The sequence below is a fragment of the Lethenteron reissneri genome, chromosome 41 (assembly GCF_015708825.2).
Source record: "Lethenteron reissneri isolate LAM-NWPU_2019-01 chromosome 41, ASM1570882v1, whole genome shotgun sequence".
Taxonomy (NCBI): domain Eukaryota; kingdom Metazoa; phylum Chordata; class Hyperoartia; order Petromyzontiformes; family Petromyzontidae; genus Lethenteron; species Lethenteron reissneri.
The window spans coordinates 11,243,077-11,307,838 of NC_083819.1; the positions used below are offsets into that span (position 1 = coordinate 11,243,077).

Consider the following 64,762-nt stretch of genomic DNA (forward strand, 5'->3'; position numbering starts at 1 on the left):
TCTACGATCCGTTTTCCCCAGCGCGTGTTAACACTCCTCCACCAATCACACCGCGCTGCCACCCGATCACTCCCTCTCAGCACGTCACCCGTCCACAGCCAATCAGTACCCCGTAACCCACGACCCCGCGCTGACCCCTGATCCTCCACCGTCAGCGCACGTCACCACCTACACAGCCAATCATTACGCGCTGGCATACGATCTCTAATCCCAGCGCGTATCACCTCTACATCACCCCCTCCCACATAGCTTGCAGCCGGCCCGGCTGTTAACCAACAACACAACCTAACGTCAATGCAGTAACAAAGAAACTCCACCTCTCAGTGTGCCCCGTAACGCAACAACAACAACACAACACAACACTTAAATATGAAGCAATATACAGCCCGACGAACAACACAATAAAAGCGAACACCGGAAAACGAACACAATAAAAGCGAACACCGGAAACCGAACGCGCCAAGTGTCTCTGTGACTAAACGCAGTGCCGAGGCGCTCCGGCTGCCTCGACTCCTCACGTGGCAGGTCACACAAAGTAGCGCGACCTAGCGCGAGTCCGTCTGGCCGGTCCGTCGTATGGGACGGGACGTTGGCGACCGTCCGGTGGCTCCGGCTGCTCAAGATCCGGCCGCCGGTGGTCGGCAGCTGTCAGTTCCGAGACACCGGGGTTTGCAGGGACGACTTGGGGCCTTGGTCGTCGTCCAGCCGAGGTCCCATGGCGCGCTGACGTGGGGCGCGGCAACCGGAGGCCACGTGGCCCCGGAGGCCGCAGTTATAGCAGGTGATGACAGTCGTCGGAGATCTCGGTTGCTCCAGCTTGCGGGCCGCTCGCAGAGGCGAACGACCCCCCGATCTCCAGTCCCCTGGTCGTCCCGCGATGAACGCCTCCTCTCGTGGGCTGACGACTTGGGGCACGGTGACAACTGGGCCCGGAGTTGAGGCCACGGCAGCGTTGCAGACGACTCCCTGTTTACGTTGAAGGACCTCGTGCGCTTGTATGCTTGTGGCGACCCGTAAGGATGAAATATCGGTCTCATCGGCCGTGTTGATGGGGACCCCCAGGTCCTGCGCCAACTTGAGCAGCTGCTCCAAAACCATGGCATCTTGGCCCTCCTCGTCCATACGAGGGAACGCGGCGTCGGCGAGAGCAAGCAACGCCGTGCGGTAGGCGAGCACGGTCTCCGTGTCCGCCTTCCGTCTTGCATAAAAATGATGGCGGCACGCGGAGGGAGGACCATAGACCTTGGCCATGAGAGCCAGCGCATCTTTGAGCGTGGAGCGGTCCGACCTGCGTGCGGACGTGAAGGCCGCGAGCGCGTTGTCATCCAGCATGGCAGGCAGTGCCCGCAGTGCCGTAGCGTCGGACCAGGCGGACATCTCCTGATGCGCCAAAAATCTGCGCTGAAATTGGCTCCAATCCCCGCCTTCCGCCTTGAAGGCTGACAACGTGGGAAGGCGCTGCTGAAAAATGAAGTCGTCCTCCTCCTCGTGCTTCCTCTCTGCCGCCCCGCCGGTGTGTAAGATGGCGGCCCCATCGGCGGGTGTGTGATGGCGGTCCGCCGCGCGCGTTGGTGACGTCAGCGGGCGCGCATGGAGAACCGCTGCCACGTGGTGATGGCCGTTCCCGCCAAAAGTCGGTGCAGATGAAATGGCGGCCATCGCCAAATCGTTTTGGCGGGAATCTGCAGGGCGACCCTGCAGAACGTCGGCCGCCGTTCCCGCTCCTCCCGACGAGCTGATCTCCGCCAAGATGGACGCGGCGGCGAGCAGCAGCTCCGCCAGACGGGAGTGCGCTTCGCGAAGCACGGCGTCAGTCCCCCGTGGCTCGTCCGGCGCCGTCGGCGGATCCTGCCCCGTGGGCAACTCCTCTTCCTCACCCCCCGATGCCAGTTGACCCGCAACGTCGAGGTTGTCCCCGTGGTCAATCCCGTGGGTCCGACGGTTCCTCCTTGTATCCATGCTTGGAAGACCGTTTCACTTCTGACGCCAGTTGAAGTATGGGAATTGACGGCAGGAACTTCTTGACGGGAACACACTTTTATTAAATCTTTACGTATCAAAATACAACGTGTAGTCTCCTTTCTTCCGACTTCACACTCCACTACTCTCGTGTAAACTCTAGGCCTCTGGCTACACACGATACCCTTCACTCGTGTAGACCCTACGCCTCTGGCTACACAATACACTCGACTCGTGTAGACCCTATGTCCCTGGCTACACAATACACTCGACTCGTGTAGACCCTATGTCCCTGGCTACACAATACACTGCATTCGGCTCGTGTAGACCTTACGCCTATGGCTACACACACTACACTCGCCTCTGGGTTACACAGAGTCCCGGTCCCGTTAGGACAGCGGGACTAGGTACCGCAGGGCCCTAGGTCTTCATCCCCGTCTTCATTCTTCGCTGGTTACACACTGCCCTCACGCCTGTGTGCATCCCCTTTTATAGCCCCTGCTCACGAGAGGCGGAGCTGATGCGTACTTCAACGTGAGCATCGCTCCTTAATGAACCAATCACGACGCACTCTCTCTACGATCCGTTTTCCCCAGCGCGTGTTAACACTCCTCCACCAATCACACCGCGCTGCCACCCGATCACTCCCTCTCAGCACGTCACCCGTCCACAGCCAATCAGTACCCCGTAACCCACGACCCCGCGCTGACCCCTGATCCTCCACCGTCAGCGCACGTCACCACCTACACAGCCAATCATTACGCGCTGGCATACGATCTCTAATCCCAGCGCGTATCACCTCTACACCTGTGTTGCTCTCCCTGTGTATCTTGGTGATATCTGTCTGCTTATATGTCTGTCTGTGGTTTTCTGGTTAGATTTTGGGTCGCTATTTCATTATACCTGATGATGATTGCTTGTGTTGCAATCGAAACGTTGTATGCAATTATTTAATTCATTATTTTATCTTTATACGTGACTTTACCGAAAGAACCAAAGAATAATTCCTGCAGTCACGAAAGCTCCAAAATTAAGATTGGTTAACAGTTGCATTCTATTGATTGCAATCAGATAGTAAAGTGTCGAAGTGCCTTGTTCATGCATATTAATCGATTTCTTAACACACACGGGGGTGCACTGCATGGACAAAAGCTCTCAGCCTTGTGCAGATCACCATGTCAAAATAACTACATTTGTGCCAAGTTTGTTGTATTAAACCACCACCGTTTCAGGAGCTGAAAACATCACGTCAGTGTGACTCAAGGCTATACAAAGTATTGCATTATTCACACAAAAACTAATTGTACTACTTTATGAACATCGATTTTTAAATGTTTTCATGTAATTGTCAGTTTGAAAATAGGGATGTGGTAAGAAAAAAAAACTACATAGCCTGCTGCTGAAATTGGTTGGGTTGTAGAAAACTGACCATTAAAAGTACAGCAGTAAAACAGTTGTCACTTTGCTTTATTGCCATAAAATACACATTCTTATGAACTTATATTTAGGCTTTTCCATATATTGTCACATCCATACCAACAAACCTGGATAGAATTTTGCCCCACACGTCATTTCACAAGGTCTGTTCTATTCACATTAGCATACTGAGTCATGCTCTCTTATCAAAACCAACGGGGGAGGAGACGTTAAGTGTAGTTAAAATAACTTGACAGTGCCTTTAATGGTTAACAGCTGTAGTTACACGCTTGCAGCGCCTATCAAAAATATCAACAATTCGGCTAAACAATCAGACGGCAGCGAGCCCTTTGCCATGTAACGTATGGCTAATTCAACCTATGCGCATATATATACTTGAGAAATATATCCAGTGAAATATTGTGGAATTTTGATATGTGCAAAGTAAAGATAATAGTTAGGTAGGTCGTCATTTGTAGAATGCTAATTAATTTGTTGGTGACCATCAAGAGAATAACTCTACCTCTTGTGGACCATATAAAAAATAATTCTGTATCAGTGATTCAAGAGTTATGCAATGCTTATCAAATTTAAAAAACTAAAGACGATCTGTTGGCATTAACATATAAGTGGTCAAAGACAAGAAGGCCCTTCTATAGTAGCTTGACTTCAGCTATCTTCCATGTACAATAACAGACAACACTCAGATCCCAAAAACACCTACGTTTAGAAAATAACAAACGGTACCCTGATAATACTCTACATCTGATTTTTTTTTACACTCCTGAAGCTCAAAAATGTAAGATAATTGTTCACTGGATAGCTCGCATGTGATTTTCTATGGGGCAATGGTGTTTTTAAAATTGATTTTGTCGTATATTTGATGTTTTGTAATATAAAACAATCTATAACAATTATAGGGTGTAAATGGCCTAAATCTTATCTTCATGTAAATAACGGATTGGTTGAGAAAAAAAAATTACCAGGGCACTCCACCCCAGAGTTAGCCCGTTATTTTGAAGGCACACTGCATTATGTATAATCGCTACCTAAATAAAGTAATCTACTACTTCTACATGTGGCCCTTTCTCATTACACCAGTTATACAGAAGCACCTTTTCCTTATCCCTGGCTATAAACCGATATATTTGTATTTATTTAAAAGATAATTCCTCTTGGGTACTTCACGTTCTTGGAAAATAAATGTGACATTATAAATAAAGGATTTGATTTGCGTTACCATACAAGGGTGTTTCCTTGTCTCTCTTGGCTATATATTATTTTATAACAATTGCATGCAATAACTTGAGACCTGTAGGATATTTTAAGAATTGTGTATGCCTATGAAAACAAGACACATCGTAGATGCAATAAAAAATAGCATCGCAGGCTGTCTTCAGCCGAGAATGAGCGAGGCGTTGAGTAGGACGTCCAAGCGAGGAGAAAGGCAAGAATGGTGAGCACGCACATCTCCAGAGGTCCATTCCTCCTGGAGCTCCCTGCGTGGATAGAACACAACGTCAGCTCATGCCTCGCCTGCATAGTAAACATTTAAAGTAATCTATACATTAAAATTCATTGGCTAGTAGGTTCAAATTTGTTTTGCTTAATCAGGTGAGAACTCAGGAGACCAGCATAATCTCATTTGCGAGAGTGACCTGGGCCACAAATTATGACAAAACAAAGCAAAGTATAGCAATGAAGCAAACAGGAATTAGAACACAACTGTCTCATGAGAAATAAAAATATTGCACTGATCATAATACAATTACAAAATAGAAAAACATTAAACAGATAAAGGGTGAATCCTGATTTGAAGCTTTCGGGACTGCAGGAATTCATACTCTTTGGTTATTTCGGTAAAGTCACGTAGATAGGAAAAATAACTAATAAATCACGACGTTTCGATAGCAACACAAGCCATTGTCTTTACCGAAAGAACCAGAGAGTATGAATTCATGCAGTCACAAAAGCTTCAAATCAAGATTGAACCACCTCTACGGGGAGGATTTCCACACAACTCAGATGACTTCAACCGAGAAGATGGATGCAAAATTTAGCAATATTTTGAAGGACGTTAATCAACCAGGTTTCGTGTTAACTGTTGTGTTGGCCGACTCTCTGAGTTGCATTATATTTCTAAGTTTGCTAAGTTTGATATTTTTTTCTCTCTATAACCTTTTTCCCTCTGGAAATTTCACCCCCACCCTCTCGCCCATTGCGGCAGCCCCCCCTTCCCCCCTCCTCGGATTAGCCGATCACCCACCCCTACCCTCTCTGCGATTACATTTACTTGCAAATTCCATCCCTAGCCCAGCCCACTTACCCACCACAAACGTCTATAACCTTTGGTTACAGTAGCTCTCTCGCTACATTTCCTCCTCAGCAGTCCGCCTGCTGTATTGTTTCACCTGACGACGGATGGCTTGTGTTGCTATCGAAACGTCGTGATTTATTAGTAATTTTTTCTATTTACGTGACTTTACCGAAAGAACCAAAGAGTAAGATAAAGGGTGACTTGTACAAATATGTAAATTGTCAAGGATATACGAGTCAAATGCAATTTCAAGTGACGCTATCAAAAATAAGCAACAGCTGAGCATCAAATTGTGCTTTAGATGGAAGAGAAATCAAGGACATGTTTAAAGTGATGGAATTCCAGGTGTTTGAGGCATTGACAGAGACTGAATGAGAACCATGTGAGTTTTTTTTCTCTTCGGTACTGTGCACTTAGTGTTGTGTAGTGTCAAAGATTGAGGGTTTTAGTCCTGAAAAAACACTGCGGATAGATAAGGAATTGAGTTACGTGAGTATTATGTATTAGAGATTAACTTGGCCCAATGCATCTCCCTCAGAGTTGAAAGGGGAGGTGATAACCATTTCTTGAAGTAAACATCACAGTGATGAGTAGAGTAGTTTGTACGATCAAGCAGAATAAAAGTTGGCACTTCGCAAATTAATAGGTGCTTGCTAACAGCACTTGGCCTATCAGTCTATGCTAATGGCTCTCAAAGTGTGGTCCCTGGACCACCAGTGGTCTGCGACGGTCCTCCAGGTGGTCTGCGGGGCTGTGATGCAAATGCACAGGTTGATCTGGAAATAATGACAATTTTATACCTTTTGTTTCAGACATAAATTCATATTTTACTTATATTTAATTTGAAATGAAGTTAGGTGAACTACCCTCATTAAACTACCATAACCCTAAGATCTAAATGGCTCCTCCCTAAAAAAACCTTATAGCTGCATAAAAAATTGTACGTTCCAGTAGTATGATTTTGTGTATCTCGTATTTAGAGAGAGAAGTGAATGTGTTTTGAACCAAGAATACGGATTGGCGGGCTGGGTGGTCTGCGGAAATGTTTGCATCGGCTGAGTGTTCCACGGGCCAAAAAAGTTTGAGAAACACTGGTCTATGCTGGCTAAATGTTTTTTTGTCTTTGCGTGTACAATATGTGTGTGATGATGTACGTGCAGAATGCGACTACAAATGTCAAATAACGTGCGTAAAACGGTTTCCTACATTTTCCCAAAGATTATTTAACGTGAAAAATGGAGAAAAAAATTTCCCCACATGCTTGTTGTTACCTGTTGAATTGAAACGTTACCTTTTGGCGGTCTCATCGTCGCCCTTGTGGCGATCGTTCGAGATGCTTGCTGGCCTTGTTCGCCGTACGGTGCTTGCACTCTCCTTCCACCACAAAGGGCGGGAAGCGTCCAGTACCTCTGCGCACAGGGGCCATGTCCTCCTCTCCCTTCGCTTTAATTACCTCGCCCGCACTCGTGGCACCGTATCGAGGGTGCGCGCTGCTAGCTTTGCTCTTGGCTGCGGTGCTAGAGGTGGCCACCGCTTCGTGGGTAGCGTTGCTGGAGGTGACCGTATAGTGTGGGGAGGCAGGACTTACACTGCTCATAGTCTTATTCACTGCAGTGCTCATGGTGATGTTGGTGGTGACATTTGTCTTCGCACCCATAATGAAGTCTCCCTTGCTGGCACTGTTGTCGACCGGCATCATGGTGCTGAAGGTGGCAGCAGCAATTTGTGTTTTTCCGGTGGGGTTGCCACCACAAACTTGTGTTGTGTGGGTGCTCTTCTTCACGATCGTGATTGCATTTGCACCGATGGTAACACGAGTGCTGCTGCTGCTCCTTGTATCGGCACCGTGACTGCCGTGTGTTGTCTTGGCCTTTGCATCATGAGGGCGAGTACTACAAATATCCTCGTCCTGTGGTTGAACAGCCGCCATGCAGGGTGGAACTTTGGTTACAGATTCCTCCTCTTTTTTCTCCATTCCACCCTCTATGGTGACGGCAGTCTCCATTGTAGTCATTCCCCTCTCTTTACTCTGCTCCTCCAAACCCTGTGATGAACTAACCAGCACCGCGGTTGCTTTACCGTTACCCGGTGTACCGTCAGCGCAAGGTACTCTTGGACTTTTGACTGAAATAATATGGGGAGGTGTTTCAATAGCCTGGATGTAACTGTTGGGTCTCGAGTACTGGCATGAATGCTGTGGTTGGGATGGCGCATCAGCTTTGTCGACCGACGATGTTTGCAGAGCAGGTTGATCCACAGTTTGAGGTGTGGCCACGCTCAGGCCATGATCAGTCTTTTCCCTACTTTGTTGTTCCACCTGTTTTGCACTTTGGCTATAAGCACGTCTATTATTTTGCAACACTTGCTTAGCTACAGTTTTCAGTGTCGTGACCTCCGCTGCGTCAGTCATAGATACCTTTTTAAGGGGAATTGGGATTTGACTGTTGGCTGGATTTTTTGGTGAAACAGTATAGACTCTGACCGCAGAATTCTTGCTGGCAGAACTGTCGAGCTTTTTGTAACATATCGCCATCGAATCTACTGCAGAATGTGCCTCAGCAATAGGCTTTGGTGGCAAGAGTTTGGCTGCCCGTTTATGCACACTCACCTGATGCGGTTTATTCCTCCTGTTTTGTTTGCCAGGCTTTTTTACTAACGGTTGGCTTATATTTCTGTGCCGATGCCTGTTAACTGTGGCTGAAGGTAGCCGATTCGTGGACTTTGGAATTGCAGCTTTGGCAGGGTCACATGTAGACTCTTGAACAAGAGGGCTTTCTTGTTTATTTTTATCAAGCCTGACCACTTGTTCCAAGTGAGATGTGACATACTGCTGTGCCTCTGCCAACCCACCGACGTCACTTGGTTCTGTCCCACCTGGCAGTTGAGTGGCCACCGCAGACTGAATGCCGCTTGTTGGTGATATTGGCCTGCATTTTGTTAAAGGCGAAGGTTGGTTGGGTGGTGTGGATTTTTCTGGGGCATCTCCCCTTGTGGTAGATGTATCCGCTGTGCCTTTACAGTGGGTAGAGATGGTGTCGCCTAAATGACCACTTCGGTTCACAAAGTCTGTCTTGATATCCAGCGAGGAAATAATAGCTGCGGGAGGGACAAGGGTTTCTGTCGGCGAGTGACTGGTGATTGAACTGTCTCGGCACTGACCAGGATTACAGTCAGGGTCACGGACACGGTCAGCACACGAGTGATTGTCTGACACAGCAATGAGGTCTTGGTCAGCCTTCGTGTTTCCTGGTAGAATCGAGTTCAAGATACCCATGGTGAGGGTCAACCTGGGGGTTTAATGAAAGAAAACACATCAGTGGATTTGCATACACGTACACATTTTACCAACACAGCCGAATCTACATATAAGCACACCTTTAATAAGCACAGTTGTGGTATAAGCAACGCATTATTCCACACTGGTGGTTGGGAGGGGAAATGAAATGGGAAACTTTTGATCCAAGCATGCTGCTGGGGATAAAACCATAGCTGGCCTTGCTCCCAATTGGTGTGCTTATATCATCATATAGTGCAGCTTCTGCTGTGCAGTGCCAGGTGGCATATTGCCGTCGTTATTAGACAACAACCCGCCATGAAGTGGAGGTGACATCACCACGGCGCTTGTGCCAGGCTAGGTGCACTTCGAGACCATGTGCTCTGCTGCATCTCTCGCCTTTAATTTTATTTTACGAGGCGCAACTACTTTTTCATAATGGATTAGCGAACGCTCGGTACGGTACAGTGTTAGCTCACATTGATGTTGTAAATACACGAGTCTATATGTTACTTATTTTAAAACTGTAAATACGGTGCAATTTAATCACGAGTCCGTGTACGACGCTTCACTGATGCTAATACAATCGTACTTACATTTTCCCATATAAATTACCGCATTGTAAATGTAACTGAGGACGTATTAAATAAGGTGCTACACAAAACTTTCCTCGCACCGCTCGACTTCGGAATTCGTTCGACTCAATGTGTGCTCTTGCAGTACGACTCATTAGTGCTGTGCGTTGCTGGCCGCTTGGCACTTGAAGGTAGCAAAGCCATTGACTACGATTTACAGGATATGTTCGTGTACAACTCGGGAGATTCGTCATACGGTACATGCCTAATATAGCAAGCAACTCTTTATTCACGCGTGCAGTCATCGAGTATCGATTTTGCTGGTAATACTGCACGCACGAGAATCAATTGGTTTATGCCAATCATAAATCAATCGTCGATACTTTCATCGACGTTGACTCGTGATAATGGGACATGAACATAAGCGGGGAAATTCCGCCTCCTTCCCGTATCTGACCCAGGGCATTGAATAAAAACTAAAGTATGTTTCTACACCCATCAGCCGCACGGTCCTTCTGGTGGAGATTGCACAGCGGCATTGACTCAAACTCTGGGCCGGTTTCGACGTCGGGTGCCTCATCAGCAGCGGTGAGACTTGAAACCACCGCTGGCGACGACTACCAAGATGTATGATCTCGTAATAAGGAACCCTTTGCGGACATGGAAGACAGTTTCCATACCTGTTTAACACGTAGTAGGCTTTAGCGACCAATGTTATCATCTATAATATACGTTCTTTGGGGGGGTTAGATCGCGTAAGTATAAATGTGTCGTTAAACCCGCCATCACCCGACACAAATCTGGCTGTTCGCCTGATGATGCTAGTTGTAATTACTGGCGAAACGTCGGACTCGGAATGTAAATGTGGATTTGCTCTCCAATACACACCATGTGTGCTGTACCAGTAACGAATTGGCACGTTCTGTTTATGTGACAACCCTTACTAGTTGGCTGTGTCGGGTGGTGGCGGGTTTAACGACACATTTATATATTTACGCGATCTAACCCCCCAAAAAAACCCCTGCGTTATGGAGTTCCATACTTGTCAACTCGGAAGGTTTACCCCGTAGTCTTGTACAGGGAACTTTAGTTTTCAGGTTCATAAGGCGTACAGCTGTTTCAATACGGGAAACACAATAAATGTGTCTGTGATGAACGTTGATATTTATAGGGGCACGGTGTGACCAATAAGGTCTGAATTGGTCTGCAATAAGCTAGGGCACTGATAAAGGGTTGATAGGTATGCTGTTCACAACTATAGACTGAATCACGACATGCACAAGTACAGTATTCTCAAACAAACATGCGCTCGCCAACAGCGCTGCCCCTCGACAGGCATAATGTGCTCATTCTGGAGGAATCCGACGAGCTATAAAGCTCTTTTTTACACAGACGTCCCGTAGTCTTGTTGATGCTATACTCAGTATTAAACATGCCGGTGTGTGTGTGTGTGTGAGGCAGTATTAAACATGCCGGTGTGTGTGTGTGTGTGAGGCAGTATTAAACATGCCGGTGTGTGTGTGTGTGTGAGGCAGTATTAAACATGCCGGTGTGTGTGTGTGAGACGCAGTATTAAACATGCCAGTGTGTGTGTGTGTGAGGCAGTATTAAACATGCTGGTGTGTGTGTGTGAGGCGCAGTATTAAACATGCCGGTGTGTGTGTGTGTGAGGCAGTATTAAACATGCCAGTGTGTGTGTGTGAGGCGCAGTATTAAACATGCCGGTGTGTGTGTGTGAGAGGCAGTATTAAACATGCTGGTGTGTGTGTGTGAGACGCAGTATTAAACATGCCGGTGTGTGTGTGTGAGAGGCAGTATTAAACATGCCGGTGTGTGTGTGTGAGACGCAGTATTAAACATGCCAGTGTGTGTGTGTGTGAGGCAGTATTAAACATGCTGGTGTGTGTGTGTGAGACGCAGTATTAAACATGCCGGTGTGTGTGTGTGTGAGGCAGTATTAAACATGCTGGTGTGTGTGTGTGTGAGGCAGTATTAAACATGCTGGTGTGTGTGTGTGAGACGCAGTATTAAACATGCCGGTGTGTGTGTGAGAGAGGCAGTATTAAACATGCCGGTGTGTGTGTGTGTGAGGCAGTATTAAACATGCTGGTGTGTGTGTGTGAGGCAGTATTAAACATGCTGGTGTGTGTGTGTGTGAGGCAGTATTAAACATGCCGGTGTGTGTGTGAGAGAGGCAGTATTAAACATGCCGGTGTGTGTGTGTGTGAGGCAGTATTAAACATGCTGGTGTGTGTGTGTGAGAGGCAGTATTAAACATGCCGGTGTGTGTGTGAGAGAGGCAGTATTAAACATGCCGGTGTGTGTGTGTGTGAGGCAGTATTAAACATGCTGGTGTGTGTGTGTGTGAGGCAGTATTAAACATGCCGGTGTGTGTGTGTGTGAGGCAGTATTAAACATGCCGGTGTGTGTGTGTGAGAGGCAGTATTAAACATGCCGGTGTGTGTGTGTGTGAGGCAGTCTGACATGCTGGTGTGTGTGTGTGAGACGCAGTATTAAACATGCCGGTGTGTGTGTGTGAGGCAGTATTAAACATGCCGGTGTGTGTGTGTGTGAGGCAGTATTAAACATGCCGGTGTGTGTGTGTGAGGCAGTATTAAACATGCCGGTGTGTGTGTGAGGCAGTATTAAACATGCCGGTGTGTGTGTGTGAGAGGCAGTATTAAACATGCCGGTGTGTGTGTGTGTGAGGCAGTCTGCATGCTGGTGTGTGTGTGTGAGACGCAGTATTAAACATGCCGGTGTGTGTGTGTGTGAGGCAGTATTAAACATGCCGGTGTGTGTGTGTGTGTGAGGCAGTATTAAACATGCCGGTGTGTGTGTGTGTGTGAGGCAGTATTAAACATGCCGGTGTGTGTGTGAGGCAGTATTAAACATGCCGGTGTGTGTGTGTGAGGCAGTCTGCATGCTGGTGTGTGTGTGTGAGGCAGTCTGCATGCCGGTGTGTGTGTGTGAGGCAGTATTAAACAGTACGGTATGTGTGTGTGTGTGAGGCAGTATTAAACATGCTGGTGTGTGTGTGAGGCAGTCTGCATGCTGGTGTACAGGTCAACGAGATTTAGGAATCCGTTGTCGCGGTTGAATGTTTCGTTTGAATTTCCGTCGTGTGCCGCGTGCGGCTCGTCACGTTTACACTTAGAGCCCTTACCAAGTGGCACAATGTAAACACACAAACACACACCGTGTCAACGCGTAGAGTTTACCCCGCATTCTTGTACAGGGGAACTTGGGCTTGCAGGTCCACACCGCGTACAGCCGTTTCAATAGGGCACGACAAAAACACGTTTCGTCAAATCTAGATTTCGTCGACGTGTTTGTGTTTCTCGCTTGTGATGGGACTTTGTGGGATGAAGCTTGATATTGATCAGCGGCACGGGGTGACGGCGGACGAGGTCTGAATTGTTCTGTGATAAGGTCGGGGACACTGCTAACGTGTTAACAGCTATGCACACACTTCACAAAGAGCCGAGTCGCAACACAACCGCGATCCCCGCAGACTGAATCCGTCGTGCGAATGAAGGTGGAGGCGGTCCATGTTCTCGACGGCCGTCGATTCGCTTCACCGTCGAGGGCCCGATGCGTTGCGTGTGGCGGCGAGCGGCGAGGCGAGCGACTTGCCTCTGGAGTGCGACGCTCCGTGGCCGCCGCGGGCAACGCGGAGCTCCCCGGTCTTGGGGGGAGCAAGTGGGAGGCCACGTGGGGGGGCACGTGGGGGGGGGGGGCACGTGGGGGGCCACGTGGGGGGGGGCACGCGGGGACACGCGTGGGGAGGCCACGTGGGGGGCCACGCGGGGGGGGGCACGTGGGGGGGGGGCGCGGGGGGGGGGCACGTGTGGGGGTGGCGCGGGGGGGGGCACGTGGGGGGGGCGTGGGGGGGGCGCGGGGGGGGGCCACGCGGGGGGGGGCACGTGGGGGGGGGCACGTGGGGGGCCACGTGGAGGGGGGCGTTGGGGGGGCCACGCGGGGGGGACACGTGGGGCCGCTTCCACGAGCACCCCCCCCCCCCCAACTCTGTTACCCCCCCCAACTCCACGAGTTCGATTCAACCCAGGGGCCGGCGGCAACCTGCGGGGGCTCCGGAACCGCGTGCGGCTCTTTAAAAGGTCTCAGCTTCGTGAGTTATTTTTTTTATTCAGGACCCGCCGTCTCGTATTCACCGCACGCATCGCGCGGCTCTTGAAATAATACGTTTGTTGCTAAATTCGAACAAAAATGTGATTTCCTTGTTATTTTGGAAGCCGACCCCTGCAATAATAACTCATTCCCTTCATCAGCAGCAGCCTTGCTCTGAACCCAGGGGTCGGCGCAACAAAAATAACAAGAGACATTTTTGTGTTCGAATTCGGTATTTAAAAAACTATATTTAAAGAGACGCAATGCAAGTGGAAAAAAATGTGTTACATAATGCATGTGGAAAAAGTAATATTTAAATACTTTTTTTTTAAACACGCTTTAATGAAATGTACCGTACTAGTGATGGCAAAACTCCACAACTCCAGGAAGTGGCCCCGAAGCTTGCCATAACGTAAGGGACCGTGGTGATTTACAGCCAACGTAAGTTGAGCGTTGACAATTAGACCTAAGGCGAAACATAACATATAAAAAATTATGTTTAAAAATATTTTTTTTATTTTTAATGATAGAATATAGTATTGTCATCAGTAAGACATAAGTATACGACGTTTGCAGTCGATACCACATTGGGAAGTGGGTTAAAATTGAGTTAGAAGATTTGAGGATACAACAGAGTGAGTTAAATAAAAGCGTGTAATAATAGAAGTATGTTTTACACAGCCCATCGAACAAACGGCCTTGTGGGAGCGCATCATTCAGGAGACCGGTTTTGTGTCGGCTTGCATCTTTTAACAAGGTTACATCTTTGTCGAGGACAGGGTTCGGAAATCAAAATAACAAGGAGACATTTGTTTCGAATTCAGTATTTCAACAAAAAAAACTATTTCAAGAGCCACAATGCGTGTTAATTCGGTTCGGTGGTCCTAAATAAATAACCGTCACGAAGCAGTCCTTAAAGAGCCGCATGACCCCTGAGTTTGAACCCCATCATCATCAGCCTTACTCTCACATCAGCCACGGACACGGAATTGCCAAGGGCCATTTGGATATTTATCAACTTAAAAATTATCCTGTTATATTTGGTCAAACATTTAATTAACTCACCACTAATGTGATGGCTGGAACTGCTTCTCTTTGGTGAGGCGTGTGATGTTAGCTGGTATTGATGATGTTGCTGCTACTCGCAACTGCTTTTCCAGGTTTGCTCCTAGATTTATTGAATTTCGAGTCCCGCCTGCGGTTGCCTTGGCAGGGCTAGACCAAATGACCAGACGTTCCCCACCCCTGGCCTACAACGTATGCGCCTCTCCAAGCTTCGTTGCAACACTTTTGAGCTTTTACTCAGCGTCATCATTGTCCATATTTCTGATGGTTATGTCACAGATAATACGCATTAATTAAACACGTATTAGACCGCGTAGAGATGATGATGATGGTTGAATTGGGTGGAGTTGCCCATGTTTAACTTTGGACGAGAGCTGGTTCTGTGATTTAGGGGCTTCTCGTGGCCGGGGTGATGACTCTGCGTCACGTGGCCTGTAATTCAGCTCTGGACGCAGCGAGGGTTGGTAGATCACACAATTGTTGTGAAACTCCACATCGGCGTCGAGTATGTCACCATACCCTGATTTTTTGTGTTTAGTTGTCCTTCCTCCGCACCTCAGATTAGCACGGTTGGCAACGTGGGGTGCGAAATAATTAGACATACATACCTTCGACACATTGGCATGTTGCTTTGCATCAGGTTCGGTATTCTAAAACCGCTCCTGCCAGCCTCAATTTTCCTTTATTTTCCTTTATTTACCATAAATCTATGCACCCCGAAATCACAATTTTCATTAACTCCATCATCACCTTCACCTGTGACCAGATCACCCAGTGCGCTGATCTCAGAGGATAAGCAGGTTTGAGCCTGGATAGTGCTTGGATGGGCGACCGCCATGTATAACCGGTGCTGTAGGATGCATCAGAGGGCAGTGTCAGCTAAATCCATTGTTGGACTTTACTATGCCCCATCATACAGTATATGCTTTCTGCATTCAAGCAACCCCTGCGATGCACTTTCACTCTTGTTTGATGAATGAATACAATAATGAATGAATAAAAACACCACAATTTAAAATTAAGTAAATTTTACAATGCAAAACATGTTTATTCGTGTAATCAAGTAAGCATTAAGACCGTATAAGGATATAGGTAACATATATGAAATACGACGTAAGCAGTTTTTTACTTAAAAGATAATTGCTAAGATTATGTAAATTGAAGCCATATTTTAAAAACAAAAATCGGTACTAGCAATGTCTTTACCCGTGGCACACGGCGGGAAGGGGTGCGAAGTCAGGGATCTAATGGTTGGGGAGAAGAGAAAGGGACGGGAGAGGGATGAGAGAAGGAATGGGGATTGAGAGGAAAAGAATGAGAAAGGAGTTGAGGAACGGGAGCACAGGGGTCAGGAGAGGGAGGAGTACACGGCTGCAACAGGGACTCGACGCTGCTGCTGGTGCTGCACGGAGAAGCAGCGTCTGTTTTCACAGGGGGCGGTGGGGAGAGGGGAGGGGTTCAGAGTGGGGGTGGCTGCAGAAGTCACTTGATTTATGGGAGGCTTGAGCTAATTCATACACAGATATGTAATGTGGTTATCTAATTTTATAGTAAACAAATGCTGCCATCAACATGCAATGTAAGGATATTGAGAAACATGTGCTTAATATCACAGACAGTTTTGGAAACTTCAATGTGTTCCAAAAGCTTTCACTAATACTACATTACTTTTAGGTTAACCACAATTCATGAAAATTCAAAGTTCATGAATCGCACCCTCTGAATTATTCTATGAAGCTCAAACTCGGCCATCAGATGGCTTGAAGAGAGGGAATGTCCTGAATTTCTCATTCCAATATGTCCAGAATTGACCAAGGGCCATATACTAAAAGTGAAAAAAAAATTAAACACTGTAATACGTTGTGTGTGCAGCCATTGCCTAAGATTATTAGCTTGCACTACTTATGCACCTGATAGTTAGGATCTAAGTACGGTACTGTTCTGAATCTTTGTTCTGATTGAGGCATTATGGTCAATATTTTCGCACTCATTACACCCAAAGTGCTCGCCAGAAAATGAACCACAATACCTCGCTGATCTCGTCAAGGAGCATAAACCATCACGTGAACTGCGGTCATCCTCGCAGCAGCGGCTTTTGGCTAGCTATCGAACAAAGACGGTCACTGCATCGCGCAATTTTAGATGCTCTTTTGCGGCCGTCTGGAACGCTCTTCCTTCCAATATTAAGAAGCCACCGGCTATGCACTTTTAAATCTAAATTTAAAAATAATTTATTATGAACTGCTTTTTGTGTTTAGTGTGTTGTCCTTCCCCTGCACCTCTGATTAGCACGGTTGGCTACTTACAGTGCGAAATAAGTTCAACATACATCAAATCTAACTTTAACCCACCCAGCTATAGCATATGTTTGTGACACTCCATCTCGTTCGTTTCTGTGTTAGCTACTCCGAATTCATCAAGGCTTCTGAGGGATATACGTGGCTGGGAATTTTCCCATTTCTGCTGACAAGTGATGCAAACTTCTCTTACACTGCGGAGCCTCGCCACCTTTGTCTCCGATGCCTTTACTCGGCGGCACGGGAGTCAGAAAGAAGAAGGGCAGAGGCGGCGTGTTTTGATAGCGGGGATGTTCACCCTTGCAGGCGACCGTGGTCAACACCGTGCGCGTGTTGACGTATCGGTCGCAAGAAAACCGCGCTTCTGGCCTTGCAGAGTTGAGCTGGAAGTAGGAGAAGTGAGCGTCGTTTGCCTCGGGGCCAAAGTTGGATTGGCCGGGCTCATCGTCAAGCTTGCACAGTGCCACCTCGTCAGAGTGTGGCGCGTAGCTCTTCTTCACTTGAGGGAATACGGCTTCCCAATCTTTCACCTGACGAGACAATTAGAGAGTGTGCCGCCACCGGCCAGACATCGAGTAAGAACAACGGTATCATCACGCACACACGATGCCTCGCTTGGCCTGCAGAGACTACTGGAGACAAGCACTGTTGTTGAGCATAAGCGATTTGTGGGGCCAGTATTATTCACTACGTTATACATGTACACCTTTTTTACCCAGGAAAGCTTCACTGAGTCTCAAAACTTTTTCAGGAAATGTCCTGCCACGTTCTTGCACTAGGGGGGAGGGGGGGCGATGTTGCTATGTGTCAACTCAATAGAGTAATTTTCAGGTAACATTTCAGCATTGGAATGTTTTGCCAATAACAGTTACATTGTATGGTGGGTTGTTTTGAGATTTTTTTCAACTGGCCAGTATTTCTTGATGGCTGATGTTTACCAATCCATCTCGGCAGGTGCTCATGCTCTTTCGTGTCCCCTAAGAGACCAGAACACACACCCAGTCTTACCTTTGACTCTTTCATCCATTTCCACAAAAGGCTCTTTCCAGGGTCGGGCACAGGAGGCCAGAAATTCTTCCTTATACTGAGTGATAACACGTGCAGTAGGGGGATCAGAAATGAAAGATAATCATACCACCTTACATGTAATTGCGAAAAACGTATTAATAATCGAGTGCTTGGAAATATTTCACGGTACACATTAGTCACCCAAATAAGTTGTACAGCTTCTCACGATTATACTTTGGGCTTTGGAGAGTTTATTATTACTCCGCTTGTTTGTCCAAGAAAGCCTTACTGAGTCTCTCAAGACTCTTTTCAGGATGGTCCTGACAAGTTCTTGCAGTAGGTGGGAAATGTTGCTGCCGTGTGTAATCCCAATTGAGTAATTTGTAGGAAATGTATCATCATTGGGATATTTGACCAATGCCAGATACATTGTGGGTTTTTTTGTTAGCTTTGAGAAGAAACCAGAGAACCCAGAGAACCCAGAGAAAACCCATATAAACTTGGCACAGAAAGGCATCCGATTTGGGAATCGAACCCAGGCCCTTCTTGTTGAGAGACACAAATGTTACCACTGCACCACCCTGACACCCAGAGTCCTAGATTGCTATCTAGAACTCAGAGCTCTCCTCTCTTTACAAGGGCAACCAGATGTGGATTTAACCTCTAATTTAGATTCAGTCCACTGTTTGGTGTGAATAGCCCAGTGGTTGGGGACCCCTCGACTGGGCAAGTTTGCAAAGAGAGTAGCTGTCTGCAGTAATTTCCGTGGGAGGCTACAAAGTCGCACCTCCTGCGGAAAGAATGATTTAGAATTATGTCGCAATACTCTTCATCAGAGTAGGCGCCAGAATGATAGGATAATTAATGCATGAACAAAAACAAGGGAGATCAATAATTCACATTGAATACATGCTTATACTATACTCTTTGACTCTTTCGGGCGCAACACAAGCATTCCGTTGCGCCCGAAACGTCGTGATTTATTTTATTTTATACCTACGTGACTTTACCGAAAGAACCAAAGAGTATGGATTCCTGCAGTCATGAAAGCTTCAAATCAAGAATGCTTATACTACATTCGGAAAAAAATCTGGTAGATGATTTGTACAGCACCCTCCGGAAATTAGCTGAACGTAACCAGCAGAAAACATTTACCATGATCTTACCATGGCAACTGATAGATGGCAAAGAATATCAATGTTATAGCCACCAACGACATTCCTGCAGTAACCTTCAAGCCTGCAAAAGCACAGACAGGGACATGTCACACGTCATCGCCAACAAAGCTATAATTGCGTCACACTGTTCAGTGTTGTGCTCAGCTGTCTCCTCATTTAAATCACGGATTATTGCACAGAGACGGCAGGATGCCCGGAATTCCTCTTCACACCCGAGAGACGCGTCGTCGTTTTCCCAACCGAATTTGAGTTCTAAAGATCGGACGCATACGTGAGCTGCAAACGTGTTCTGATTCTAATGCCGGCTGTAAATACCTTACAATAGAACAATACCTGGGTTTACATTGCGCTCGTAATGTCCTGAAACATCTCGGCGCGCATTTGTATAGCCTAGGAGACCCCCTAACAACAGCTTGTTCCTGTGTGGCTCCGAGGTGAACAAAGCACCGGCCTGACGGTTGGCACCGTTCCCATAGAGCAAACTCGGAATTATCTCTCAGTCGGCCTAGATCTAGCTCGGGCGTCGGTAACCTGCGACTCTGGAGCCGTATACGGCTCTTTCAGGAGTGCTTCGAGACGTTGTTTATTAAGGACCACCGTCTCGTAGTCACATGCTTTGCGGCTCTTTAAATATTGTTTTTTTTTTACCGAATTTGAAAAAAAATTATCTTGTTATTTTGGTTGCCGGCCCCTGGTCTAGGTGAACGAGAAATGTGCAGGAACCTGCAACACATTTCAGCATGATACTGGTACTAGAGCTCTGATATACATCCAACCCTGCCACCCGATTCAGAATTGATGTTTGGGTCGAACCACGTAATGATCTGATCGAATTTTGTGTCGTTAAAAACCCTCCACCATCCGACACAGCCAATCAAACTAAACTGTCATGTCGTGCAGAAGCGCCTAATGTGTCAGTTATTGTTGTTTCAGCTGACCGGTAAGTTGAAGAAAAATTCTCACATCCAAATTTGGCAATTACAGGGACCGTTTTTTCCGGTATTAAAATTAGGAAAACAATCATAGGCTTGACCCTTTCCAGCAGACTTGATGCCTTGCAATAGATGTTGTCTATTTGGTGTTTGAACATCTTAAAACCTCCTGTGTTATTGCCAGAAAGGGTAAATACAGCAGATACGACGTTTAGTTTTAAATTATGCCTACCATGTATTACATATTTGCACGGAGGTGAGATGGAATTGTACACATTGTTGGCTACATATGGTGTGAAATAAGTTCAACATACATACGATGTACACGAGATAGATGGTAAAGTAAAGGAGGTTTAATCTAGGGCAATCGTGTGCGATAAAAGAGACAAGAGCGTCGTAAATGTTTAACAGAATAATCTAACTTAAAGCACGTGCACTCCTGCATGAGTAACCCTTAGCTAATCAATGTGAAGGTGGTGTGTGCGTGCACACGGTCATTCTTACCAAGGTTGTCATTTTCTGGATATTCATTCTGTGAAATATAAACAAAATTAAACACTCGATGACCATTTTCTGACATCTTGCAAACTACAAGGGAGCAATCTTTGGGCAATACAGATAGCAAATACATCCATCCTCCAGGAAATATATTGTCTTATTTATCCCTTATTTATCCAGGTAAGAGACAAAGGCAATTCATGATACATTTTCGCAACAAAAATGTGGGTTATTTTATTCCCATAGCCCTTCTCCAAACCCATTGGTGAGGAAATGGCAGTACAGCAAGTGGGTTTGTGAGTCCATCCGTACAGCTCATTGACCACAATCGCTTCACATTAATGGGCATTTTCCGGGTATTCCTGTTTCTTCCCACATGGGAAACTCATAAAAATTGATTTTGGTTAAGGTTTATTTATTGCTGATCATTGTATTATTATATTTTTTTACTTGGTTTGCTGTTTATTGAGACAATTTTGTATCTTTGCACTTGAGAAATAAATATAACAGATGCCGCAATGCTCACGGGACTGTTAGGATGGTCGATGTGCATTGTTTACGTCACTTGCCAAACAGCACCATCGGCAACACATCCAGCGATTATTGTGGTGCTCTGCTAAGGTCACAAGGCCTTCACTCGTTTAGATCAACAGGGCACCATTGTACGAAACATTACAAAACCTGAGCTCAATAACCACACACAGTGCACTGCCTACAATTTGAAGGGTACCTTTATTTAAAAAAGATATCAGTGAACAGTGAATCATAGAGCATAGACAGCAGAGCATGTAATTAATCCCAGGCAGGTTGCACCCATGAATATTGTTCAGTCTGAGCACTGCTCCTCCCCTAATTCTTTGTTTTTTTCGGTAAAGTCACGTAGGTAAAACATTAAAATAAATGAAAACAACTAAATTAAATCACGACGTTTCGGGCGCAATACAAGGGTCCTTCTTCAGGTGGGGACAACGTAGCGAAAGCACAACCGCTTAGGTATGTCTCAGAGATGGCTGTGACGGGGAATTATATAGTCGCTGAAGCTTTGTGATGCAGATGGTGGAAGTAGAAAAGCAAGCTAGGATTACGCAGCCTTTTGTTATGCTGCCGATGGGGTAAATTGGAGATGCACAAGCTAAAAGAAACATCAAGCTAATAACGAACCACAGTGCTTAGCGCACGGTCAGTGATCAAACGGCGCACAGGCTACACCACCGCGTCGTCGTCCACAGCGTGGGAGGAGACGACCGCAGGTACGTGGCATACGCTGTGTACGGATCGACAGGGGAGAGACGCCTAGCGCAGCGACCTCACGACCCAGCGAGAACTCGTACTGCGCATATGCCCCCGACAAATGATTCCATTCCACCACCTCTGGCAGAGAGACAATGTTCATTCAGCAAGGGGCGATTCAATACAAATAGGATCAAAGACATGCGATTTTCGTAATGAGTTTCAATTTAACAGCATCAGAATCGTGCAGGCTTTTAATTTTTCAAAAGGCATACGTTTAAATGTTTTACCGATTGGAAAATTACTGCGTATCCCGAAAATAATGATGAGTAATTTCTGATCTTTCCTGCTCCTCCAAGCACTCCGTCGGCTCATGTTTGCTTGTGGTACAAGTGCTAAGTGCTGAGTACATATAATAGCTTGTTTCCATAGACAGCAAAATCGAGTTGGCCCGATGCTTCCTATAACTCGAATTGTGGCATTTCCATGAACTTCCAGTCACCCAAGTTGTCGCTTGAGTTGGGGAGGTGGCTATCCCGGATTTAAATTAAATTCCGGCCCTTGTCTGTGTCCCCCCCCCACCTGAATCTGGACGCATCGGGTATATGGGCCTCGTGGATATTCGCGTGCGGTGGTTTTTTGCCGCCCAACGTTCTGCAGCGGGCCTTTGATCTTGTGTACAGCAAAAAATCTAACAATGTTTTTTTATCCCAGTCATCTATGCATTTTTTGGTTGACATGACATCTCTGGGAGAAATCTGCAAAAGTATGGCTCCAGCCCAGATGGCAGCAGACTCGTTATGCCTGAAAACTAAACAGTTTTTATTTATTTTACCAGGTAAAGGCCCACTGAGATATTTAGCTCTTTTTCAGAAGCGACATGGCCTGATACTCTCAAACACATGTTTCTAAATGTGGAGGGAAAAACCGGAGGACCCGGAGAATAATGCACCCAACCACAGGGAGAACACGCAAACTCCAAATATGCAGGCGTCAGGGTCGGGATCTAAGCAGCGACCTCCTGTACACCAGGCAAGGTAGTTAACATCTCACCACAGTGGCTCATGGAAACAGGTGGTAGCGGACAACTGATTTGTGGAAGCACGGTAAATGACTATACCTTAGATTTGCACACAGTGAGAGCACCCATTTAGATACAATACAAAACACATACATGCAAGGCAGACGTGGGTACACGTTGGACGGATGGCGCAGGTTTTGTTCCTATCGAATGGCTGGGCAACTTGTCAGCAATTCTGTTTGACGTTGGGTCTGTCGACACAAAGCGCAGCTGGGAAAGCCTTTTTTCCGTGCAGCCAAAAACCAGAACCTGTCATTCGCCGGAGGAAGCCATGACATCCCATGTTAAAGTGCAGACTCCAAATCAGGAAATGACCCTTATCCACACTAAAAAACGATTTGGTAACTGCAACCAAGTAACAATCTCATCATAATTATCTCCTTTGCAATGTTTCTTCACGGGTCCTCGCCTGCTTAACCCTTTCCCGTTCCGAGATGACTGCAAGTTGCAGGCTGGGTCCCGTTCACCGCTGAATCTCGGAACACGCAAGCGGCTCAGGATAAAATTTATTTAGAGAGGCGTAGCGCCGTTGTTTTTAAAGGCATTGACCTCACCGCAGAGAACTGTAGCAAAACAACCGCACTCGATGATAACTAGTGCCAAACTGTGCCACATACCTTCCCGTATGGCCTTGTGAGAGGTTTGGTACCAGTAAAGTTATTTAATTTTTTCTTCCAACTCAGATTCCGAATTGGAAGAAAAACTGATGAACTACACGTACTGATGACGTACACGTACGTCATCAGTACGTCATCAGAACGGGAAAGGGTTAAGAAAAGCAGAGGGTGAATTTTATTTGAATCGGCCACCCAGCGCGTCTCCCGCATCTCCCCTGCTCCAGCGAGACCCTCCGCTGAGTGACGCACAGAGGGGCGCACGTTCCCGCACGACTCTGTTTCGAACACCTCCCCCCAAACCACCACCACCACCACCACCGCCTCTGCCGCAATGGCAGGAGGCGTGCCATACGCGCGGGTTGCCAGCTGCGCCGTGCCTTCACGGTCTCGCACTGCCGAGCGTGCAGGGGCAAATCTCTTGAACCTGCAGGACAAACGGAGAGGAGACGCTTGTACACACACATAGGAATCGGTCCCATTCCATACCCAGATCCACTTCAATTTAGATTAGTTTTTCAACGTTGATGGAATAGCGGCATAATTTGATCCATATTGCCTGTTGCCAATAGAAACACACAGGTAACTGATGAACGCGTTTTGTTTTTCACAAAATGCCAACCCAGCCACCCATGTCACTGTGCGTTCACATATTACATTCATGGTTCTTGCAAATTAATTCATACCAGACTTCAGCCGAGGATACCAACAGCGCTGGATTAGTCCATAGACACGGTCATCACTTCCCAGATTTCCCGGCCACCCCTTTGTTGTCTTACCGCCGCACCTCCAATTAGCACGGTTGGCTACGTACGGTACGAAAGAAGTTCAACGTGCATACAGTACATTCATAATCTCTTACCGGAAAGACAGCCCTTGTTCCTCTCGCGTAAGGCCCTTGGCCACGGCGAATCGGCATTGGGCTGGGCAGGGCTCACGTGAGACCACAGGCCAAACATCCTGTCCAGCTCCTCTATAATAGCTGGAGTGGAGGAGACTGCTCGGTCTGACGACAGCGCTTGGAGGAGGTCAGTCAAGAACTTGCGTCGCAGGCTTTTCCGCTTCTTATTTATGGTCTGCAGGTTTAAGAAAATGTGTTTGCGTTGACCATGCAGTCTCCTGAACATCTATGGTGAGAAGGCACAAGTTTAGTTCGGGGAATCATTGTCTACCACAAGCTGTGTTATTACATGCACCAGGTGCAGTAGCTGCCTGGTAAGCAATGCAACAGCCAACCAAACTAACTAGGACCCTCATCAAACAGAGTCCCGCTTGGGGAACTGATATAAGAACAAGAAACAAAACATATGCATATGCATTGGTTCTCTCACGCTTTACAATGATGTTTTTGTCCTCTTTTTTTAAATAGCGATATCACCGGTCCATTACATGAATCAGAAACGTGCACGAAGAAACATTCTCGAAGAAATTGAAAAGTGTAAATAATTGAAAGTTTGTTTAAGCTGAAGCGTGGAAAGTTGCATGTTTGGAATTCCACTGAGAGACAGAAAGAAGAGCGTGCGGATCAGATGGGAACTTTAAAGGCATCAATATGACTCAGTGCTTTCCATGCGCCAATAAGTAAAAATTCAAAGCTCTCAATAGAATGCTACATCATATGCCCAATTCATTGTAGAAATGCTTAAATAGTGTCGATTTAAAGCTTTCGTGACTGCAGGGATTCATCTTCTTTGTTCTTTCGGTAAAGTCACGTAGAAGGGAAATAATAAAATAATAAAAATAAACATAATAAAATAATTCTCACGACGTTTCGGCCACAACGCAAGCAGCCGTCCTCAGGTGAAGAACAGGTCTGTCGGAAAGACAGTGTCTGAATGACACTGTCTTTCCGACAGACTGAATGACACTGTCTTTCCGACAGACCTGTTCTTCACCTGAGGACGGCTGCTTGCGTTGTGGCCGAAACGTCGTGAGAATTATTTTATTATGTTTTATTTTTATTATTTTATTATTTCCCTTCTACGTGACTTTACTGAAAGAACCAAGAAGAAGCTTAAATAGTTGTTAGTAGTTAAAAAGTGTCATGGCAGCTTCCCACATTCATGCCTTGTAACCATCATTTAAATGGAATATATTATTACACAAGAGTAAAAATAACAGTACATGATTATTTATCTGCAATCTGTTACAACAACATGAATTCGTTCCGGTAATGATATGTCAAGAAATGTATCTGTAAACAAAATAATATCTGCGTGTTGTTTTGGTTGTCCCGTTACGTTCTAACGGCACGCTGTTCACCAGAATTGATCAGGTGCGTGTCAGCTGACACCCGGACGCCGTTGTTAACGAGACATTCCATGACAAGGCATTGTCCGGGCGAAACGTCGCCATGAATAACAATTTTAAACATTCTTGGAAAGGGAAAGTTTTGCACGTATCCTTGTAGCGTTGTGCGTGCGCGCTGCTTTCAAGCTGACCTGCCCAACAGACGACGTCGTCTGCTTGAGCTCCAGGCGCAGGCGAATTTGCTCGAGGGCGCGCCCGCCCTTGCGCAGCACGCGACTGTACTCGGCGCACATGGCGAGCGACGCCTCGTTGTTCCCGCGAGCACGCGCGTGTCCCCGTCCCGAGTGCCGCATTGCGGCAGTCTTCTTCTTCTTCTGTACGCGACCACGATTCCCACATGCACCAAAAGCCTCCCTCCTCCGGACCCCGTTCGAGGCCTTTTCGTTTCTCTGTACGTCCAGCTCGCTAGGGACGCCGCCCTTACGCTCCCGCTCACGCACGAGACCCAGAGTACGGGCGGCCGGGCCACTCGAATTTTCAGTTTACGTTACTCAACGTTCACCTCTAATTTTGTTTTCTGCATACCGTACTTGAACAAAAGGTTGCGCATAGATGAAGATCTGATGATGCAGGGAGTGATGAGAAGGAATCTGGAACTATTTGGAAACGTACGTAGGATGGACAACAATAGGAATATTGAAAGTGCGTGCAGAAAAATGAAAGGAACTGGAAAGAGAGGAAGACCTTAACCCTTTCCCGTTCCGAGATGACTGCAAGTTGCAGGCTGGATCCCGTTCACCACTGCATCTCGGAACACGCAAGCGGCTCAGCAGAAAATTAGTTTAGAGAGGAGTAGCGCCGTTGTTTTTAAAGACATTGACCTCACCGCAGAGAACTGTAGCAACACGACCGCACTGGATGATCACTAGTACCAAACTGTGCCACATACCTTCCCGTATGGCCTTGTGGGAGGTTCGGTACCAGTAAAGTTATTTTAAAAGTTCTTCCAACTCAGATTCCGATTTGGAAGGAAAACTGATGAACTACACGTACTGCTTGATGACGACATCAGAGATTGGTGCCGGAAAGATGTGGCACCCCTTGAGCATATTGGCACAAGACAGAGGAAAGTGGAAACAAATGACAAAATGTGCAGTGGACACCTACGGGCCATCTGCCTATGGATCGTGATGATACCTTCCTTGTACAAGCGTGTGGCTCTCAACCCGTGGGTCACAACCCCTGGCTTTCAAAGAGTGGGGAGCAGAAGCTTGCGTCGTGGATACCCACATTGGTTCTTGGACGTAACTGCCTCCAGTTACGCCCAAGAGCCAAAAGTAATTCCGTGCGACGTTCCTACAGCGGCATCGAACGTCATTCACGCGTCATCTCACCTCGCATGACAGCTTGTTGTGCGGCTTGAATCGTCACGTTATTACTGCTGATTAAAGACTTCCGAGAGCAAGCGGGTGTTGTAGAGCGTTACGGGAGCTGTGCTTACCCTCGTGATCTTTCCTCCCTGTCATGTTGTGCGTGCGAGGCGTGTGTTGGTGTGCACGGGGCTGACATCAGTTACGAGCAGATCTTTATGCGATTACAGTCCCGGAACCTCACAAGATTGTCCAAGTTATCACACCGTGTACTGATGTATTGTGTTGTGGTTTTTTATTGCCTCTAATCGGAGATAACTAACCATTTTAGTCATATGGATGTATATATGTCTCTGTATTGGGGCTGCCACCTCTTCCACTGCAGACATTTTTCAGTCAGCCTAAATCTATCAAAACTCTGATCTCTACTGTCATAAAAGTTTACCACGACACTGGTACCGGTTATCGGCACAAATCGATTCCTGCCACCCGGACCACAGATGCCCATTCCCTAGACTGTCCGGGTAAAATCCAGGAGCTATGACCCCAGGAAGGTGGGAATCCTACCCCGTGTCCATATCTTTTCCGTAGCCACACGTACCACACTATGGCGATGTTCGAAACGATCAAATGTTTACAGCTTTATCTTAAAAGTTTCCAAATAGACGTGCACATTAAGGACAATTCACGATACCATGATTGCATGTGTGTACGCTGATGGCGATGGACTAGAAATGAATTACAGTTTCAAGCTTATTTTTCCAAGCCAGTTAAGAACTCAAGAGTCCAGGATGAGTCTCATTTGCAAGACTGACCTGGGGCATTAGTCTGCCAGAAGGGTGCGCTGAACGCTATGTCAAATCCCAATTGAGTAATTTGCGGTGTAATTTTCAAATTGATGAAATTTTAACTGTTATTTTTTCCTATTGCTGATGTAGATGCAGAGCAACAACTACAATTTGACATTCAGGTGGTCGCCGTGATGTCACCTTCATATTTGTGGATCGGGCATTGGGTCGTTAAACGTTGTATGGTCTGTTTTGGATGACCACGATCATACGCAGAGTTTTCCATTTTCCATTTGTGCATCAGGTATCTGCATCTACTGCCATGGTTTGTGCAGTGGATGCAATTTAGGGTGGACCATGAGCTTTGGACCCTGATGCCGGCACACAACGGTCTAAGCTCGAAAATTACGTCAGGGGATGTTTTGACGGTTATTTCACACCGCGGTATTAACCAGGGCGGCCGCTGGTCTCGAACCTTGAACCTCTGCATCGAGCAGCGAACACTTTGCAGCTGGGCTGTGTAATTACTGCTCTGTAAAGTACAGCCCGTTTGTCAATCCACTGCTGGATGGAGACATTCCCCCCAATGCCACGTGGGTCGTCAAGAGTTATTTGACCATACTTCACCACATTCGTCAGTGTTGGTTGGTGAAGGTGGATTTTCTGCACTGTCCTCTACTGCCCACAATGCATCTCTCTTTTGTACATGCGGGTCGCCCATCCAAGCACTGTGACGAAATCACGTGATATTTTCCAAGCCAATTGGTCTCGGGCAATTATAACTGTGTAAACTATAATTACGGTATAGTAATTACAATCGTAATCCGTTGCTAGAGAGGTCACGACCGCTGTTATTGCTGTGATAAGCAAATGAAAGTGTTTCTATAGTGAAATGCTCAAGGAAGTATTCCTCTCGTAAATTTGCAATTGTAATTATGATTAGACTAGTCAATTTCTATACTCGTTCTTGTAGTCATTATTATAATTGTAAACTGCAACGCTTTCCAACCGAGGTTAAGAGTATCAAGGCATTAGCTGTGTCTGTCTGTAACATGGGGTCCACTATCACTCAATATGAACTAAACTCGAGTATAAAGCTGTGTTGCGATTAGGGACTCCTCCTACAGAAAACCAGAGGGTTAGCGCACACACAGAGAAAGTGCACTTCTCCCCGGCTCCGGTTGACGGAATTACATCAAGATGTAAATTAGGTCATCACCGATACCGTTAATTGCTGCCGTAGCATATTACTGTTACCAACAATTAATTTAATACAAATTAGAGAAATACCTCCACGGAGTATTTAGGAATTGTCGCTGCACGATGAAGGAATTCACACCAGACCTCGTTTAGGAGTCACGAGATGCCGTATCAATGCCAACGACCAGACCAAAGGTCCTGAGAGTAGCGCTAGAAACGTCTCGAGCCGCCCTGCGTGGCTCCCTTTCTGTCCCCTTGCGCTTAACGGGGGGAGCGTGGTCGAGCGTGGCGCACGGCAAGCCACCGAGGCTTCCCAACCGAGATCCCCATTGTCGGGTTTTGTTGAAGCGCAGCCATTTACGGCGCTCGTCTTACATCACCGACGTTGGCCACGTTTGGCTATCGATCGGCCTTGCGATGTTTGCGTTTTCTCACCTCGTGGGTGGCGTTGCTGCAGAGACTATCCTGATCCACGGGACCACCTTTGCACCCTGCAAACGAGTCAAGCAGCAGCCCTTTTCACTTCGCCGTGGAACCTGCCCACTCACCATCACACTCGGTAAACTATTTAAAAAAATATATTGTTGCCTTGGTAAAGCTCACTGAGCTATGTAGCTCTTTTTCAGAAGCGACCTGGCCACAAACGATAGCTCAACGAAGTGGCTTATCACATGAAAATATATCGCAGCCAAAATGCTCTTAAGTGCATGTTTCTAAATATGAAGGGAAAAACCGTAATACACGGAGGAAAATCCACACCACCATGGGGTGAGCGACAAACAAACTCCAAATATACAGGCGTTCGGGTCGAGATCGAACCCACGACCTCCTGCATACCAGGCGAGGCAGATAACGTCTCACCACCATGGCGCCCTACTAATAACGGTTCGTTCATGAACGGACGTAATTGGTTCCCCAAATGATCTGATTAAATGGGCTGCCCATTATTTAAACTAATGTACATCAATGTTGGGCTCAGATTAATGTTAGAGTGAGAAATGGTGTTAATTTCCTTTTAATAAAAAAAAGAAAAATTTCAATGTGAACTTCTTTTAAAAGGTACCCAGGTAGTGTCTCCCATCCTCGTTCGAGTGCCGATGCTCTTGTTGGATTATCACATTTGCAGATAAAAGTGGTTGTCAAATTTTTAATAGGAACATGTATACAGCGATATGCAGCTTTACAACTAAGGCTACACCAATTAATGTCATCCAAAGGGATTTTCAAAATGGGGGTACGAAGCTATATTTTACACCTGCTCACCTTAACGCCCCTGCGTGCGATTACACTTATGTTTCGGGTCGGTATTTTTGTTCTGAAAAAGGGATTTTTCCAGAAACGGCATTAATTAAAACGATGGTGCGATGTTATCGATTTGTCCTGATGCAGGTTTGCCTGCGCGCTGACTGGAGTACTGTCTGTTGCCCTATAACGCGGTGGTAATTGCGTTCCTGAAGAACACCGCGTTATGGAAAAATTACACTTAAATAACCATTGATTCAATGTGAATTAAGGGGTAAGTCCCATTGCAAGAATAATGTTATATTTTATTTCGTTTCATTTATACCACTTTATCACGTCGCGTTTTTGTTCAAGAGTATTAGCTTTTCTTTTCTTCACTTCACTTCCACTAGCACTACTATCGGAACACGTCCATACCCTTGCCATTCATGGTAATTAAATTCAACAAAGTTGTATGCAAAGCAAGACATATTTGTAAGGCACAGTCCGCAAGAACACTTGAGATGTGTAGCAGATACACGTTGTACTCACCCAGAACTCCTTGCATCCTGAAGTGGGTCTTGGCACCTGGTGGTCCCTCGCCGACCTCTGTCATGGCCGCCACCATCACCGAGTATTCCACGCTGGCAGAGAGGTTCTTCAATGTGTAGACACAAGCGCTCCCACGGATCAGAACTCCTACCGGAACGCGGCACCAAGGGGTGAGGACATCTGGGTTCTCTTACATTCAGGACTAAAACTATGTTCGATGTCGAGAGGGTCCTCGCCTATAAACATCTGGCAATTCGTAGGCATTTGATCAAACAAACCGACTCTGCTAATGATGAGACGCCTGAATGTAAAACCGGTCCAGAGTTTGCCTTGTTGAACTAATGCTATTGACCGGTTGTGTAAAATATAATGCAGGCAGACCTCGCCAAACACGGGGGTTACGTTCCTGGAAAATGCCATGCTGGGAAAAACGGCGTTCGACATAATCGACCTTATGGAAAAATAGGATTGTGTTCTTGGGGACGTAATGGCTACCTCTCCCTCTTTGTTTAACAAAATTTACAAGATTCGTTATTGTACTCAAGGATGCCGAGTCGCTCACCATAACTTGTGTTAGTGTACACTCTTTATTTTTCAATTTCACCTCAACACAAAACATCCATCTCCATTCCTCTTCACTCACGCCCGATGCCTGCCCCTGACACTGTCACTTGAATGTTGATGATTTGATATCTGGGCGCCTGTCTGACGTCCTCAGCGAGTGGACAGCTAGATGCATGCGACAATGTGTGAACATTTGCGTTGCGCCATTGTGCGTGTTGAGTCATATTATCACACTCAAAAACACACTCACACGCAAAAAACACACGTGGTAAATAAATCATTCTCACAGTCAATTAATTCACACCTTACAATGGGTGCAGCTCTCTCACGGGACTACTTTTTGACGCGGAGATGAGAAGTTTAGCTGCGTTAAACCGCATATACCCAAAGCATCACCCGCATGTTCCGGAAAACAGACCTCAGTATGTAAACCGCGTACAGCCGAAACACGCGTTCGATAAAAAAAAGCCGCATTGGGCAAGGTTTTCCCGTATTATATTTTACGTTGAGGGACAAATATGTGAAGGAAGTATGTTGTCTGCTTATGTCTCCTTTTGACTTTACATGAACGCTTATGTCCACTTACTGTGACTCGCGTCGGGACCTTGGCCCCAGTATATAACGTGGCCGGTGATAAAACCTCTCCTCTCTTTGGTTGGGATCCCCATCCAATTGACGTCGACGGATGAGAGCGTGATGTTGGCGACAGAGACTTTGGGTCCCACGTTGGGTACTGTTTGGGACATCAAAAGGGGATTTTAATCGCGTGCATCCTGCGTTAACGCATTCCCCCATCGATCTGAGATGCCTTTGGCAACTACACGTGAGGCAGGAGGCATTCTAGCACCGTATACCATGGTGTTCCAACTCACCAAGTCGAGTTTAACACGTCGGCTTTCGCGACCAATATCCATAAGAGGTTTTTGGGTTAGATTACGTAAATATAAATGTGTCGTTAAACCCACCACCACCCGACACAGCCAATTAGTTAATAGTACAGCACACCAGTGTGTTGGAGAGTAAATCCACAACATTTCCAATTCGAGTACGAAAGTTTCGCCAGTAATTAATCACCAAGTCTACATCATTATTGCGAAAAACATTAGTTTTTGGAATTAAACATTTGCGCTTTAAACACTGCTTTGTGTCTTACTTTCAGCGGCATCTTAAAAGTAGGATAACCCTGGACTGTGCACGCATTTCATGAAGACATATCTCCATAAGACGTGATCAACAGGTGAGTGACTGGTTATTCAACGCAGTACCTTTCGTCCACTATTCAGAGGCAGATCTAGACACTTCCCTAGGGAGTGGGAGGTGGGGGGCGTCCAGAAATCTAAAGAATTTTGAATCGAGCTCTTCATCATTAATATAAAAAAAACATTCAATGCATTTCCTATGGTAAATATCGGTTAAAGTCACATCGGTTAAGGTTTTTTTTCGGTTAACATTTTGCCTCCTATAGGACCCCCATGGTTTCGACTATTAACAATATGATGTAACGTGTTTACGTTGTGTACGCGGCCGCCAATTTCGGCCAATCCAAGCGCTCGTAAGTGGGCTGAGGTATGCATCAGCCAATCGGCGACGCCAATTTATCAGCGTTTAGACCTCGACTGGCTCTGTTTATACATTACGGATTAATGATTTTAACATGTAATTCCTAAATTCGATTAGCAGTCATTTCGGTAATCAGTAGTTTTGGTGGAACAAATTAAAAACGTTAATCGAGGCACTACTGTACCAATTTTAGGGGTCTCGAGGAGGGGGGGGGTGATATCACTCCCAATCACCCTCCCCTCGGATCTGCCACTGGGAGTTTCATCCTGTTCTCTAAATAAAAAAAAAGATCACCAGTTTACAATGATCAAATTTACTACGATCCACATTTACAATGTTTATATAACGCCTCCGTGGATTGATTTACGACGTGGAACTCGATTTACGACACACCTTCCGACACGACTCCGAACGCATTTGGTTTCCGATGTTTCTTGGTGTGGAACTTGTTATTCTGAAGTGGTTTTTTTGTGTGCGTGGATTTGTACCTCTTAAATCCAATTAAATATGGCTGATTAAAGGAAAAAACGAATCGGCAAGTGATGTTTCTACTATTTCTACTGTCTGTGGGAAAATAAGTGTGATCATATTTACGACGCTCCGACTTAAGACGACTTACGACGACGGGGGTTTCCATGAACCCATTATTGTGACGTCGTAAAAGCGGGGACGCCCCTGTGCTGGTGGTGTTTCACGTTAACGGTGCCCTGGGAGGGCAAGTGAACGGTGCGTGCAACCGCATCACGGCACACGCTGCACAGGGACTCCCCGGCGATAAATCATAGGCAGCAGAATAACTTTTTTTTATCTCTGAAAAAAATGTATAACCGTGTTTTGTACTCTTCGTGTTACACGCGCGTCCTCAGCGTGTCGAGTGACCCCCCAGATAACAGCTTGACCTGACAAGTAACAGAAGTTGCGTGAACGATTGCTGGGGATGGCAGGAGTATTACTGTAAACTGAGATAGCCTCAGACCACAGACAAGCCCCTTAGACTTACTAACTAACGATTACTATTTTTTATTTTACCAGGAAAGTACCACTGAGCTATCTAGCTCTTTTTCAGACGCGACCTGGCCACAAATGATAGCTCAACTAAGCGGCTTATCATGTGCGAAATATCGGCAGCCAAATATTATAAATGCAAGTTTGTAAATATGCGGAGGGAAAACCCAGACGACCCGGAGAAATATCCACGTGACCATGGGGAGAACATGGAAATTCTAAATATACAGGCATCAGGGTCGGGATCGAACCCACGACCTCCTGTATACCAGGCGAAGGACTTAACGTCTCACCACCCACTTGGTGAGAGGCTACAGTCTTAGGCACATCCTCGTTGGAATACAGCAAACGCTTCCCTCTCATGGGTTTAGCTGTCACGGTTTTGCACCAAATTTATTGAGGTACAACTTGCCGATCGTGCCTCTGTGGCTCAACCATTCGCGGTTGACCGCGAGATCTTGTACGCATCATGACTGCACTGCCTGCGATGATGCTGCTGCAGCGTAAGAACACACACGCGGTGCCGTCTTGTCTCCCAAGCGGCCCATCTTGGGTCTCAGGTCAAGCGGCGCTCCCAATTTCCAATGAGGAGGCAGTGAGCTTCAGCCACATAATTTTCCTTCTTGCAGTATACATTACTCTACATGAATACTTGTACAGTATTGTACACTTCATTAATTGTTTTTATTCTATATATTTACCTTACAAGGTTTTATTTGATACTAGAAAATAATAATCATATTACATCCAAAATACTTTCTGTATAACGTTTGGGTTGATGATGTAGGGTAACATAAAACAAAAGGAGGGGTTGGTGTCCTATTACGAACCATGAATCAAATCCTAGTCTTCACATTTGCCTTTTAGTTTGCGGTTTGCGGATTTACCAATTTTGGCGATTTTCAGGTACATAACTAGACCCACGATGGGCAAGGGTTTGCTGTCATTAAAGTGAAGAGTCGAGAGAAGAGTGAGAGAGGGACACACCGCCCTGCTGAGCATAGGCCTGCACCACGCCTGACTTTCCTTCTCCCGTCTCGTAGATGGCGACCACAGAGATGTTGTAGCAAATAAAAGGCTTCATGTGTTCTGCAACCACACATCATGAAATACATCATCATCATGATCAAATACATCATCAGTGGGTGGCAGGGTGGTGTCTAATGTTATGTATTATGTACAATGTTATTAAACACATGCTGCATGTATAATGCACACCATTGTACAAACAGGGTTACACTAATTGACCATTGATATGGCTTGTGTTGTTGCCCTGGAGACCGGGAGATCGATGGTCGACGTATGGTCGCCGTGTTGATGGCATTCGTCATTATTTCTGCTCAGGTTTATCAAGGTGGTTGTTGGTCGAGCATACGTCTGGGAGTTTGGGAAGCCATGCACTGAGCAATATTGGACGTGATCGGTGTAAATGACGAGGAAAATCAGAGCACGAACAAGGGCACACTCGCCCGCACGTACGACCGCATACCGGAGAGGACCACATGGGTGGTGTTGGCGGGGACGCAGTGCCAATGCATGGACGGAGTCGTTTGATCGTCGTCAGCGACGACCCACTCCACCACGTATCCCTCCACCGCGCGTCGCCTCTCGTGGCCACGTGGCTTTGGCGGGGCCCATCTCACGGCCATGCCACCACCACCACTGCCCTTATCTTCGTGGGCCTCTACGTTGAAGGGCGCAGGCAGCACTATGGAGAATCAAACGTTATCGATTTATGAGACAGCCAGTGGCATGGTGAGATAATCATACGAATGTGTTCCTTTTGGGGTGCGTTGGCTGAGCCTGGGCAGACACAGAACTTGGTTCCAGTGGCCAAGTGAAGACTGTAAATTCAAAACATGGTTTTACTTACTCTTTGGTTCTTTCTGTAAAGTCACGTACGTATACAACAATACCTATGTGACTTTACCAAAAGAACCAAAGAGTATGGATCCCTGCAGTCACGAAAACTTAAAATCTAGATGTTTTTTCTTTCCAATAACTTTCACTAGCATGTGTATGTGTCATTTATAGGGTTTCTCATCTCTAGGTATAAATGGTGTGCAGGGAGGTTATTGAAGGATTTAATAGTCTGGAAGGTGCATGTTAGATTGGATCTAATAGGTCTCTTAAAAATGAGAATACCAATGACTTTCCAAGATTACCACAGAAAATTGATGATGATGATAGTTGTGGTGGTGTATGATGGTGGTCGTGGTGGTGGTGATGATGATGGTAGTTGCGGTGGTGGTGGTGATGATGATGGTAGTTGCGGTGGTGGTGGGTGAAGATGTTGGTCGTAGTAGTGGTGGTGATGATGTGCACAATAGCCTGGCACAAGCGCCGTGGTGACATCACTGCCACTTAGTGGTGAATGGCGGTTGTTGTTGGTGATGATGGTGACCATGGTGAATATCATGGTCATGGTAATAATCTTGATAATGATGTTGATGATAGTGATACTAGTGGTGATAGTAAAGTTGATTATAGAAAGGTACAACACACTCGGCTGGTCCCCATGTCTCAGATAAGAGGAACCGCATTGAATTTTCCTGGAGGGGCATCTCTAGAGCTGCCTGGAGTGGAGGCTCTCCCCTGCCAGCAGTCGCGCAAGCAAGACACCATAGGGCTGCACGTTTACATTTGACCACCTCCAATCGTGAACGTCGTGCTCTGTTCATTCCTCGTGTACGTGTAGTGACATCGCGGGATGTCACTGTGCTGTGCTGGCCCTTGCGAGGCACGGCGTGCGATGTAACGACATCACAAACACCACTATGATGTGGGTGTAGTACTGGCCCTAGAGGGGCTCGCTCGGTGAGCGCTGGTTGATAGCGTTAGGCGGCACCACGCCTGGCGTGCAGTGCCAGCCCTACAGGATAGGGTGTGGGTGTGCCGGGGTTACTAAAGGCCATGGCACTCTGGTTGACCCGAGAGGACACGTGACCAGTTAAGTCTACAAAGGGTCCCAAGTGGGGGCTAGGGGTGGTCACTTGGTCCGGGTCCAGATCCTGCTCGAGGATTCTGGAAGGTGGTCGTGGCCAAGGGCGGAGCCACCCACGCCGCAGAGAATATAAGACGGGTCCCCCAGAGGGACCGGCGTTGTTGTTCATCCTGAAGAAACCTTTGTCTACGTCCTACGTTCTACCGAGTCTCCAACACGTGGACCTGGTCCCAAGCTGTGGTCTGGTCCATTTTAACTAGTTACAGTGTAATTAGTGTAGTTAGCCTGGTGGCCACCACCATAGGTTGTTATTCTGTTAAGGGGCAGTTACCCCGTGTGTTGGTGTTAAATAAATGTGTTGCCTCCAAGAGTACGTCTGCGACTCGGTTAAACTCACTACATACGTAACAGAACTAACAAACCTCGGGCGGACAGGCGTAGCCAACTGCAGGGTGATGACCCGGCCAGGTTGTTCGCTTGCACGCACCACTCTGAAGGGACCTGCACCTTTCCCAGCTGGAGTGAGTACAGAGGCTGCGACTCCAGCCCATGTTGCACCACCTTTGCTTGGGTCTCCCCGTTCACTCGGTCCATCACGTTGTACGATGTCACTGGGCCCCGCGCCTCCTTGGCACTCAGAGGCTGCGGAATACAGGTTTAGTTGCTGAGCACAGGCTGCCATAGGGGCAGTCAAGACCTCGCAGTCAGCCTAGGCCTATCGAAACTGAGCAGTAAACTGCAATAAAGCTCAACACAATGCCGGTATCAGATATCAGTACAAATCTGTTCATGCCACCAGCACGCTGATGCCAAGTCCCGGAGTGCCCAGGTCAAACATGGACAGGTGGCCGTCCTAGGCAAGTCACCTTCCACAGCAGGGTGAGGTTGAAGACTCCATCCGAGGAGCCTGGGCTGAGGATCCTCCACACCTCTGGGCCAACCAATGGTTCTATGCCGCAAAATGAATCACAAGCATACTCATCGTCATCATCGTCAATGTGATCATCTGCATTATAATCATCATTACATTCTTACTGAACAGATATTTTAAAGGTTAACGATGATCTCGTACAGTGATCCCCATATACAGGGGTCAGCAACTAAAATAAAAAGAAGACCATTTTTTTTCATTCGGTAAAAAAACTGAATATTTCAAAAGCCGTAATGCATGTGAATCCGAGACGATGGTCCTTGATAAATAACATCACGAAGCAGTCCTTTTAAAGAGCCGCACATGGCTCTAGAGCCACAGGTTGCTAACCCCTGCCTATGCAGGTGCACGTTGTGCGAGGTGAGAGGGCGCGTGGGTGAGAGGGTGTGTGGGTGCGTCCTCACGAGCTGGCGGCGTAGAGAAGCACTTCCTTTGTCCCCAGGTCCCCTTCGGCGCCTTAGCCACTGGCTGCGAGCAGCTTATGCGCACGCAGTAGGCGGTATCCGGAGCGAGGCCGTGAATGTCCCATATTTGTGACCGCAAGCTCCTGTTGAACACCTGCCTCGTGACGGCGAGCGGTGGAGAGGGGAGCCAACGTTTGCGCGAATCCCGAGGCATTCCCGTGTACATTGGGGACGGGCAGCGCACCAACGGTCATCCACCAACGGTCATCCAAAAAATCGAGAAAAGGAGTGGCTGGATTTGGTCATGGCCAACATAAAGAACTTTTTTATTTTCCCAGGTAAGGCCCAATGAGCTATGTAGTTCTTTTTTTAGAAGCGACCTGCCCACAAATGATAGTTCGACGAAGTGGCTTATCATGTGTAAATGTATAGTAGCCAAATACTCTAAACACATTTTTCTAAATGTGGAGGGAAAAACCGGAGGACCTGGAGGGAAATCCACACGACCACGGGGAGAGAGACATGCAAACTCCAAATATACAGGCATCGGGGTCGGGATCAAATCCAGGATCTCCTGCATACCAGGCGAGGGAATTAATATCTCGCCACCGCAGCACCCCATATCACCCAATGGCCAGTTTGTTGGTTTAATTGTTGATTACGGCACCGTCATAGCAACATACACCACCATACTCAGGCACACACAAAGACAATTATCCCCCCGTATTGCCTTAATAGACTGTTGGGGCAAGTGCTGTTAGCGAGCACCTATGAAGGCTGGAGCCGCACACGAGGGGGTTGGTGGCCAGCACCATGCCCGGCTGCCTTTGTCTCCCAAGTGGTGATGTTTATACACCACAGCAGGTCGAGTCGCCCTCGGGGAGGCCCAGGACCAGTTCAGATATAATCGTCGCTGGTCTTGACCGTGAGCGGAAATCTAACTCGGATCATCAGGTTCGTAGCGCAGTGCGCCAACTGCTACCCTACCGCTCCCCACAGTTGTACCGTCACACTTGGCCTATGGTTACCGTTCTCCAGGCCTCTTCATTGCCGTAAGCCAGACGCAGATCACATTTGTACTCGATGCTTATGCCCGTCTGTGCTGTCCACTTGACGCTGACGTGGTCGGCGATGTGAGTGTACGTCACAATCTGTAGAGCTGGCGGCTCAATTGTAACTGCACACAAAACGCACAAACATATCACTCAAATGTAAACGTGCTCATGTCGTATTAAGTCGGAGTTAATATCTTGTTTTTAAAGATCCACGGTAACTCAGCTGATACCACCAATCCACTACACACGAAACCCTGGTCTTGGATAGAGTTGATCCTGGGATTCAAGCTAAGGTTGCCACTTATCCGGGTTTGACCCAGAGAAGCCAAGAATTGGTATTTCTATTATTTTCACGCTGCTCCAATGTTAAAGTTAATATTTAGCCGCTGAACACACTAGAATCCGATGAGCTATTAAATATATTTATCACAGATGTCCAGTAGGGGCGGGTAAGAACGTTACAACAACAAACAGTACAAACACACGATAGTAGTGCAAAGTACAAGAAAGCTAAACAAATCACTCAACACACAAATAAAACAAAACCATCCCCATCCTACCAGACAAAGCCCACTGAGATATTAACTTATTTTTTAGAAGCGACTTGGCCACAAACGACAGCTCAGCAAAGTGGCTTATCGTCTGGATAAGCTTTGGGGGCGAGCGGCGTTCACCCACGGTTCTGCACCATTTCTCGCTGCCGAGGGACCATCGCGACAGACAACATTCGCAATCCCCTAGACCGTGGTGGCTCTGCACGCATACCTCCTCCTTGGCCCATCCTTCCGAGTACGCCGGCCACGGTAAGGAGGGAAGGGGCCGTCGGTTCTGCCGGTCGCCCTGCATTTGGCCACGAAGACAGCTCGACTGCAGGCTCGTAACATGGAGTTACCGACCGATGAACGAACGCGTGCGATCGCGTAAGGCCCTGCCGCGTCGGGTTGATGTGACACGTACCTAAGTCGTTGGGCATCAAAGAGAATGCCGGCGAGCGCGATTGTCCAAGCGCGTTATGAACTTCCACCCACAACTCCCAGTGTCTGTGGAAATCTAACTTGGATCCGGGGAGGTCAATGGTTTGTGCTCCCTCCACGCGTTCGCACATCTTGATTTTGTCTTTGCCAACCCTGCGGTGCACAGACATTGCAAGCCACACACCAAAGTTAAAAAAACTGCCAATGTGATTTTTGTGCTCAACAGTTGAAAGTAAAACCAAGATTGTTGGTGGGGCGGCCAGGTGATAGAGCCAATTATCTCGTTTATTGTATGTTGAACTTGTTTCGCACCTTACGTAGCCAACCGTGCTAATTGGATGTGCGGGGGAAGGACATCAAGCTGAAGTGGCAGCCAGTGCGGTCATATTTCCGGTGCAGAGGTGCCAGCGGGGGCGGAAGTAGCCAACGGTGCTGGCCCGATGCAAATGGCCTAGGAACAGCGCCTTGTTATTGGCCAGTGGAGGCATTCTTGTCGCCCCGCTAGCTTAATTTCTTTTGAACAGGTGGCAGTGCCCGGTGGGAGTGGTTTCGTTCAGCCAATGAGATGCAGCAAGATGCATCTCATTGGGGTAGACAAACAGGACGACTCATTTTTATTTTTTTATCGATTCTATCTGAATCGATTCCTATTGGGGTGCTGCCCCAATGCCCCATACAGACCAGCCATCACTAAATTACTGATATGTTGGAAGGGGTTTCTAATCCGGAAAGTTTAGATTTAAATCGAACAAGGATGTACTGTAAATGTGTCCCAGTATCAAAGAGTGTAAATACTTTTGTATGAAGGTCTAACCAGACTGGATGTCTCCTCCCTAATTAGAATAACTCTATGAATTGTATGCGCAGAACATCACTCAGCTGATATAATAGAGGCCAGGGTAAAGGTTACAACGCCAATTAGAATGTACATTTTGCAAGCCTTTCCCCCTACTGGCAGACTAAAGCCCGATTGCAGGACCGTCATTGAGTCACCTTGTGCCCACAGGAAAGGCTGCCACTGGGGGTGAACTTGAACATGTTTGAGATGAGAATTGACGTTAAGTTGCTTGTCGTTGGTGAAGTGCAAAAGTGCTCGTAGATTCCCCGGCGTAAACGTTGCTCTCGCAAAACAAATCAGTGTCGTTATAAAGCAGCCGATTCCCACAGTGGCTGAATACCTTTGCACTTAATTTGGCAATATTCCATCTGTGAAATTAACCAAAAATATTGGTTCAATTGTAAAGTAAGCCTCTTGCTGTGTAAATAATAAAAAGGCCACCAAGGTTTTTCAGCAGCCACAGCCAATCTAACACGTGGGGTTTCCGCGTAGATTCTGCATCTCATGGCACAGTGCCGATAGCACAAATGAAATATAATCGCGGGTTAAAAACGACCGAATTTTTTTGGAAGACAGTAACTTGACTGACGATGGTTACATTAAATATTTGAACTTTGGCAGTGCTGTAAATGTGCTCTTAAGCACAACCCTAAAACACCAACAGAACAGATGAACAATGCCCATAATTGAGGGTTTTTTGGGTTAAATCATGTAAATATAAACTGTGTCATTAAACCCGCCACCACCCGACACATTTATATTTACTCGATCTAACCCAAAAAAAAACCTCTTATGGATAATATTGCTCACGAAATCCTACATGTTAAACAGATAAGCAATGTGTCTCCTTTGTGTATCTTGTTTTTCCACAAAACAATAAAAAGTATTTCTTACACAACCCATTGGTCCAACAGCCTCCAGGGAGTGATAATTTCAACAGCACCGATCCAGCACAAGCAAACTCTGCACCGGTTTTAACATAGAGTGCATCATCAGTAGAGTAGATGTCCTTTAAAAACAATGCATAATGCTGTAGTTGGGACTCAATAATGGCTTTGATGTAAACGTGCTGTTTGAGCCGACTTTCCGGAGGACACATCGACCACGAAGCCAGCCAACTACCTGGGAGTGTTTGCGGCTGCCTGACCTCCCCTAACATTTATATCGGTGGACGAGAGAGCGTTAATGGGAGAGCAACAGCGATTCATTAGGTACACAGAGGTGGAGAGATTTCCCTGTGGGTGTCCCCTCCAAAACCCCTGAGTGTCGTGCATGACCAGGCTGACATGCGCCTGACGTGGCTCACTCTTGGTAGCACAGCTGGGAGTCGGTCTTGAGCAGCGAGTCCTGTCCCAGCTCCCAGTTGCACGACAACGCGCCCATCTCTCCCCCGCGGACCTCACACCGCGGCTGCGATGGGGCGTCCGGGATATCTGCACTCGTCAATGACAAAGAGACCCATTGCTCGGCACAGGGGCCAAGGGGCCCCAAAACGTCGAGCAGCCGGCGGTAAACTGGCACATCCGAAATTGTAATCGAGTGAACAGGTTTCTTGAATTGAGCGAGGTTATTAAGAGCTCAGGGAAGGAGACTATGGAAGGGAATTCCTAAGTCGGGTTGAATCTATGTAGACTGTCAGAGTTATCGCCTACAAGAAAGGACGGTGTGATTGGCAGCATGAACCAACACTCGCATGTGTATCCAAAGTGGTGATGTTAATTCATTGCACGAACCACTCATTGACTACGGGGTTTACATGGGTAAAGTCCAGGACTAATTGAGATACCAATTACTTTGCACTCTGATCGTGTTTTTGTATTGTTTGTTGTTGTAACTTTCGTACCCGCCGCGACTGGACATCTGTGACAAAGAGCTTCATAGCTCATCGGATTCCACCAGTATAAATACATATTCCTATTCTGAATTACCACTGCTGTTGCTGATAGATAGGTGAACCCACGACAGTCTAAAACTATGAACTAAACTAAAAGAATGTCCAGGTAAGTCTCACTGAGTTATATAGCCACCAATCGTATATAGCTCGTGACTCCCATCCTCCCAGACCACACGGAAAATAAAATACTCAACGGTCAAATCCAACACCCCATGCTCACTGGGAGATAGGCAACACAATGAGTAGGAGACGTCTGAAAGTAGTGGCTAAAGATGCTCTGGTCTAGGGGGTGTTCGGACCCCTCGTGTAGTACAACTACCAAAGAGAGAGGAGCCTCAGGTAGGCCAGTGGCACCGACAAAAGGGTCATAGGGATGCTGGATAAGCAAAGCATTGCCAATAGATCATCGTGAGAATCCCCACCCCCCGAACATAACTAATAATAGGCAAGATGCATTGTTCACTTCTCGTTTAGATGAACGAGTCTGAGTTTGAGAAATTCTTCATCCACGCAAATGCACAGATGATAGGAAGAATGGATGTGTGGATAACAGAAAGGTCTGCTGACAATTGATTCGGAGCCATGAATTACAGGAAAGAAGTACAGAGGTGAATATGTATGGCCTAATTTTGAGTGAAACGTCGTACTCAGATTGTAAACGTTGTGGCTTAGCTCTCCAACACACCAGTGTGCTATACTAGTGACTAATTGGCATGTTCTCTTTACGTGACAACCCTTACTAGTTGGCTGTGTCGGGTGGTGACGGGTTTTAACGACACATTTATATATTTATGCGATCTAACACAAAAAAACTTCTATTATGGATGATATTGGTCGCGAAAGCCTGCGTGTTAAACAAACTCAAAAATCACAGGGTGCCCCAGTAAGATGATGGTGTGGGCATGAAGGATTTCCCAGTAGAATGATGGCATGGACATGGACGATGTCCCAGTAGGATGATGGCGTGGACATGAAGGATTTCCCAGTAGAATGATGGCATGGACATGAAGGATTTCCCAGTAGAATGATGGCGTGGACATGGACGATGTCTCAGTAGAAGGTGGAGTTGGCATGAAGAATGTCCCAGTAGGATGATGGCGTGGACATGAAGGGTTTCCCAGTAGAATGATGGCATGGACATGAAGGATTTCCCAGTAGAATGATGGCGTGGACATGGACGATGTCTCAGTAGAATGATGGCGTGGACATGAAGGGTTTCCCAGTAGAATGATGGCATGGACATGAAGGATTTCCCAGTAGAATGATGGCGTGGACATGGACGATGTCTCAGTAGAAGGTGGAGTTGGCATGAAGAATGTCCCAGTAGGAAGATGGAGTGGGCATGAAGGATTTCCCAGTAGAATGATGGCGTGGACATGAAGGGTTTCCCAGTAGAATGATGGCATGGACATGAAGGATTTCCCAGTAGAATGATGGCGTGGACATGGACGATGTCTCAGTAGAAGGTGGAGTTGGCATGAAGAATGTCCCAGTAGGAAGATGGAGTGGGCATGAAGGATTTCCCAGTAGAATGATGGCATGGACATGAAGGATTTCCCAGGAGAATGATGGCATGGACATGAAGGATGTCCCGGTAGGATGATGGCGTGGACATGGACGATGTCTCAGTAGAAGGTGGAGTTGGCATGAAGAATGTCCCAGTAGGAAGATGGAGTAGGCATGAAGGAGCACGTGAGCCATGCAGGCGGAGACTCACAGCCAACGCGAACCGTGGCCTCGTCCACAACCACGGAGCCTTGGAAGTCGCAGTGCACCACACACTGCATGAGGCCCTGCGGCGGCTTCACCGACCCCACCGTCACATTAGCCGACAGCACGTGACATTCCCTCCCCGAGACAGCCGCACGACCATCAGGGGTCCTCGTCGTGGTGGTGGTGGTGGTGCCACTGGAGGAAATCTTTGTGGAGCCGTTTGTGTTGATGGTGGCAGTGGTGGTGACGTGGTTTGTGGTCGTATTGCTGGAGGTGAGCTCGGCAGTGGTGGTGGTGGGGGATTGGCTGGGCTGCAGCCTTAATCCGTCGAGGCGAATGTAGAAGTCGTGATTGAGGCAGTTGTTCGGGCACATTTCCACCGCGCAATGGGCCCAGAGGCTGCCCCCCACACGCATGGGATTGCTGGACAGCTGGAGTCTCGCAGACAGCGGAAGGCAGAAGGTTCCTGACAAAGATAAAGATCTCCCATAAAGCCATAACAGACTGTTGGGGCAAGTGTTGTTAACGAGTAGCACCTATGAAGCCTGGCACGGCACACGAGGGGATTCAGTGGCCAGCACCACGCCCGGCCGCCTTTGTCTCCCCAGTGACGATGTTTACACATCGTACTCATTCGAGGTTGAGTCGACCTAGGTGAGGCCCCAGGAACTGTTCAGATAATCGTCACCGGTGTTGGCCGCGGGAAGGAATCGAACTCGGGTCGCCGGGTTCGAAGCGCAGCGCGCTAACCGCGACACTGCCGCTTATGCGGAACACCTGAGACACGGATGGACACGAGCGTCAGGGTGACACTGCTGTTAGCAGCAGCACGCCAGGGCGTGGTGGCGCTACACAAACCACCTTTGTCGCCGCAGTGCACCTGAGCAGGAGCTGGCGGTGACCTCGGGGAAGTCTCGGCTACGTTTGCTGGAGGTCTAATTGTAATCCATTGTAATTATGATCCATTGTAATTATGATCCATTGTTAATATAATACATTGTAATTATAATACATTGTAATTATAATCCATTGTAAATATAATCCATTATAAGTCGATCCGGTGCGGACAATTCTCCCTCTGCCGATGGTGTTGTATTTACGACCGTACCTGCAATCGCGTTATTCGTCAAGCAATTGCGTAAAATACCGATAGACTGTACAGAGCGCGTTTTTTTAACACCATAACTTTTTTACAACTCCACGAGTCGAAATACAGAGTATCAGAATAAACTTCTAGAACTAAACTAAACTTTGTATTTTACCAGGTAAGGCCCACTGAGCTATTTTTCAGAAGCGACCTGGCCACAAATGATAGCTCAACAGAGTGGCTTACCACGTGAAAATGCATCGCAGCCGAATACTCTAAACGCGTGAAAACCGGAGAAAAAATCCACGTGGCCAAGGGGAGAGAGACACGCAAACTCCAAATATACAGCAGGGATCGTGAGGGTCGGGATCGAACCCGCGACCACCTGCATACCAGGCGAGGTAGTTAACATCTCGCCAACAACCACTTGCGTCGCAGTCGGGAGCATTCGTATCGACACGACGTGATCAGACAGCAACTGCACTGCTGCTACGAGCACTGCGTGACGCTTCCACTGCTCCCCCAGACGCTTCTCTGCATGGTTCCTCTCGGCCGCCACCTGCCTCTTGCTGCAGTCTTCACCCTCACGAATGGCTGCGTTAACGACGCCTTGGGGGGCGTCCATAAATGACGTCACGCGATTTTGGACGATTTTTTACCCCCCCCCCCCCCATTGTCACACGGCGTCACAAAAAGTCAGACTCCCCCCCTCAAATATGACGTCACAAAGCTCTGCCCACCCCCCCCCCAAAAAAATATAAAACATGCTTCAAATCGCTTTAAACTATTGTCATTGCAGTGCGTATTTAATGTGGCGCTGCACTCTGATGTTGTAGGAAAAATATTTATAAAAAAAAGTATATTTAATTAAGTAGAACGTGTTGTCTATATTTATTTAAAATTGCGCATTTTGATGTGACGTCACATTTCTCAAACCCCCCCCCCCTCGTCACAAATCGTCACAAATGTCTGACCCCGCCCCCCCCTAGGTGCGTGACGTCATTTATGGACGGACCCTTGGCAGAACCCCAACGCCCAATGATTTCCCCCTCCGATCCACCGCATTGCCATTCCCCCGCCCGCGGCTCGGCCCTCCTCCTCGTCGCTGTCTCTGCCCCCTTCGTTGGCTTTCCGAGGATCCCACTGCTGCTCCCAGCACCCTAACCCCGTTGGCCATGTCTCCACGAGCTCTCTCTCTCCTCAAAGCCCTCTCGCGGCTAGAAGACTCCGGCGTTGGCATGCAGCTCCTGGAACCTTCTGGAACGTATTTGCCGCCTTCATTCGCATGAAGAGAATGGTAGCGTCGGTCAAACGAGAATGGCTCACCTTGCCAGGCCGCACTGAAAATCACTGCAACGTTCAGGACTGTTGTGTAAGACATGCCACAGAGCAAGGGTCTCCGACCTGTTTGGAAACAAAAGATACAATTTATACAGAACACAGCGTGGGGATGTTCCGAGTGCTGAGTGGGTAACGGTCGGGGAGATTTAGGAAACGTGACCCCGATTGATTCAGCTGCTGTACCGGGAGATCGAACCCGGCGATCTTTGGATTGCAAGGCCATTGTGCCAACCCTTACACCATCGTCCCTCAACACATACATACAAACAAAAACACTGCATGCAGTACATAATAGCTCTACATACAGTGTCCATCCTCTTATGTGCAGCTCTCTTATCCGTAACTCCTATTAATCACACGGTACTTTGGAGTATCGTCCGCAATGTCGTTGTTCGGGAAGAGCCACGCACGAGTCTTAAAATCACAATATCACTTGCAAAAATATCCATGAGTATCCTATTATCCGCGATTACCCACAGATAACAGGAGGACGTCGATAATTGAGATCATGATGATGAATGATTGATTACCATTGGATTGCCACGAGACAGTTCCTGCAGCTGCTGCTTCTGCAACAAATGGTTCCCATTACACTCTGCTGAAGGAAGCGAGAGCCCGGGCTGCCGGGGCAGTACAAAGAGACGTCAGATAAGAGAAGAAGACACAACCATCTTCTTGGTTCTTTCGGTAAAGTCACGTAGAAGGGAAGTAATAAAATAATAAAAATATTATTATTTTACCGAAAGAACCAAGAAGATGAATCCCTGCAGTCACGAAAGCTTTAAATCGAAAAAGACACAACCAGTTCCATTTCCAGCTGGGGAGAGCGTCAAAACTCACTAAATGTAAGATGTTTTATTCAAAATATTGATACATATTAATACATGCGATGAGAATGCAAGAGTGCAGGGCAAAAAATCATAATTAGCTGGCTGCGAATGAAACTTTTTTGTTTGTATAATTGACCGAGAGGCATCAGAGACCCCCCCCCCCCCTTACTGCAGCATCTTGCGATGGTGACAGCCACAATCATAACTCGCATCGCAAAATCATTCTCTCGGGGGATGGTTATTTTTTGGGTGGGAGACTTAAACGGCCACACTGTCCTATGAGCTCGGCAAAATGAGTTTGATTCCTGGCCACGGCTAACATCAGTGGCGAGTGATAGGTAAACCCGTCCTGGGCATCCTCCCTCTGTCACCCTAAACTGAGCTATTTTTAAATCCTTTATATTAAGTTCACTTGCTTGCTTGCTTGCGCGCTTACGACCGTGCAAATCTGTCGGTCGTTTTTTAACCCACTTCCCGTGATCCAATCGAGCTGACATTTTGCACATAGACTCGTTGTGCGTGACAATTTATTTTCCTGAAAATTTTTTTCCAAAATTTTCCACTTTTTAGGATTTTTTAAAAATCCTTTATTTTAAGTTCACTTGCTTGCTTGCGCGCTTACGACCGTGCAAATCTTTCGATCGTTTTTAACCCACTTCCCGTGATCCAATCGAGCTGACATTTTGCACACTAACTCGTTGTGCGTGACAATTTATTTTCGTGAAAAAAAATTCCAAAATTTTCCACTTTTTAGGAAAAAAAAAATTTCACTAACACAATCATATATTTTTCCTAAACACAGAAAATTATTCAAGAAAACAACAAAAATGTACAATATAAACAATCATACAAAAACTGAAAACCTTATAATCCTTATATACGACTTTCCTTATATTTAATTTAAAATACCAATGTGAAAAAATGAAACTCTTACTCAAGAAAAACAGAAATGAATAATAAAATAAAACCGATGCCACGCATATAAAGGATTTATAGTGAAAAACTTTGTTTTTACGGGTTAATTTTGTGTTATTTATTTTAGCAGGTAAGTTCCACTGAGCTATGTAGCTCTTTTGCAGAAGCGACCTGGCCACAAATGATAGCTCAACGAAGTGGCGTATCACCTGGAAATATATAGTAGCCAAATAATCTAAACACACGTTTCTAAATGTGGAAGAAAAAAACCGGAGGACCCGGAGAAAAATCTACGCGACCACGGAGAGAGAAACACGCAAACTCCAAACATACAGCGGACGCAAGGATCGGGATCGTACCCACGACCTCCTGTATACCAGGCGATGTAGTTAACATCTCACCACCGTGGCGCCTTTACCAGCCTGCAGAGTGAACCTGGATGAAACAGCACCCATGTCCAACACTATAGTGGATTGTTTACAGAGGGATGAAAAAAAAATCTGTTTTGTACTGTATTAAAAAAAAAATCCCCAAATTAACAATAATTCTCACTCAATTTAACTGGGTCACGGTTATAATTGAATGATTGGTTTTACATACGTAGCATCGTGCATAAATTCACAATGCCTTTCACAGTTGCTGAGGAACCGCGGACGAGCGGGAATGCAGCAGCCAGGCAGTGATGAGCAGCCGGCGCCACCAGTAATTGCCCATGCTCTGCGATCCTCTAATACACTTAATTTTCTTTCAGACAAATTTATTTGGATAAAATTTTAAACTACAAAGGCCATGCACCTCGAGCTGTCAGTAACGATGCGTGTTAAAAACGAATTTACTGCAATCAGCCACAATGGGAGTAAACAACAAAAATCACGTTTTAAACACAGTGCTTACAGTTACAAAGCATAGCACAATAAATACAGCATACACCATGTATGCACAAACCATGGTCCTTAGGCTTTGACTCCAAGTGAGTTTATGTAAAATCGTGAAGACGCGAACGTGTGTATTACTCACGCGGTTGGACGATTTCCCAGCTGCCTTGTTCTGTCTTTAGAGAGTGACTGGAGGTCGCTCTTATACTAAGGCATGGACGGGGAGGGGGGGGATGACTGACAAGGCGGCTGGGCATGGCTCTGCCCATTCCGCTTTCATTTCTGGGTCACGCCGTGAGAGTCTGCGCCAAACTAGACGCTTAAGCGATTCTGTCCATTATCGTTGCCGCACACTGAAAGCACCCTGGCCAGGCAAGGAGGCCAAAAGTGTGACAAGGTTATGGGGGTGCAGGTTATGGTCGGCACAGTGCGCACACAGCAATGATTTTGCATTTGTTTTCTGAACCGCGTGTTCCTGTTTCCCAATTTCCAAGTATGAAAACCTCCGTATATCGTTGCATTGTGAGGGTCGCTGGCCCCCGAGATCCCTCCCTCTGTACCGCTGACGGCCGGGTTAACCTCATTACTCGCCCCCTCGCTGCTAGGCGAACCGCTGCTGGGTTGTTCACCCATGGGGTGAGAGCCGTCGCTCGAGGATTCCCCTCCCCCGCGGGTCCGCGTAGTAGGCATGGTTAATTACGTACGCGCACACCCACACACAGCTCTGCGCGGCACTCACTCAACACTGACCACTCACGTTAGGATCGCGCACCTGTATTATACACGTAGTGAACGTGCGCGCACACACGCATACAGCTCCACACGCGATACCCACTCTTGCGCCGCTCTGCGCAGCGCTCGCCGCCCGCTGGCCGCTCACGTTATGATCGCGCACCTGGGGTACGCCGATTACGCACGCCGCGAGCTTACGCATACACAGTACCACACGCGTTCACACTTATAACACGAGATCACACGAGGCCACGATCAGCTATTAATGATTTATTGTCTGCTACCTGGGACTGGTTGTTGAGTCAGTATGAATCGACGAGGCTGCCTACTCTACTATCCCGGGACCTATTCCTTATTTATCGTTCACGAAATACTTTTACCTCCTTACTCACGGTTTGAGGCACTCGACGTTCCGTGGGTTTTCCTCGCTGCTTGCCTCGACACGTCGCACGGACGTCCGGAGGGCAGAGCTGGGGGCCGTCTTGGACGCTGGCTTCTCGGAGTAAGAGAGAGCTCTACCTCGCTACGCTCCCTTTTATCCTAATTCCCGGACTCAGGCCCCTACCCCCTTCCCACGTACCGTGCGCCTTCGATATGCTAATCGGATGTGCCGCAAGTGCGACGTTCCGCAAGTTAATTCCTTTCTCACGCATGCCTTTGTTATTGCAGATTATGCGGCGGCGTCCATTACAAAGGTGCGCCGTGGGAATTTGTGCACGGCTCCCCGCGTGACCCCACTCTCCCGACTATTCATACTAACAGCCTTATCCTTTAACTCCCCTAACAATGGTGCCCGCGTGCCCGAGCGTAATTATGCCGTCCCTCCGCTGCCTGTGCGGGGGTGCCTGATTATGCAATTCAGATGCGCTGCGTGTTTTCTAATGATGCTCCTCCATCACAATGCTTATTCCCTCTGCCTGCCCCGTCGATACTTGCGTGTGTGGGGTGTGTGGGATGCGTTTCACCCGCGGTGGCCGAGTGGCCCCTCGCTGCGACCTTGCAATCTTAAGGCCGGTCGCAGCGCCGCGGTGCAAAGTAGCGTCGGGGGAGGTCGTCCAATTCCCTGGTCGCCGGAAACCGTGAAAGTTTAATCCCGATAAGGGCTTCTTGGATAAAAACCGGTCGGCCAGGTGACCTCCCCTCGGAGCTCTATGGGGGGGGGGGGAAATGCGTGCGGGTGTGTTCATGTGAGGTGAGGTGAGGGGGACGCGGGGTCGGCTCCGTCGCTTGGTGGTGGCGAGGTCGTAGATGGGGCGCCTGCTGAACGGCTTCGTGGCGGCGGCATCACAGCATCATCTATTCACACCGACACCAGGGCGTCTTTGCGAATGGTAGGATGACGACCCCTGACGCTTCTCTACAAGTAACCAAAGAGTTACTACCTTAGCTGTGTCCGTCTCGTCTGTTCGTAACTGACAACTCGCGTGAAGATGAGCCACTATATTGACACCATTTTAATTTGAAGTTGTGTTGCTGCTTCTGTCTTCGGGACTTGCTCGTAGAAAACTGGTCCGAATTGATCGATGGTAGCCCAGAACTTGGTGATAATAAAACCAGCGGTGAAAGGGTCGGTTTTGAGAATCAAAGGCACGACGAAGTTGCGTGTGACAACGCACAGTTTGCATCAGCACACGTGACAATCTTCTCGACGTGCGCCTTGGAACGCAACATTGTCACAATTTTGACAATCACCACAGAACCCATGCCACACGCATGTTGCTTCCTCATTTCTGTGAATGTTAACGGGTTCTTGTGGGATGTTGCAAAGGCATTGTGTATGTTGACTTCTCGCAACATACGTAGCCAACCGCGCCAACTGGAGGTGCAAAGCACATGTTCATATATGCAGGCATATGGACACACAATGGCTTTAACTCTGGGCGGTCGAAACACGTTGCACTGAAGGCCAGATTGAATAACATGATAAGAGCATGGGCCAATACATATGTAATGACATAGTGACATCTACTGGTTGAAAAAGGGAAGCATGGGTACAGGGACCACTATAAACATCATCCAATCACAAAGGGAGAGGTATATGGGCCAAAGGTAAAGGGGGGGGCTGGCCGAGATACTCCGGGAACCGGCTAGAAAGTTCCACGAGAGGGCGTAGCCGGAGGTGGAGCCTAGCCACGCCTTCGGCAATATAAGCGGAGGCGGAGGAGGACTCATGATCGCTGTGTGCGCCTTTTGGCGTCATCTGGTCCAACACCATGTGAGACTAGGCTCTAAGAAAAGCTGTCTCGGGTGTGGACCAATCAATTTCAAGGACAGTGCATACATTGTCAGAGTTGTGTTTCCGTTTGCATTCTGACCGTAGGTATTGTGGTCAATGCAAACATGACTCCTTGTAGAAAAGGTGTCAGTTTTGTTGCCAGATAAAAGGGTAAAAAAACAATTAGCATATTTTGCTACTGGAAAAGGAGGTTACAATGATGTAAAGCATGGCTACATTGCCCCCTGGTGTCGGTTGATACATCACCAAGTTACACAAGCCCTGGCAAGGACCCGTGGAAGTGGTCGAGGTTAAATGGCCACAATGTGTGCGAATCCGGGTGGGCCGTCGTCGTTAGATCATCCATCCTCGGTTGAAGCCGTTTGTCCCTCCACGAATTGCCTCTTCAACTCCATCGATTGGCCTGCCGGTGTCTGATATGTCTGACGGGCCGGGGATGGTGCGTTCAGAGGGCGTGCGTCAGCATCCGAGCCTGTGACCGTGGACGGGGCTCGGGACCTCGCCGGGATCAAGGATGTGCCTGCTGCTGTCGAGCCTGCTGCTCCTGTGCCTCCTGTGTTGCAGCCCGCATCTCCGGCCGATCCGGTGGTTGGCACGCTGCCCAAGCGGGAGCAGGAGGCCGTCCCCGTTGACGGACCAGCGTCGCGGACTCGGTCCAAATGCTTGCGGTTCCGTTGAGCTAAGGGTTGTTGCATTTTGTTCCCTTACTCCATCTTGCCCCCTTTGTATATCCCTTTCTCTCCGTGCCCCCTCATTATTGGGTGTAAATTGTTCTACGGGTTGTCCCGTTCTTTAAGGCAAACGCCACGAGTCCTGCTTTTATACCTCATTATTGTCAATCTTATTCTGCGCATACGTGCTCTTACATGTTAATTGTTTAAATTTAGCTGGGACGGCTACTTTTTTATTACGGGGGGATGTAATGACATAGTGACATCTACTGGTTGGAAAAGGGAAGCACGGGTACAGGCACCACTATAAACATCCAATCCCAAAGGGAGAGGTACCTGGGCCAAAAGTAAAGGGCGGGGCTGGCCAAGATACTCCGGGAACCGGCTGGAAAGTTCCACGAGAGGGCGTGATGGAGGTGGAGCCTAGCCACGCCTGTGGCAATATAAGCGGGGGCGGAGGAGGACTTGTGGTTGCTGAGCTATGTAGCTCTTTTTCAGAAGCGACCTGGCCACAAATGATAGCTCAACAAAGTGGCTTATCATCGTGTGGAAATGTACAGCAGCCAAATACTCTAGACGCGTGTTTATAAATGTGGAGGGAAAACCGGAGGACGTGGAGAAAAATCCACGCGACCACGGGGAGAGAGACACGAAAACTCCATATATACAGCAGGCATCAGGGCCGAGATCGAACCCACGACCTCCTGTGTACCAGGCGAGGTAGTTAACATCTCGCCACGGAGGCGAAATAGTTGGAGGGGTTAACACCATAACTAAATCTTAACGAGCTCACAACACTTTTTTGTGAATAACATTTACTGTTCTCAAATGTAATTTTCTTTTGAGAATATAGACGTATTCTCGCTCATCGTGACAATTGTATACGTGTTCTTGTGGAAATATTGAAAACGTCCAAGCGAATAAAGAATGTGTAGCAAGCAGCCAATTCGCCTCTTTTACATATTTGTCCCAACACATAAAAAAACAAATATACGTATTACGGATCCCATCAGTCACACGGTCTTCTGGAAGTGCATAATTAGGCAGTATTGGTTCGACACAAGCAAACTGTGGACCAGTTTCGCCGTCTCATCGGCAGTGGTGGTGAACTTTCAAATGTAATCGGCGAGGGACATATCCGCTAGTGACGGGGCCGAGATGGACACGCAACTATAAACCACGTCACTCGATATTCGACGCGAAGCGAACGTCACCATGCGCGTCGTTGTGGAGAACGTAAGTAACAACATAAATCCACACAGGTGTTTGTGTTGTATTCGTTTTGTTGTATATTGTATGTAGAGGCACAGATGTGTGGAGGAGGCGTGTGGGTAGCGGCTAAGTTCCTTATCTTGGTGCACGTGAACATTTCGGGATACACACAAAACCACACGTGGTGTTTGTCCTGCAGGTGCGTGTGCATGGTCACGCATGTACACAGTCAACAAAGACAAAGATCCCCCGTATAGGCTGAACAGACTGTAGGGGCAAATGCTGTTAGCGAGCACCTATGAAGGCCGGCACGGCACACGAGGGAGTGGGTGGTTAGCAGCCACGCCCGGCCGCCTTTGTCTCCCTGGTGGCAATATCTACATACTGCACCAGGTACTCATTTGAGGCTGAGTCGACCCAGGTGAGGCCACTGGTGTTGGCCGTGAGCGGGAATCGAACTCGGCTCGCCGGGTTCGTAGCACAGCGCGCTAACCGCTCCACCACCCCTCCACCACCCCTCCACCCTCTACATTTCGCCCCCAGCAGCACACAGACACAGGGTCGGCCATGCTCGGTACGGCTCACAACGGCCGGGTGGTTGGGGGAAAGGCGGCACGGTGCTACCCGGCTACACTCTGGTGATTGTTGTTGTGCCCTGGGCATCGTCGGCACCGGCCATAGTTCCGTGGAAGGTGGCGAGATGTTAACTGCCTCGCCTGGCATACATGAGGTAGTGGGTTCGATCCCGACCCTGATGCCTGTATTTTTGGAGTTTGCGTGTCTCTCTCCCCGTGGTCGCGTGGATTTTTCTCAGGATCCTCCGGTTTTTCCCTCTACATTTAGAAACACGCGTTGAGAGCATTTGACTGCTTCACATTGCCACGTGATGATGAGCCAACTTCGTTGAGCTATCAATTGTGGCCAGGTCGATTCTGAATAAGTATAACCCGTAAAAACAAAGTTTTTCACTATAAATCCTTTATATGCGTGGCGGCTAGAGTCCTCTCGTCCTCTGGCTTGAGATGGCTGCCACCTATGGGTCAGATGATTGTCTGCCAGTATTAAGCAATTGGTAATTAAATATTTAATTTGTTTTCCCTAAACTGCGTAAAATTTTGGAAAAAAAAATTCACGAACATTAATTGTCTCGCACAACGAGTCTGTGTGCAAAATGTCAGCTCGATTGGATCACGGGAAGTGGGTTCAAAAACGACAGAAAGATTTGCACGGTCGTAAGCAAGCAAGCACGCAAGCACGCAAGCAAGCAAGCAAGCGAACTTAATATAAAGGATGTAAAAAAGAGCTACACAGCTCAATGGGCCTTACCTGGTAAAATTAAAAAATATTAAGTATCGTAATAGTAGTGTGTATGTTGAACTTCTTTCGCACCGTGGCCAACCGTGCCCATCGGAGGTGTCATCTGTGTGACGGTAACAGGGCGTCGAAAAGCGAGGTCACAAACGTGGACAAGTGCCGAAGGAGAATGGAACAAAAGCTGACAAGGTCACCAGTATAACATGGAAAACGTGGCGCAACGTCTAGGCATTGTATTGGCCGCTAAGAAAGGTCAACATTGTGTGGCGATGCTGCTGCTGCTAGTGCCTCGGCAGTGGTGCAAAAGCACAGTCAACAATAACACAGTCAATCTAGGTTTGAAGTTTTCGTGACTGCAAGGATCCATACTCTTTAGTTGTTTCGGTAAAGTCACGTAGGTAAAAAAAATAAAAAAAATTAATCACGACGTTTCGGGCGCAACACAAGCGTCCGTCATCAGGTGGGACAACCACAGCAATAAATGTCGTGATTTAATTATTTTTTTTATACCTACGTGACTTTACCGAAAGAACCAAAGAGTAATAACACAGTCTTTGAAGGAAATATCGCCTATTTTTTGTATTTTCCATTTTAAGGCCACGGTGTTATTGAGCAAGGCGTTGTGTGTTAAGTAAAGTGTAGTGTTTGTGTTAAGTGAAGTGAAGTGGGCTTACTGAGAACGCTTTGTGTTGCTTTCAAAAGAAATACAGTACGGTGTGTCAACGTTTCATTTCAAAATATTATTTAGATTGTACCCGTATGACAAGCAAATCCGTGCACTTTTAGGTATAAGTTAAATGTTCTTGGGCATACTCCAAATCTTAAAATACTTAACAGCAGCTGTATATCCTTTGAGGGGGGGGGGGCGATGCCTCTGTTTCCTGGTTTAACACCAAAGTAGGAGGCTTTCGCGACCAATATCATCCATAATAGAGGTATTTTTGGGTTAGATCGCATACATATAAATGTGTTGTCAAACCTGCCACCACCCGACACAGCCAATTAGTAAAGTTTGTCACGTAAACAGAACATACCAATTCGTTGCGAGTACAGCACACCGGTGTCTTGGAGAGCAAATCCACAACATTTACAAACTGGGTACAATAATAAAATGTGGCGTTTTAATAAAAATGCGTCAATTTAATCAATTTTGGCGTAACGGTGCTTTTCTTTTTTCGTGTTTTCTTGTCCCTTGTACATTCTCTTTGCTGACTCTTCTGCGCACGTGGATAGTTTTTTCTTCTTCGGCTCTTTTATCCTCTCGTCAGCTGTGCCACGAGAAGGAGACACCTCGCTGTAAACTCCCAACTTGAAGAGAGCATAGAAAGACAATTGACAGAAAAGATAATTTTCCAACGCTGGACCATTGCAAGTAGAGAGGGGAAGCGGGGGGTCGCAGTGTGGGCGTTAAGGGAAGGGGGCAACTTAATGAGACCAGGTGTTGTTACACGTTGGGTCAATACTTCCCTAAACTCTTGACATTTCAAACAAGGAACACACGTGGCTGTGGATAGGGGAAGTTCTCTTCACCTGCACCTGTTTGAATAGTTTTTTTATTCATGCATTTTATTAGCTGGGTAGTACTGTATTATTAATGTGCCAATTTATTGGGGGGACTACTGTTTGGAGTTATCTTGGTGTGGTCTGGGACTGTTTTGTTGTTTCTGCTGCCTTGCCCAAACTTAATCAATTGTAATTATATAATGAATGTGTTTATTGTTTATTCATATTTAGTGAGTTGCTTACCTTTTTATCTACTTTGCACTGGTATCGTGTGTTCGTATTGTTTGCTGTTGTAACTTGCTAACCCACTCCTATCGGACATCTGTGAAAAGGAGCTTCATAGCTCATGCAGTCTAAATACAGATTCTGATTCTGTATTGAACAGGTTGTAAGGTGAATAAACGAGCGTATTTCTAGAGGGATGCTGCCGTGGATATGGCGGATGGTGCACTGGACTTGCTATACAGACGTTGACGGTTCGTTCACTTGAAACACGTTGCTTAACGTGGGGCGCCACGGTGGCTAGGAGATATTAACTACCTCGCCTGGTATGCAAGAGGTCATGGGTTCGATCCAGACCCTGACGCCTGTTGTATATTTAGAGCTTGCATGTTCTCCCCGTGGTTGCATGGATTTTTCTCCGGGACCTCCGGTTTTTCCCTCCACATTTATAATCAACGTGCATTTAGAGTATTTGGCTGCTATACATTTCAACACGATAAGCCACTTCGTTGAACTATCATGTGTGGCCAGATCGCTGATGAAAAAGAGCTATATAGCTCAGTGGGGCCTTACCTGGTAAAATAAAAAATAATCACATTTTCTATTTTTAAATCCCCCCCACCCCATCCCGTCTCTTTCCACTCAGAGTACAATAGGGTACACCACGGCCAATCAGCAGGTCGTATCCGGTGGGATAAAGTGTGGGTACTCCAATCTCTTCCAAGGCATCTGGCAAGCGTGCAAGAATAGACCCCCTCCCGAGAGGCCCGTCTGGAGATCCCCTCTCGTGGAGGCCCTCCTGCCAGCAGTGGCGTGAGCAGGAAATTTCACGGTTGCGCCTTTACCGTTTTTACATTGTTGTATTTGGTTAAGTAAGCTCAGCTGTAGCCCATTGGTTTTGTGCAATGTAAGTAAAATAAATAGAAATGCTTCAACAACTTGTAAAAAGAAGAGAAGTGTAAATAGAACTTTATTTCCCCTTGCACCTCGGTTCTGTTTTTATTGCACATTTCGATTTCATCATCAACTGCAGCGTATATGCTCATTGTGTTATCGATATGCCAACACTGTACAATCTTTAAAATAACGTCCTTTCTAGAAGCCTCGGCGGGCAAAGTCTGAGATCTTGTGGGAAAACCCAGTCGTGACTTCGGGGTCTTTTGGCAGCTTTCCTTCAATGACCAGACGACCGCGTGATTGTCGTTGAGATTAGCTAATGAATTATTTGTTCACATTTTGTCTATTTGCTGAACGTGTCCTCAGGCCAGCTTCTGAGTAAGTTCACCGAAGTCACACTTTCACGGTGGTTTTCTGCTATAACTCACACTACAATAATCTCATTCGTAATATTAGACACTTGATATACGAACAGTGCACTCCAGGTGGATTGGATCTGGCACCTGAGTGTGGAGTGATATACGAACAGTGCACTCCAGGTGGATTGGATCTGGCACCTGAGTGTGGAGTGATATACGAACAGTGCACTCCAGGTGGATTGGAGCTGGCAGCTGAGTCTGCAGTGATATACGAACAGTGCATTCCAGGTGGATTGGATCTGGCACCTGAGTGTGGAGTGATATACGAACAGTGCACTCCAGGTGGAGTGGATCTGGCAGTTGAGTCTGCAGTGAGATCTGCAGCCCGAGAGGAGGAATCCCCGGACCCCACGGCCCGCAGGAACCCGGCCCGGGGAAGCCGCAAGGCGCACGACGCTGCAGCTGCTGCTGGTTCTGGTTCTGGGCACAGAGAATCGACGCGTAATCGGTTCCCTGTGACCTCACTGAAGGCGGCTTTGAGCCACATTTATTAAAAGCAGTTGAAGCGTTTTATGGGTAAGAGATGGAAACAAACTTCATCAGTACATTAATGATACATCATCAGTATGTAACACATAGATGCAATGTAAAGTCAAAGTGATTTCCTGCTCAAATGACCATTAGCTGCCCGTCTCAAATGTACAGCCCTGAAGTCAGTGGTGACAATTCCACATTGCAATGGCGGGGGCTATCCTTTCACAGGGAAAGCACAAATGTTGACTTCCCCCACACAGTGGAACTCATTTTTTATCAACCCTGTAGGGCACGATGGTCTGCGGTTAGCGGTACGCTGCGCTACGAACCTAGCCACCCGAGTTCGATTCCCGCTCACGGCCAATGGCGATTATCTGAATTGGTAATGGGCCTCCCTTAGGTCGACTCAGCCTTTAATACCTGGTGCGATGTGTAAACATCACCCGAGGGAGACAAAGGCGGCCGGGCGTGGTTCTGGCCACCCATCCCCTGGTGTGCTGTGTCGGTCATCGTAGGTGCTCGCTAACAGCACTTGCCCCTACAGTCTCACACGCAACCAGACACTGCTCGCAGCATCAGCCAGAGGGCGGCCAAAGCGCACCCACCACTCGCCTCTTGTTGTAGCAACTGCTTCCTGGCGACGGTGGCGACCGCCATGGGGTGAGACTCGCCGGGTGAAGCTCGCATGCCCGTAGATTCTGTGTGTTTAGAGAATCTTTTCGCTCGTCTCCCTGTCTGTCGTTGAATAGCGAATGTTGTTGGGAGAGATCGCACGCCTTCTCTCTGTCTATGTGTGTGGATGTCTCGGTGTGTGTGACTGTGTGTGTGTGTGACTGTGTGTGTGTGAATGTCTCGGTGTGTGTGTATGTCACGGTGTGTGTGTATGTCACGGTGTGTGTGTGTATGTCACGTTGTGTGTGTATGTCACGGTGTGTGTGTGACTGTGCGTGTTAATGTCACGGTGTGTGTGTGTCTCGGTGTGTGTGTGTGACTGTGTGTGTGAATGTCTCGGTGTGTGTGTGTATGTCACGTTGTGTGTGTATCTCACGGTGTGTGTGTGTCTCGGTGTGTGTGTGTGTGACTGTGTGTGTGAATGTCTCGGTGTGTGTGTGTGTCTCGGTGTGTGTGTGACTGTGCGTGTTAATGTCACGGTGTGTGTGTATGTCACGGTGTGTGTGTGTGTGTGACTGTGCGTGTTAATGTCACGGTGTGTGTGTGTGTCTCGGTGTGTGTGTGTGTGACTGTGTGTGTGAATGTCTCGGTGTGTGTGTGTGTCTCGGTGTGTGTGTGTGACTGTGTGTGTGAATGTCTCGGTGTGTGTGTGTGTCTCGGTGTGTGTGTGTGACTGTGTGTGTGAATGTCTCGGTGTGTGTGTATGTCACGGTGTGTGTATGTCACGGTGTGTGTGTGTGTGACTGTGCGTGTTAATGTCACGGTGTGTGTGTGTCTCGGTGTGTGTGTGTGTGACTGTGTGTGTGAATGTCTCGGTGTGTGTGTGTGTGTCTCGGTGTGTGTGTGTGTGACTGTGCGTGTGAATGTCTCGGTGTGTGTGTGTGTCTCGGTGTGTGTGTGACTGTGTGTGTGAATGTCTCGGTGTGTGTGTGACTGTGCGTGTTAATGTCACGGTGTGTGTGTGTCTCGGTGTGTGTGTGACTGTGCGTGTTAATGTCACGGTGTGTGTGTGTGTCTCGGTGTGTGTGTGTGACTGTGTGTGTGTATGTCACGTTGTGTGTGTATCTCACGGTGTGTGTGTGTGTGACTGTGCGTGTTAATGTCACGGTGTGTGTGTGTGTCTCGGTGTGTGTGTGTCTCGGTGTGTGTGTGACTGTGTGTGTGTCTCGGTGTGTGTGTGTGACTGTGCGTGTTAATGTCACGGTGTGTGTGTGACTGTGTGTGTGTGTGACTGTGTGTATGTGTGTGTCTCGGTGTGTGTGTATGTCACGGTGTGTGTGTGTGTGACTGTGCGTGTTAATGTCACGGTGTGTGTATATGTCACGGTGTGTGTGTGTGTGACTGTGCGTGTTAATGTCACGGTGTGTGTGTATGTCACGGTGTGTGTGTGTGTGACTGTGCGTGTTAATGTCACGGTGTGTGTGTGTGACTGTGTGTGTGTGACTGTGTGTGTGTGTGTGACTGTGTGTGTGTGTGTGACTGTGTGTGTGTGACTGTGTGTGTGTGTGTGACTGTGTGTGTGTGACTGTGTGTGTGTGTGTGACTGTGTGTGTGTGTGTGACTGTGTGTGTGTGTGTGTGACTGTGTGTGTGTCTCGGTGTGTGTGTGAACCACACTCACGCATTCCAGCTTCCACTTTGAGGACTCCGTTTACAGGACTGACTGTCTGTATGTTGAATTTCTTTCGCACCGTACGTAGCCGACCGTGCTAATCGGAGGTGCAGACTGTTTCGTCTCATCCACCACGCTGTGTTCAACCACCACACTGCAGGTCAATTCACTGCACTCATTCAAGCACTCAGTCACTGCACTGCAGGTCATAAAATCTTTTCTTTGATCCTTCTGCCCTTCCCCTGCTCCACTTTGGAATTCCTTCCTCCTCCTCCTCCTCCCATCATCGTCTCCCCCCTCGCCATCTCTTGCTTAATTCAAGACACCGCTCTACGCTTATCCATTACAACCTTGATAGTGATGTTTGTTTCTGGCCGCTTGGCGTTTCGGACCTTTGGGTGACTGTGTTCGTCAAGTGTGGTGAGCTCTAGCCCTTGTCAGAGATGGCCACTTGTCTCGCACACGGAAAGGTTAGTGAGCTCACCAACGCGTGAGTGAGTGCGGGTGAGTGAGTGAGCGAGCGTAGGGTTCAATTCCCGCTCACAGCCAAAATCAATGACGATTTTCTAAACCGGTCCTGGGCCTCCCTTAGGTCGACCCAGCCTCAAATGAGTACCCGGTGCGACGTGTAAACATCGCCACAAGGGAGACAAAGGCGGCCGGGCGTGGTTCTGGCCAACCACCCCCTCGTGTGCTGTGCCGACCATCGTAGGTGCTCGCTAACAGCACTTGCCCCAGCAGTCTGTTACAGACTATATGGGGGATCTTTGTCTTTGTTGGGGAGCGGTAGTGTAGCGGTTAGCGCGCTGCACTACAAACCCGGTAACCCGAGTTTGATTCCCGCTCACGGTCACCAACACGAGTGACGATTATACGAACCAATTCTGGGCCTCCACTAGGTCTACTCAGCCTAAACTTTTTTTTTACCAGGTAAGGCCCCACTGAGCTATGTAGCTCTGTTTCAGAAGCGACCTGGCCACAGTTTGGTGGGGGATGTTGACTAATTAGCGAGTTTAACAGCTCGATGTACGTCTTCCCCTTTTACGTTGTTTTGCCAACACGTCGTCACTTTATCAACACGGCTACTACCTGATCTGCGTCGCATCAACCCACACTTACGTCGCTGACAGCATCATCCGTCCTGTCTCGTTATCCGTCGCCTCTCAGCCTTCGCCTCCACCACCCACGACCCTGTAAATTGCTTTGATTGACATCGTTTCGATATTCGCTGTCGCACCTTTCAGGAACACATTTCCGACATTAACCGGGGTATCGCTGTAAATGTGGACCATGTGATTCCAGCAAACATGGCCCACTTGTTTTCGAATAATGTGAGGGGATCTTTCAGTCCACTGTGTAGCAGACGGCACTATTTTTACCCAGTGTAGGGGTGTCAGGGGAAGGATTCCCACCAATAGATGGGTTAGTGGGAGGGGTGATCGAGGAGATATAAGGAGAGAACGGGCGGGAAGAAGGGGCCTTTGGCGGGAACGAGATTGGGACGGGTGGGGACAGGTGTGGATGGAAGGAAAGGAATAAAGGACGAGACCCCTGCAATCTGGTGTCGGCTCCTACTTTACATCTGGTGGCAGCGGTGGGATCTCATGGCTACAAAGAAAAATCCCCGCGGGAAAGAGCCAAGGGAGGAGGAAGCAGGGGCCGGGGATCCTTCCCATCCCGGGCAACAAGGGGGCCTGCTATCAGAAGCAGCAGCAGGGGGCCCGGATCGCCTGGAGGACCCCATGGAGGACCGCATGGCCCGCGTGGAGAGGGCACTCCAGGAGCTCCTACAGAGGCTCCCTATGGGGGGCCCGCCAGCACCGGGACCCCCACCCCCACGCGTACTACGGGAGGAGAGGCCACGGGACCCGGAGGCCGACCAGCCGGCCGGGCAAGAGCCGCAACCAACCTCGTCACGCCAGCCGCCGCCGGTCCCGCCAAAACCCCCAGGGCTAACCACCCAACACGGAGAGCAGGTGGCCGGACGGCCGCGTCGGCTGGGGCCCGTCGACAAGTTCGTGGCTGAGGAAGAAGACTGGGAGGAGTTTGTCCGCCGATTCGAGGCTGCCTTCCACGCTCTCGAGTGGACAGACGAAGAGGCACTACGAGCGCTGCCATCCGTTCTGGGCAAGGAAGCACTCGCCTCTTACACCTCCCTTCCCTCGCACAGCAAGACCACGCTACAGGCGGCCTACGAGGCTTTGGGGGAGATCTATTGCCCGGCGGAAGGAGCCTTTAAACGGTTCCAGGATCGCCAGCGAGGGGCTAAAGAATCCCCTTTAGCCTACAGGGGTGCACTGCTCGTGTTGGCGAGGAGAGCTTTCCCTCGCCTGGCTGAAGAAGCGCTCGAGGACCTCGTGGTCGAGCACCTCATCGCCTACGCTTGCCGCGCCGGCGTTGTAATGCCCGTGGTGACGCCGGGGGAACGCACCTCGCTGTGGGCTGCCCGGACCATCCAAGCCCACGAGCAGGTCATGGGCCGGGCGCCACCCGTGGGCCCGGTGGCTGGCGCGGCGGGGGGGAACAGCCGAGCCGTTGCCGCGGCGCTACTGGGTCCAGCGACACCAACCGCCGAACCTGCACCGTCGCCACAGGCTGCCTGTGGGGCAGCTGGGGACGGACCCCCGACGTCTGAGACGGAGCCATCGCTGCGGGAGGTGTACGCGGCGATCCGGGGACTGGCGGAGCAGAGGGACCAGGGGCGCGACCAACCGCCGCGTCGCTGGCAGCCGCCTCTACAACATCGCGCCGAGCCCCCCCGACGGAACGCCCCGTGGGTCTGCCACCGTTGTGGTCGAGAGGGGCATGTGGCGAGGGGGTGCCGCACGGAGCCGGAGGCCGCCAACGTCACCTGGAACCCGCCGGGGCCGAACGCCGACAGGATCCAGGCGAGTGACGCCGTCCCGCCCGGCC

The 64,762-nt window shown here is 47.9% G+C and overlaps 2 protein-coding genes across 3 annotated transcripts; both read right to left on the reverse strand.

Annotated features, from left to right (window-relative positions):
- Positions 1-3,408: 3,408 nt before the first annotated feature.
- Positions 3,409-13,215, reverse strand: LOC133352730 (mucin-4-like). Of its 2 annotated transcripts, XM_061568561.1 has the most exons (4): positions 13,178-13,215; positions 12,741-12,963; positions 6,984-8,979; positions 3,409-4,874 (listed from the first exon to the last, which is right to left on the reverse strand). In XM_061568561.1, the coding sequence occupies exons 2-3, from the start codon at positions 12,767-12,769 to the stop codon at positions 6,996-6,998; spliced, it is 2,013 nt and encodes a 670-aa protein (XP_061424545.1). In that variant the 5' UTR covers positions 12,770-12,963; positions 13,178-13,215; the 3' UTR covers positions 3,409-4,874; positions 6,984-6,995. The 2 variants fall into 2 exon arrangements, with proteins under 2 accessions (XP_061424545.1, XP_061424543.1); XM_061568559.1 differs by lacking the exon at positions 13,178-13,215 and having other exon boundaries at positions 12,763-13,171.
- A 2,463-nt stretch (positions 13,216-15,678) lies between these two features.
- LOC133352661 (interleukin-31 receptor subunit alpha-like) lies at positions 15,679-47,323 on the reverse strand. Its single transcript, XM_061568433.1, has 18 exons — positions 47,252-47,323; positions 44,843-45,304; positions 42,538-42,664; positions 40,377-40,546; positions 39,393-39,541; positions 38,365-38,518; positions 37,896-37,978; positions 37,452-37,671; positions 35,575-35,793; positions 35,073-35,174; positions 32,107-32,253; positions 30,957-31,103; positions 29,619-29,674; positions 20,657-20,684; positions 19,209-19,281; positions 18,043-18,118; positions 17,228-17,564; positions 15,679-16,158 (listed from the first exon to the last, which is right to left on the reverse strand). Exons 1-18 carry the CDS (start codon positions 47,304-47,306, stop codon positions 15,974-15,976), a joined length of 2,790 nt encoding a protein of 929 aa, XP_061424417.1. The 5' UTR covers positions 47,307-47,323; the 3' UTR covers positions 15,679-15,973.
- Between the last annotated feature and the right edge of the window lie 17,439 nt (positions 47,324-64,762).

Bases quoted from the DNA above. Each gene is read 5' to 3' on its own strand.
- LOC133352730 (XM_061568561.1), bottom strand. From the start codon at position 12,769: ATGCGGGGTAAACTCTACGCGTTGACACG. The intron at 8,980-12,740 runs GTGTGTGTTTGT...TTAAACCCCCAG, and splicing joins AAACTCTACGCGTTGACACG to GTTGACCCTCACCATGGGTA.
- LOC133352661 (XM_061568433.1), bottom strand. From the start codon at position 47,306: ATGTCTTACACAACAGTCCTGAACGTTGCAGTGATTTTCAGTGCGGCC. The intron at 45,305-47,251 runs GTGAGCCATTCT...TATCTTTGTCAG, and splicing joins TTTCAGTGCGGCCTGGCAAG to GAACCTTCTGCCTTCCGCTG. The intron at 31,104-32,106 runs GTAAGTGGACAT...GCGTTCCGGTAG, and splicing joins AGGTCCCGACGCGAGTCACA to GAGTTCTGATCCGTGGGAGC.